Genomic DNA, 72089 nt, shown 5'->3' with positions numbered 1-72089 from the left:
AATTGTGTGTGATAATGTGCATCCATGGTATTGCACTTTGGAATGGCAATGCTCTGCACAATGAATTTCAAATAAAGATTATCATTTTATTGTTACGTGATTTCACAAATGATATCTCAACACATCTTCCTTCCATGCATGAGGGTTGTTTACAGCCAGATAACAAGATAGATTTTGTCGCTTTTCGAAAGGCTGATTTTAGTATATTAGGAAAACACAAATTTATATTAGGAAAACACAAATTACATTAGTATTTACTGTTTACTATTATCACCTATTGTCAGGATCTAATTTAAATTGACAGTTGGTTCCGATGAATCAATATACAGAGAGCTGTAATTGGCAATAAAACTGTTCATCTGAAGTCCGTGCATGTGGACTTGAAGCGGGGGTTACTGGATAATGTTCAAGTTGGGGTGCCCTGGATGAAATTCTGCCCCATTAGCCCAGGGACACCAAAGCAATTGATTCCATTGACACCCCAACTGAGATTGGGTCCCTCAGCACAAGCCAGGAATTGAACCGAGAGTATTCCTCATCTATAAGGCCGAGTAATAATGTACTGATTGGGCCTTCAAATGAGTTCACTTCATCACGGCTAAGATAAATTTTGTGTACCAACTGTTGTTGCCCCCTTGCTCACTTGTGCTCTCCAGTCAAAGGATTATTGGGTCACTACTTCTGCTTAATTAACTGAATGGGAGAGATGTTCCCCACCTTAAATAACCCTAAATGATTTTCTAACTTGATCAGAAAGGTACTATACTGTGCAGGTTGTTTAACAGTAACTCTTTAATTGTCTATTGATGGGCACTTTCCGGGCATGCAAAGAATCAATCAGCCTCCTATGTAGATTTATTATTGACAATTTTTGGCTCAGTGGTAGTATTCCCAACCTCTGAGTCAGGAGGTGTAGGGTTCATAGCCTGCACTCGACAGTCCCAGTGAATAGAGATTGGAGCTCCGGCTCTGAACTCGAGATTCACATCTCGTGGGATACTCGCACCCAGTGGGTGTGGGAGCCCATAAAAGTCTCCCACCATATAGTACTAACCACCCTATTGGCTGGCAGAAGGATGGTTAAGGCAATGAAAAGAGTGTTCATGTCATGGCCTGTCAGACTATTAATCGACCTGTGAACCCTTCCACTAATTCACACTATTCTCCAAGGTGCGAAGATACAGGGGCCGAAATCGCCCCTCCCGATAAGGCTGAAACCCTCCCTGGTGGCTCAGTGGACCTAACTTAAAAGTATGCAGAGCTTGCAGCAGCTCTCCCCTTTAATTGAAGGGGAGAGACATTGTGACGCATCAACACGATGAAATCATCAGCGCAGCGCTGATGATTGGTCGGGGCGGCAGACCCGCTGCGAGGGCACTTCTGCCCCTCAGCCGCCACAACTTCCGCCCCGAGCCAAAAAAAACATCAAGTGGCGAATATCGACGTCATGGGTTGCAGCAGCGAAAAACTTCATAAAACGGAGGGTGCGCCCTGTTTCGGGTGGAGGTCAATTTCTACCCCACGAAAACAACATTTCACAGTGAGCATTTCAAGAACAAAAATCTTAATGTGAAGTCGGTCGAGGCTGAGATTTGGAAACAGACACCTGAGTGATTAACTATGAATTTGTACTACCTTGAATGACCACCTCTAGGGGTTTGAGGTCACACGAGGTGCAGTGGGATTTACAGTCCCAGGAGTGTTGTCGTGACCAAAATCAGGAAGGGACTGAGTGTAACGTAGCCAAGTCTGCCAATGATACAAAGATGGGATGAAAAGCAATGTGTGAGGAGAACACAAAAAATCTGCAAAAGGACATAGACAGACTAAGTGAATGGGCAAACACTTGGCAGATAGAGTATAATGTTTGAAAGTGTGAGGTCATGCACTTTGGCAGGAAAAATCAAAGAGCAAGTTATTATTTAAATGGAGAAAGATTGCAAAGTGCTGCAGTACAGCGGGACCTGGGGGTACTTGTGCATGAAATACAAAAGGTACAGCAAGTGATCAGGAAAGCCAATGGAATCTTGGCCTTTATTGCAAAGGGGATGGAGTATAAAAGCAGGGAAGTCTTGCTACAGCTATACAAGGTATTGGTGAGGCCACACATGGAATACTGAGTGCAGTATTGGTTTCCATATTTACAAAAGGATATACTTGCTTTGGAGGCAGTTCAGAGAAGGTTCACAAGGTTGATTCCGGGGATGAGGGGGTTGACTTATGAGGAAAGGTTGAGTAGTTTGGGCCTCTACTCATTGGAGTTCAGAAGAATGAGAGGTGATCTTATCAAAATGTATAAGATTATGAGGGGGCTTGACAAGGTGGATGCAAAGAGGATGTTTCCACTGATGGGAGAGACTAGAACTAGAGGGCATAAACTTAGAATAAGGGGCCGCCCATTTAAAACTGAGATGAGGAGAAATTTCTTCTCTCAGAGGGTTGTGGATCTGTGGAATTTGCTGCCTCAGAGAGCTGTGGAAGCTGGGACTTTGAATAAATTTAAGACAGAAAGAGATAGTTTCTTAAACGATAAGAGAATAATGGGTTATGGAGAGCGGGCAGGGAAGTGGACCTGAGTCCATGATTGGATCAGCCATGATCGTATTAAATGGTGGAGCAGGCTCGAGGGACTCCCAGGCCAGTTTGAACTCATGCCCCCACTGTTTGCAATGGAGCTGCCCAGCAGTTCTGCCCAAAATTTCACTCACTGCAGCGAAGGGAACTCCTACTCAAGGGCTTAGAAATTGGCCTCCTTTGCCCCTCCCGTTATCGCCACCTAAGCATTAACGACTGGACATGGCAAGAAAGTCGACTCCCACTATATTCGGCAGGAATTTTGCAGCGGCAGTATGGCATTGCGCCCCGATCTCCAGTGCCCGGAGATCGTGACATAATCACCAGGCATGTCCCCCACTGGAAATGCCCTGCACCTGAACTTCAATTCTGTATCCTGCAGCATCGGCTGGTGAAAAGTGAAAATACCGGCAGCTGCAAGAGGCATTCATCGGTTGGCCGGGCGTTCCAGTGGTGATGCTTAATGGCGACGTGGCCGAATTAGGTGAAAAGAAATGCTGAAATTTGCTCTTTGAATTTTTTTGCTGCTTTCCCCTCAATCTCCCCCCCCGCGCTCCCGCCTGCCCCACCCAGCGATTGATCAGCCTGGCACTCTGCCGCAGTGCATCTGGATCGCAGTTGCCTTCAGGGTCCAGGTAAGTTTTTCCATTCCAGAGCCTTCCTTGTCCCTTCCTTTAATGGAGGGAAGGAGCCTTCCAATGCAACAGCCCTGCACACCTACCATCCTGCCTGCTGCCTGTTGCGGTCCAGGAAAGAAGTGAAATGTTTGATTTAGCGCTCCACTTCCTTCCTGGAGCGCAAATGCCAATTTTTAAAAAAAGTTAGCAAACATTAGTGTCTGGGGCTAATTTATCCAACTTTTAAAAGTTAGCACCCCCAAATGGGGCGCTCCCAAATTTCTCCCCCAAGGTCTCTATGCCAGCAACAATATTGATGTTTTTAAAAGTAAGTACAAGACATTTTAATCAAATGTTTTTTAAATATAAAAATAGGAGTACAGGTATTTGAATAAACCTCCCCCACCTGTTAGAGTGCCATTCAATTAAAATAGGTTTGAGAGATAAATATGAACATCTCAGTTGAAAGCTATATAATTATTGTGCCTTGTACATCACAATTCATGTGTCACACTTTGGGAGTCAAATATATATATACAAATTTCTGTGATACAATGCACCTGATTGGATCAAATGATATCTTCATAAAACAACAACAAAATTAACTGAAGATGCAGGGAATATATATTTCCTGCAGCACTGCTTGCTGTCCCTCTGGTTGAATGCCACTGCCGAAAACTCCTCTGCAACACGGTCCCAAGCTTTATTCATTGCTGTGAGTTTCAGCTTGCCGCGACCCTTGTTGCCAATCTGCTGCCATCTCCTTTCAATGGCATCTACCAGGGCCTCATTGTCGTCTTTGCTAAATTTCATGGCCCTTCTCCTTTCAGATTCCTGCTCCATTTTTAGGATATATGAGTTCTCTAGCTCCTTTTTGGTGTTGGTTTTAATGGACTCCTGTATTTTTCACACCACAGGTGTCAAGCCAAAATCGAATGCGTTTCCTCTTTTTAGTTTTGCAGCTCCGATTTCAGGTACTCACAGATCTGCTCAAAAGCTCTTTAGAAATGGGAGACTCGTCATGTGGAAAATGGGAGGGTTTTTTTATCATGCATGCGCAGAGAATGGGCCTCACTTTTTCCGCGCTAACAATTAGCTCCACCCTCAGAACCAAAGGTCTTTCTGCACTGCGCCAAAATCAAAAACAATTTTGGTGAAACTTCTGACTTTTTTTTTGGTGCCGTAATGTCTGTAAGCTTGTAATGTTTGTAGCTCCACACTGTGGATGTGGATACATTGGTGCCTCAACGTCTGCTGGTCCATTGTCCACTGTCCATATTCATTAGGTAGATTATGGTCCAAATTCATTAGGGGTGAGTCATATTTTCAAACTGGGCCGGGTAGTCCCCATTGGTTGAGGATTTCCCCGCTTCAGGTCCGACTCGACCCCTGATTGGCCTGCCAGAATACACTTTTCCTCCATTGGCCAGTGCCTCTGTTTCGCTTGTGAGCCAGACTCCACAATGTCTGTAACCGCCCACATGTTTCCCAGCCTGCTTGGTCTGAGGATTTTACTTGGCCAAAAATGTTTATTTAAAATGTATAGAACGATCCCATCTTAGTTTTCTTGTCCTTTGGGTGTTCCAATAAAATGCGGCCGTGGATTTTCGAACCTTACACCACAGTTCTCTGAGGTTTTCAATGTATGTTCCCACCCCTAATGCTGATAATCCTTACTTTTATGAGCTCAGGGTCTCAACTTTGAAAATGAGCGTGCATGGAGGTAAAAAGGGTATTGAGGCCACTGTGTCTGCTCTTCTAATAGTCTGCTCCCTGTACAGATATAAAATCTGCACACATGTCCCTCATCCCTGGTAACATTCTGTAAAACCTCCTCTGCATCCTTTCTAAGGCCTTTACATCTTTCCTGAAGTGTGAATTGTCCACAGTACTCCAGCTGAGGCCTAACCAGTAATTTATAAAATTCTAGCTTGATCTCTTTGCTTTTATATTCTATCCCTCTATTTATAAACCCAAGTAACCCATCTGCATTTTAACTACCTTATTAACTTGCCCTGCCACCTTTAAAGATTTGAACAAAAGGATGAGAATTTTAAAATCAAGGTGTTGCTGGACCAGGAGCCAATGTAAGTCAGCAAGCAAGGGGAAATAGATGAGTGGGACATGGTGCAGGTTAGGATACGGGTAGCTCAGTTTTGGATGAGCTCAAGTTTATGGAGGGTGGCAGATGGGAGGTCAGCCAGGAAAGCATTGGAATTGTTGTCCTTGATTTCCCCTACTTCGATGGGTCCTTGGCAGGCGACGTCGGTGGCGGTTCCTGGCCTTGCTGCCGACTCCAGCCCGCTGTCCAGCCAATTGAAGGAAGCAGGTCTCATGATGTCATTTGATGATGTATCATCAGCCGGTTTCCTTAAAGTGACCATGGACAAATTTACTTTGACAGTTGTGCTGTCAGTGTTCTACAGTATTGAGGTGCTGCAAACAATGACAAGCACTGCACAAAGATGCACAGCTGCACCCAGGCTCTCCCACGATTCCCTCCATATGCTTATGGAGGGAGTTAAAGCACGCAGGGAGTTTCTCTTCCCTATTAATGGGCAGAAGAGACCTCCCCAGGAGACCAATGCAGCCGGGTTGCACATTGCACAGGAGGTCACAAGCAGGGATGTAGTCAGGGGGACCTGGGTGCAGTGGTGTTAAACTTTCAATTATCACAGCAAACCACAACACATTGCTGTTAGTGCTGCTGATAGAAAAAAAGAAATAAATAAATTATGAAGACTTCCAATTTATTCACAGTAAGCTCCCACAAACAGCAATGTAATAATGACCAGATCATCTGTTTTTAGTGAAATTGTTTGAAGGATAATCAAACATTGTAGGTTCCTGCGCTAACAAGGCCAAAAAGTGTTATCTGTGGAAAGCAGTCAGCCAGGGTTTTATCGTAAAAAGATGTTGGCAGATAGCGATTCTGGAGTTTTTACAAGGTTATTTTGCGAGCCAGGAAAAATTACATCGAACTATTCCTTAAGATAAATTGGGCAGAGATAACAATAGGCTAGATGACACACACTCTGGGTTGGATTTTGCCAGCAGTCAAAGGGTGGATTCGGAGGCGGGTATGCTTTCAAAATTAAAAAGATTGACAGCAGGGCGTAATCCAGCTGTGAACCTGCCTCCATGTAGGTTTCCCAAGTGTCGGCTCTGCCTGTGCTGTACAGACCCGGCACTAAGTAGCGGGTGAGACAATTGAAATCGTTAAGAGGGTTTTTAAAGATAGTTGAACAGCATTTTATCACCTTCTAACCATATTTCAAATTTTTTCACGAGGTTCCCATTGTTCGGGGATCACGTCAAGTAAGAGGTTTGCAACAACTCTCCATTGCTTTGAATAGGTGACAGCTGCAAAAGTGGTATAAACACTACCATTTCACATCTGTTCACTTTCCAATGTTAGAAGCTGGAGCTTTCATGATTTGGAATACACTTTTCAGCTTTAGGAAGGTTGAAAGTGTTTGGATTAAACTCTCTATCCATTGTCAGATCTCTTCTAACTTTGGTCCTTAGAATCCCAGCACGATCAGCCCCAACACCAGCATCACCAGGAACACCAGCATTATCAACAACAAGACCAATCACCTGATGCTGCACAGAACACAGGGCATCAGCACATGACCACATTGCTGCCCGAGAGGACAGGGATAGCCTCACCATGGCCAGATTGACATCACTTGATGCTGTATACATGATGTGCCAGGTTGGCACCACACTTCAACACGATAAAGAATTCCTGCAATGCCCAAGCCATTCCTTTCACACTCATCACCATTGCAGGGGTACCGTTATGTCTCACCATTCACTACAGCTCACGAAACCACTTCCAAAGAGGTACACTAATCTGTCCACAAAGACAAATTGCTGAAAATAACAATTTCAATGGTTGACAACACATTAACATAAACTTTACATGAACATTGGATAAAAGACCCAATTGCCTACCTTTGTGTGTTGTTAGTTGTTATGATTGGACAAGGATGAGGATGAGTGTGAGGAGTGGCTAGTGAGATGGGGAACTGATAATGTAGATAGAGATAGAGGGATGGATGGAGGTCCAAGATAAGTTGGTGTGACTAAAGATGTGCAGGAGTAGAGTAGGGAAGGCAGAGTGATGGGGATGTGATAAGTGGCACAGATGGATGAGGTTGAGTGTGGCTTTGTACTAACGTTTCCTGATCTACTGAGAACATGGAAAGGTTTGTGCCACTGCACTCAGGTCCTCCTGACAACATCCCTGCTTGTGCCCTCCCGTGCAATGTGCAGCCAGTGTTGGTGTCCTGGGGAGGTGTCTTCCGCCCAGTGGAAAGGAAGAGAATCTCCCTGCGTGCTGTGACTCCCTCCATAAGCATATGGAGGGAGTGGTGGGAGAGCCTGGGTGCAGCTGTGCACTAATGTGCAATGCTTGTCAGTGTTTGCAGCACCTCATTGCTGCAGAACACCGACAGAAGAACTGTCAAAATGAATGTGGCCATGGTCCCTTTAAGGAAACTGGCTGATCACGTCATCAAATGACATAATCAGATCTGCTTTCGTTTAATTGTCCGGGTACCTCACAGGGCTGGCTTAACATGCCCCATTAGGGGAAAGCTGATATGGAGCCAGGAGTGGGGTTCGAATCCGCCACTGATGTCGCCCACCTTGGTAGGGAAATCGTGGCCTCTGTATTAGAAGCCGGGTTGATGGGCTTAAAGCCTTTTATCATTCTTTACTTTCTTATGTATGCTATATAATCTGACTGACAGGCTCAGATTGCATTATGAACTGCTGCAATGACATTTGATCTATTTATACACATCATCTCAAGCCCTTGATTGAATTACAGCCTTGTCGTTAGTGCCTTCTCTTCATTATTCATGATGGGTTTGGACTGCCCTATTTTTTGTTTGTCTTACTGTCATTGCCTGTGGCTCTGTAGCTGAAAGTTGTGTTTCATGTCAGCACTTGGCACTTGCTTTTCTTTTTAGTTCTGGGATGGGTGGATAAAAATACTTTTCTATAAAAAATGGGTAGGACAATGAACTGGCAGAAGATGAAGTAATTTATTTGCTTATTCATTGAAGTTACAGTTCTTCAGTCCCTTGATTATTCCAAATTTAGAGATAAATTATTGATTATTGGGAAATTGTGCATCCAATTTATATTTTACAGAGAATAATAGTAAGCCAGGAATGACTGCAAGACAATGATCTCTCCTCAGAATTCTGATGATGTTATAAACTGCAACAAAACTCAAATTATTAATAACAATCACTTAAATCTCTCAATGAGATTACAGCTTTTGTTGTCACTCCTATGAGTCTATATTCTCTGCAGGGTGAAACTTAGACTGTGCTATGTTTAACAAATTAGCTCACTCATTCACGTACAATTCCTCTGTTCATTATTATAATGAAGTTGGATTTGTGACTCAGTTAAAATAGTGAACATAGAATTCTCATCTGCATGTGCCAACCTAGTTGTTAAAAATAGAAGAGAGTTATTTCAATCCCAATGTTTTACATACATAAAAATATAAGAATTAGGAGCAGGAGTCGTCCTCGACTCTGAGGGACTGCCTAAGAAGAAGGGAAGAGAAGAGAAGAAATAAATGCAAGTCTGTCTTTCTTTCTTTCTTTCATTCTTTCTTTCTTTCTGCGGGTTTAAATCCTGTACATCCATGTGATGCCTAAATCTAGTCCCTTGTCCAACTATTGCTAAACTCTCTGGATTTAAGTAAGTAGGATGTGACCCTAAGGGACAAGAGGGTGCACTTATGAATTTCTCAGTCACTTGTTTTGGAGAACCTTAAGGATGGTGTTGGGTTTCCACACATGTCAGACACCTGGTTAATCATAAAAAAATACTGCTGGCCTTCTATCTTGTTTTTATCTGTTTCTTATTCCATATTATATTTGTAAGTCCATTTGAGCATAATTCTGAGCATTCCTTTTGTTGTGTGAATAACAAGATACTTCTGTGGGTTTCCGTAAATGGCAGACAGATCAATGTAGAAAAGATGAAGTTATCACACAGAAAGACAATATTTGCAACCCTTCATGCTGTTTGGAGGTGTTGCTATTGATCGTTTTGATTTGTCTGCAGTACCAGAGCTACTGATCGAAAGTGCACTGCTGTTTTATTTGCATGTCTCTCTTGTCCAATTTGGTTCTTGCTCCCACATCTCTGAAAGTTCCACTTACAGGTCCCAGGTCTCTGATTCCTCCCTTCAATTAGTATTGCTTTTAGCCCTATTTTATGTCATGGCAAACAATGTTGTCAGCCATGGGAACAGAGAATACCCAGAATCACACAATATCAATTTATCCAACTTGGCATCTCCATGGCATCTTGACTGTTGAATTGTTGCAGGATGTTAAGAGGCATGGCAGCTCCCCAGATACCTAGTATTAACTTGGAGGATGCAGAGCTTAACACCATAAAGAATATACATATTGACTGAATAAAATCCATTTCTATTTTCTATTTCTAGTGCACTGCCTGGCCTGATGTATATGTGTGTACAATTGATGATGTCTGGCACCCGTGGGAAACTGACAATGTTAAAAAAATAAAGCTTTGTTTCTTGTATCTCTGATGTAGTAAGTGGAGGGACAAAGTGCACATAAAGTGGTGCATGCCTCAGAAAATCCTTGGGGGTACTGTGGACGCATTGGTGTCATGCCCCACGGAAAGAACCAGAAGTATAACAGTTGAGGAATGTGGGCACTTGAAGAACCATAGAGAGAGGTGTGCTGACTCCTGTGGTGCACCTCTGTAAGTTGCAAGCATAAGCCAGTGACCACCTCCCCACGTTAATGCAGAAGTTGCGTGCAGGGCTCTGCAGCCGTATCCCGATGCGCTGACATGTTCTCAAGGGGTATCTAATGGCAGTGAGAGATCAATGCATTGTGTGCTCCTCTTTAGCCCTCTCTCTGTTCTGTGCCCTTTCACTGAAAATAAACAGTAGGGGTGCTGCTCATACTGAGAATGACCCAGCAATTTCTGCACTTGCATGAAGAAGAAAGAAAGAAAGAAAGATTTTGATTTATATAGTGCCTTTCATGACCGGAATCCCCAACCCCTGACCCGCCACCAATGCTGCTGAACCCAGAACCATTGACCCCACCCAGGCCCTGCCTCCTGCCAGACCCCCCACTCCTTACCTCAGTCCCCTCCCCACCCCGTTCCTTACCTCGCCCCCACTCCTTACCCTGGCCCTCCCACTCCTTACCTGGGCCCCCCCCTCCACCACTCCTTACCTTGGCCCCCCCGCTCCTTACCTCGGCCCCCACCCCTCCCACCCATTCCTTAACTCGGCCCAGGCGTTTCCAGTTTTGGGATGTCGGAAAGATGTTTCGAAATCCGGAAATACCCAAAATCTGGACTGGCCTCGGTCCCGAGGTTTCCGGATTTCAGAAGCTCCTGCTGTATTGACAAACATTCACTAAAGAAATATAACCAACCCACTATCACCATGGGATATAGGCATAGAATCATACAATCATAAAAATTTACAGTACAGAAGGAGGCCATTTCGGCCTATCGTGTCCACGCTGACCAACAAAGAGGTACCAGCCTTATGCCACTTTCCAGCTCCTGGTCCGTAGCCCTGCAGGTTACGGCACCTTAAATGCACATCCAAGTACTTTGTAAATGTGGTGAGGATTTCTGCCTCCCCCACCCTTTCAAGCAGTGAGTTTCAGACCACCCTCTGGGTAAAAAAAATTCACCTCAAATCCCCTCTAAACCTTCTACCAATGACTTTAAATCTATGCCCCCTGGTTGTTGATCCCTCTGCTAAGGGAAATAGGCCCTTTTTCTATCTACTCTATCTAGGCCCCTCAGAATTTTATACACCTCAATAAGGTCTCCCCTCAGCCTCTACTGTTCCAAAGAAAACAAACCCAGCCGATCCAATCTTTATGTTTTTGGAAGGGAAGAGGGTCTTGCTTCGCTCCCAGATTCTGCGTCAATCAACATTTTTAAAAGATCTGAATGAATGTGTGTTTAAGAGCAGAATTACGGGTTATAAGGACAAGCAGAGGTAGAAATAATCCATCGACATGTGCAATACAATAATTCCTGAGCGATTGGGATAATAGAAAAACAGTTGGTCTCGGGTGTATGTTTAGATACTCTGGAATTTTAAATGCAATATTGAAAGGAGTTAACTCCTCCATTAAAAAATCTGAAACCGGTTTAAAATGAAGACATTGTTCATTTGTACGCTAGTATCCCACAGCATGATTTCAAGGCTAAAAAATGTAAAAAAAATATATTTGTAGTACCCGGACTGGTCAATGGTGCAATGACATTGTTGCATTGCTGTTGTATAATTATTGTTTCCTCTTCTTTGTACAACCGTGACAAAAGAAATGGAGAGTGGTCAGCGCAGAGTGTCTTAAATGGAGTGCACTTAAACAAAGTATTGAAACTTGGGAATTTGGAGAGAGTGGGAAAGGTCTGTTACTGCCTGAAATCGGTGGCCAAGCTGCGGAGTGGAATGGCTGCCATTTTGAAAAATCCGCGCCTGTGATATCCCGGCAGTGACCTGCTCATCTCCCCCACCACTCCGCTGCTGCCGATCCATCCTAAGTGCGTCATCAGCGCGCACACCACCGATGTTCTCCCCTGATGGTGAAATTTCGCCGAAAATATCTTGCTCCCACTGCGCCGTCCCAAAAGCAGTTTTTTCTGTCGGTACACTGAGTTTGGAGTGCTTCTAAAATGTCGATATGGTTCCCATTTACGGGGAGGACCTACTGCCGCTGCCACCATGTTTTATTTTGTCTGCCGACTGCCATGTCAGGCTGACAATTATGCCCCTGGGTTCGGACAGGCCACCAACAGCCAGCATGCCAACCCCTCTTGGGTGCCAGGCCACTGGCCCGGCCGAAACCCTCCCTGGTGGACCAGTGGACTGAACTTAAAGAATTGCATAGGCTCCACCCTTTAAGTGAAGTGGAGAGCCGTGGTGACGCGGTGCCGTGATGACATCACCAGCGCAATGCTGATGACTGACAGCAGCGAACACTACACCGCCCCCAATTTCCACCCCTCTAGACTGAGAACTGCCAGTCACCACCGCACATCCACCCCCATTATGACCGACTTCCGGTCCACTGAAAAATAATGCCAAAGAACGGAACTTCGCTCAAGAGACCACATGGCCGATAAAAACAACTGAAACTGGGCAGGTGTGCCCCGTTTCCAGTGGTGGGCAATTTCGGCCCCAAATACTTTAATTGTCTAAATAATTAAAACAAGGTAATAAAGGGATGGCAGTGCAGGTGGTGTGCCGCAACTGCAGCATGTGGGAGTTTGTGGAGAGCATTGCGATCCCGGGTGACCACGTCTGCAGTAAGTGTCTGCAACTTGAGGAACTTGCTCAGAGTTGTTGAGCTGGACTCCAAGGTGTAGAAATTGCAGGGCATCAGGAAGGGGGAGAATTATCTGGACACTTTGATCCAGGACGCAGTCACACCACTTAGGTGAGGTAGTGGTACAGTTCTGGTTAGTGGTCAGGGACAGGAGGGAGTGACTGCAACTTCGGCAGGTAAGGGGACCCCAGGAGCAGTGCTGGAGGAGTCTCGGCCTTTGCCCTTATCTAACAGGTATGAAGTTCTTGCTGCCTGCTTGGATGAGCAAACTGACCTTGGTACTGTTGTACAGGAGGCCAAATTGGGGCACTGAAAAAGAATGTTGTAGTGGTAGGATACAGTATTGTGAGGGGGATATATACTGTTCTCTGCAGCCATAATTGGGAGTTCCGAAGGCTGTGTTGCCTGCCAGAATTAAGGATGACTTCATGTGGCTGGAGATGAACTTTGAGTGGGAGGGGAAGGATCCAGTTGCCTTGGTCCACGTAGGAACCAACGATGTAGGTAGAACTAGGAATGAGGTTCTGCTGAGAGAATTTGAGGAGCTAGGGTCCAAATTAAAGAACAGAACCTCTAAGGTAATAATCTCTGTCTTGTTACCTGAGCCTCGCACAAATTGGCATAGGGACACGCAGATTACAAGATTAAATGCGTGGCTGTCAGAGTAGTGTGGAAGGCAGGGGTTTCAATTCATGGGGCACTGGCACCAGTACTGGGGAAAGAGGAAGCTGTTCTGTTGGGACGGTCTCCACTTAAATCAGGCTGGGACCAGTGACCTGGCGAATCGAATAACTAGGGCTGTTGATTGGGCTTCAAACTAAAAATGGTGGGTGGAAATTTCAAAATCTAAAGCAAAAAATCAAAGCAATGGAGCAGTGTAGCGATTTGGTTAAAGATAAGCAGTGCGTGACAGGAAGGGACAGAGTTTACAGGTAATCTTGCATTATCATCATAGGAAGTCCCTCAAAATCGAGGAAGACTTGCTTCCACTCTAAAAGTGAGTTCTCAGGTGACTGTACAGTCCAACACGGGAATTACAGTCTCTGTAACAGGTGGGACAGACATGGTTGAAGGAAAGGGTTGGTGGGTAATCTGGTTATATGCACGCTCCTTCCGCTGTCTACATTTGGTTTCTGCATGCTCTCGGCAATGAATGAATAAGAATAAAGCAGGAAATTATGGTAAAAGGTTAAAACTAAAGGCTCTTTACCTGAATGCATGAAACATTTGTAACAAGTTAGGTGAATTAGTGGTGCAAATTATAATAAATGAGTATGATCTAATAGTATTACAGAAACATGGTTGCATGGTGACCAGGGTTGGGAACTAAATATTCCAGGGCACTTAACTTATCAAAAAGACAGGCAGATTAGAAAAGGCGTGGGGAGTAGCCCTAATAATTAAGGATGACATACGGACAGTAGTGAGAAAGGATCTTGGCTCAGAAGATCAGGAAATAGAATCAGTATGGGTGGAGATAAGGAATAACAAGGGGCAAAAAACATTAGTGGGAGTAGTGTATAAGCCCCCTCACAGTAGCTATACTATTAGACAGAGTATGAATCAAGAAATAATAGGAGCTTGTAACAAAGGTAATACAATAATCATGGGCGACTTTAATCTGCATATAGATTGGGCAAATCAAATTGGCAAGAGTAGTCTGGAGTACGAGTCCATGGAATGTATTCAATACAGATTTGTAGAACAATACTTTATGGAACCAAACAGGGAGCAGGCTGTTTTAGATCTTGTTTTGTGTAATGAGACAGGGTTAATTAGTAAACTTATAGTAAAGGATCCTCTTGGAAAGAGTGATCATAATATGATAGCATTTTACATTGAGTTTGAAACTGACATTCTTAAATCTGATGCTAGAGTCCTAAACTTAAACAAAGCCAATTACATAGGTATGAGGATCGAGTTGGCTAAGATAAATTGGGAAATTAGATTAAAAGGTATGACAGTAGATAAGCAATGGCAAACATTCAAGGAAATATTCTAAAATTCACAACAAATGTACATTCCATTGAGAAATGAAAACTCCATGGGAAAAGTGAGCTATCCATGGCTATCTGCAGATGTTAAGGATAGTATGAGATTAAAAAAAGATGCTTATAATATTGTGAAGAATAGTAGTAAGCCTAAGGATTGGGAGAGCTTTAGAAACCAGCAAGGATGTCCAAAAATTGTTAAAAAGGGAGAAAATAGAATATGACGGTAAATTAACAAGAAATATAAAACAGATTGTAAGAGTTTCTTACAAGTAAGTAAAAAGGAAGAGAGTAGCACTAGTAAGATGTGTGTCCCTTTGGAGGCTGAGACATGAGAAATTATATTGGGGAACAAGGAAATGGCAGAGACTTTATACAAATATTTTGCATCTGTCTTCACAATAGAAGACACAAAAAGCATGCGCAAAATTTGGGAAACCAAGGGACTAAAAAGAGTGAGGAACTTAATGTAATTAATATCAGTACAGGAAAAAGTACTTGAGAATCTAAAGGGACTAAACGCTGACAAATCCCCTGGACCTGATGGACTAAAGCCGAGGTGGCTGCAGAGTTAGTGGATGCATTGGTTGTGACCTTCCAAAATTCCCTAGATTCTAGAATGGTCCCAGCAGATTGGAAAGTAGCAAATGTAACCCTGCTATTCAAGAAAGGAGGAAGAGAGAAAACAGGGAGCTACAGGCCAGTTAGCCTGGCATCAGTCATTGGGAAAATATTGGAATCCATTGTTAAGGAAGTGGTAACAGGGTACTTAGAAAATCATAATATGATTAGGCAGAGTCAACATGGTTTTATGAAAGGGAAATCGTGTTTGACAAATTTAATAGAGTTTTTTGAGGATGTAACCAACAGGCTGGATAAAAGGGAACCAGTGGACATAGTATATTTGGATTTCCAAAAGGCATTCGATAAGATGCCACATGAAAGGTTGTCAAGCAAGATAAGGGCACATGGGTTTGGTCAGAAAACAGAGAATAGGGATAAATGGGTAATTTCCAGATTGGCAGGCTGTAACTAGTTGGGTGCCACAGGGATCAGTGCTTGGGCCTCAGCTATTTACAATCTATATTAATGAATTAGATGAAGAGAACGAGTGCTGTATCCAAATTTGCTAATGATACAAATCTAGGAGAAAAAGTAAGATGTGGGGCTCAATTTCCTGGGTCATTTGCACCGCTTTTTTGGTGCGTGCCGTTTTTTCTGGTGGAATTATTTAATTCAAAGTTTCCCCCTGGAATCTGCGCCAGCATAACTGCTTTAGTTACGATTTTTCTGCGTTCGTTTTTTTTGACGTTCCCTCATGTCTGCGCCAATTTTCAGCATTTTTTGCAGTTTGCCCCAAAAATTTTTATCCTAGGTCGGCGTATCTGGCCACTCCCAAAAAACCTTCTGGTGAGTTAACAGAAAACAGCGCACATTGCAAAATCGCCACTGAAAGATGCCATTGTTTTTCATCAAAGTTTTTGGAGGGAGTCTCTAACACTTGAAATATCCATAATAAAGTTCAACTTTTTTAACTTTCAACGGAGTACATGGAAGTTTCTTGGACTTCGGAAGTTTTAATTTTTTTTTTACTCACACGCCATCACCAAATGTTTTCAAGCAGGGCTGGAGGGGGGTCGTAGCGTCGGCCGTCAGAATCGGCCCCATGCCTGGACACAGGGCCTCGGGGCTGAGCTGGAAAGCAAACCTGAGGGTGGGGAGCGTGAAGAGGGAGGTGGCGATCGGAAGGCTTCTGCACTAGGCACAAGACTGCAATGAGTTTGGGGGATGGGGGGAGAAGGGGAGAAGTCACAAGACTGCAATTAGTTGGGGGTGGGGGGAGAGGGAGGAAAAGTCACAAGACCTGGGTGTGGTCCATCCATTCAGACCTTGGGGAAAGATAACAAAGAACCTGTCCTGCCTGCCTTCTGGACATTGTGAGCTTCTTGTAAAGGTAAAATTTAACGATGGGGGCAACACTGACAATGCCTTACCTTGTGCGATCTTTCTGCATGATGGTACTACATAGAAGACAATTGATTCCAAGTCATTGCATGAGGAACATCAGAGCACGTAGGTTGCAGGGCAGGAGGCCTTACCCACATCGGATATATCGAGACAGGCGTTCATATCTGCACCTGAGTGATGCAGACTGTGTCAAGGCTGCGTTTGGGCAAAGAATTTGTAAGTGAGATCTGTGAGTTGGTGAAAGCAGACCTGCAACCTAGAAACATCAGGAGGACTGCTTTGTCAGTTGAATTGAAGGTGACAGCTGAACTTTCATTCTATGCCTCCGGATCGTTTCAAGCGATAACTGGGGATCTCTCAACATGCAACACATTACTACATTCGGCAGGTGACAGCTGTAGTATATGCATGGAGGAACGACTACATAAAGTTCACCATGACGGCCCAAGCAATCCATGACAGGGCTGTGGGCTTCTCCAGGATTGCTGCCTTCGCAAAGGTACAGGGCTGCATTGAATGTATTCACTGTTATGTATGAATAAAGAGTCTGACTAGATACTGTGAGCTCAAAGTAAATTGTGACCTTCGTCTTTTAGTTCAGGTCTCCAGAGTGCCTCTCCAACCTGTGAGGCCTCCTTAGGTACAGGTGCTCCCAAGGGATTGTGGGATCACTTGGGACTCCAGAGGATGAGCCCTCTGGTGGCTACACAAGATATTTACAGGTTTACATATATAACAACACTCCCCCCGCAAAAAGTCAAGAGTGTAACTATTTACAAGGTGAGTCGATCTCGGGCCTTTCATTCCCTGGTTGATTGTCTCGGTGCAAATGCTGGTTTTGGTGAATGGTTTGTTGGGCCCTCGCTGGGCTGCTGTGCAGCTGGGCTTGCTGGGCTGCTTGGTGTGGTGAGTCCTGCTGGGCTGCTGCGGGTGATGGGTTCTGCTTCGTGGTCAACCGCGGTATCAGTTGTCACTGGTGTGTATGTTGGGGGGTCAAAGAAGGTAGGGTCCAAAACGGGTTGCTCTGGATAGTCCGTGAATCTGAGTTTGATTTGGTCCAAGTGTTTCCGGTGGATGAGTCCATTTGAAAGTTTGACCCGAAACACCCTACTCTCCTCTTTGGCCACAACAGTGCCGAGAGGCGACTGGACACACTGCACAGTACCAAATTTGAATTATATATGGGAGAAACTTTGGCAAAATAGTTCTGGCACATTTCTGGCCGAGAAAAACAAGCATAACTCTGGCAATATGGCAGAAAACGGGCTTGAGCAAAATTGAGCCCGTGAGGAGGATGCAAAGAGCCTGGGAAGGGATATAGACAGGTTTAGTGAGTGGGCAATAAGGTGGCAGATTATTTTTTTAATTAGTTTTGGGATGTGAGAGTCACTGGCAAGACCAGCATTTATTGTTCATTCATAATTACCCTTGAGACGGTAGTGGTGAGCCGCCTTCTTGAACTACTGTAGTCCTTATTGTGAAGGTACTCTGACATTGCTGTTAGGGAGGGAGTTCCAGGAATTTGACCCGGCGACACTGAAGAAACGGCGATATATTTCTAAGTCAGGATGGTGTGTAACTTGGAGGTGAACTTGCAGGTGCTCTCATGCACCTGCTGCCCTTGTCCTTCTAGCTGGTAGAGGGTGCGGGTTTGTGAGGTGCTGCCGAAGAAGCTGTGGCAAGTTGCTGCAGTGTATCTTCGTATGGAGTATACTGTGAGGGAATATGAGATTATTCACTTGGGTAGGAAGAATAGAAAAACAGACTATTTTTTAAATGGCGAGAAACTATTAAATGTTGAGAGATTAAGGTGTCCTCATGCAGGAGACACAGAGAGTTAACTTGCAGGTACAGCAAGTAATTAGGAAGGCAAATGGCATGTTGACCTTTATTGCTAGAGGGCTGGAGGACAAGAGTAATGAAGTCTTGCTACAATTGTACAGGGCTCTGATGAGACCACACCTGGAGTACTGTACACAGTTTTGGTCTCCTTATTTAAGGAAGGATATACTTGCCTTGGAGGCGATACAATGAATGATCAATAGATTGATCCCTGGGATGAGGGGGTGGTCCTATGAGGAGGGATTGAGTAGATTGGGCCTATGCTCTCTGCACTTAGAAGAATGAGAGGTGACCTCATTGAAACATGCAAGATTCTGCGGGGGATTGACAAGGTAGATGATATTTCCCCTGGCTGTAGACTCTGGAACTAGGAGGCATAGTCTCAGGATAAGTGGTCGGCTATTTAAGACTGAGATGAGGAGGAATTTCTTCACTCAGAGAGTTGTGAATCTTTGCAATTCTCTGCCCCAAAGTGCTGTGGATGCTCAGTCATTGAGTATATTCAAGGCTGAGATAGGTGGATTTTTGGACTCCAGAGGAATTAAGGGATATGGGGATAGGGCAGGAAAGTGGAGTTGAGGTCGAAGTTCAGACAAGATCTTATTGAATGGCGGAGCAGGCTCGAAGGGCCATATGTCCTACTGCTGCTCCTAATTCTTATGTTCTTATGTTCTGTTTAATCTCTTCTTAATAATGCTAATCCTAAAAGTTAGCAATTATCTTCGGCTTTATTTTACACAGGATTACATAGGATATACGGCACAGAAACAGGCCAATCGGCCCAACTAGTCCTTGCCAACGGTTATGCTCCACTCGAGCCTCCTCCTCTAACTCTATCAGCATAACCCTCTATTCCCGTCTCCTTTGTATGCTTATCGAGCCTCCCCTTAAATGCATCTACATTATTCACTACAGCCACTCCCTGTGGTAGCGAGTTCCATATTCTCACCACTCTCTGGGTAAAGAAGTTTCTTCTGAATTCCATATTTGATCTCCTGGTGACTATCTTATAATCTTATATTGATGGCCTCCAGTATTTTTTAAAATATAAATTTTGCATTTCTTTGATTCCTATCTTTTCTAAAATGTTGCTATAGAATGTACTGGGCTACAAAAAAGATCTGAAACATAAAAGCCATTAAAGAACAGAATATATCTTCCTGTTCCCTTTTCCCTCATCGAGTGCACTTTACTTCTTGAAGTAGGACCGCCTGATTTAGTTTGTGGTCATTGAAAATCTCATTGCATGATTTGACACACGAAAAATACTCCCAGAGAGAATGACTGACCCTGGTCAATGTTGCTCCTACTGGAACTGGCAGATCTCCTTTAGTGAGAATTAAATGAGTTCAAATAACACTCAAAGCTACAGCTTGGCTGCACAATACTCCTCGTGCAGAACATAGCATTCGAGATTTACCAGCATTTAAAAATATGTGGTAGTTACTTATATAAGTTAGAATAGTTATTTCCACCAAACTGAAGTTCTTGAAATGTATTTGTAAAAATGCTATCGGTTCTGATCACTGTACTCAGCAGAGTGATATTCTACCTTCCATCTATGGTGCATTACTATTGTTTGAGTCCCTGGTGCAAATTCAGCTCTTACAGGGCCAGTGGTAAGTTGGCAGGTTAACCTCATAGAACTACTCACTTCTCAAGATTAAAAACAGAAAATGCTGGAAATACTCAGCAGGTCAGGAAACATCTGTGGAGAGAGAAACAGAGTTATCGTTTTAGCTCCATGCTCAACCAGAAAAGTTAACTCTGTTTCTCTCTCCACAGATGCTGCATGACCCATTGAATATTTCCAGCATTTTCTCTTTTTTTTTCAGATTCCCAGCATCCGCAGTGTTTTGCTTTTGCACTTCTCAGGATTGCCATTTTGTCCTCTGGCTAATATATCCTTTCTGAATTTTTTTTCCCAATAAAAACTATTGAACAGTAAGTTTAAAAATTATCTTGATAAATGCAATCAGTGAAGTGGTAACTTCATCACATGTGGCATGTTCATTGATTGAGCAGATTGATTAATTATTAAGAAGACAATGCCTCTTTATGTAGCTTGAAATCTATTCTCAGCGTAATCTGAAATTATGAAAAAAATATATTACTTGTAAAGCGAATGTTTTGACAAGAACTATTTGTTAAGAAGATTTCCTGTTTGTTTAGTACAGTCCTGTGTATAGCATGCACTTGTGTAAGTGCCAAACTTGCTTCTTGTAACACTTTCCCATCACACTTTGTTGATATCCCCTCTTTATTGTGATAAAACTGTGTGTCCTCTAATTGGCCATGAGCATTGACAAGGAATGTTATGTATGAATAAAGAGTCTGACTGAATACTGTGAGCTCAAAGTAAAGTGTGACCTTAGTCTTTTATTGCAGGTCTCCAGAGGACCTCTCCAGCCTGTGAGGCCTCCTTACGTACAGGTGCTCCCAAGGGATTGTGGGATCCCTTAGGACTCCAGGGGATGAGCCCTCTGGTGGCTGTACAAGGTATATACAAGTCTACAGATACAACAACACTCCCCCCCCCCCCAAGTCAATAGTGTAACTATTTATAAGGTGAGTTGATCTGAGGCCTCTCTTTCCCTAGTTGATCGTCTCGGTGCAAATGCAGGTTTTGGTGAATCGTTTGTTCACCCTCGCTGGGCTGCTGTGCAGCTGGCCTTGCTGGGCTGCCTAGTGTGGTGAGTCTTGCTGGACTCCTGCGGGTGATGGGTTCTGCTTCATAGCCAACCGCAGTGTCGGTTGCCACTGGTGTGTATGTTGGGGGGGTCAAAAAAGATAGAGTCCAAAATGGGTTGCTCTAGATAGTCCGTGAATCTGAGTTTGATTTGGTCCAAGTGTTTCCGGTGAATGAGTCCATTTGAAAATTTGACCCGAAACACCCTGCTCCTCTCTTTGGCCACAATGGTGCCGGGAAGCCACTTGGGACCTTGTCCATAATTCAAAACAAATACAGGATCATTGATTTAAATCTCGCGTGACACATTTGCACTATCATGATATGCATTTTGTTGAAGCCGCCTGCTCTCTACCTGTTCATGTAGATTAGGGTGAACTAATGACAGCCTTGTCTTAAGTGCACTTTTCATGAGCAGTTCAGCAGGTGGGATCCCAGTGAGCGAATGGGGTCTCATGCGGGAGCTAAGCAGGACTCGGGATAGGCGAGACTGCAGTGAGCCTTCAGTTACCCTCTTCAAACCCTGCTTGATGGTTTGCACTGCTCTCTCTGCCTGACCATTAGATGCTGGTTTGAACGGGGAAGATGTAACATGTTTAATTCCGTTACGGGTCATGAACTTTTTGAACTTAGCACTGGTAAAACATGGCCCATTGTCGCTCACAAGGACATCAGGTAGTCCGTGCATGGCAAACATGGCCCACAGGCTTTCAGTAGTGGCAACGGGTATGCTTGCCGACGTTATCTCACATTCAATCCATTTGGAGTACGCATCTACAACCACAAGGAATATTTTAACCAAAAACGGGCCTGCATAGTCGGCGTGGACCCTGGACGACGGTTTGGAGGGCCAAGACCATAAACTTAGTGGCGCCTCCCTGGGTGCATTGCTTTACTGCGAGCATGTGTTACATCTGTGCACGCAGGACCCTAAGTCTGCATCGATACCGGGTCACCACACGTGGGATCTGGCTATCGCTTTCATCATTACGATGACTGAGTGGGTACTGTGAAGATCACTAACGAAAGTGTCTCTGCCCTTCTTGGGGACCACAATCCGATTGCCCCACAGAAGGCAGTCTGCCTGTATAGATATTTCATCTTTGCGCCGCTGTTACGGCTTTATCTCTTCCTGCATTTCCACTGGGACACTGGACCAGCTCCCGTGAAGCACACAATTTTTTACTCGAGACAGTAATGGGTCCTGGCTCGACCAGGTTCTAATCTGTCGGGCTGTGATGTGTGATTGCTCACTCTCGAATGCTTCCATAACCATGACTCAATCTGCGGGCTGCACCATTTCCACCCCCGTGGTGGGCAACGGCAGCCTACTGAGAGCATCGGCACAGTTTTCTGTGCCTGGCCTGTGGCGGATGGCATTGTTATATGCGGACAACGTGAGCGCCCATCTCCGGATGCAGGCCGATGCATTCGTATTTAGCCCCTTACTCTCGGAAAACAGGGATATCAGTGGCTTATGGTCAGTTTCCAGTTCAAATTTGAGCACAAACAGATATTGATGCATTTTCATTATCCCATAGACACATGCTAATGCTTCTTTTTTAGTCATGCTGTAGGCTCTCTCAGCGTTAGACAAATTTCTGGATGCATAAGCAACTGGTTGCAATTTCGCAAAATCATTAGCTTGTTGCAATACACACCTGACGCTGTACGACGACGCATCACATGCTAGTACCAAACTCTTACATGGATTATGCAACACAATTTATTTGAGCATAACAATTTTCTAGCCGTTACAAAGGCATTTTCTTGGCTTTTGCCCCATATCCATTCGTCTCCTTTATGCAGTAAAATATGCAGTGGTCCTAACAGTGTGCTGAGACCCGGTAAGAAGTTACCAAAGTAGTTCAGGAGTCCTAGAAACAACCGCAGCTCTGTCACGTTCTGTGGCCTCGGTGCGTTCTCGATTGCCTCCGTCTTCAAGTCAGTGGGCCTGATGCCGTCCGCCGTGATTCTTCTTCCCAGGAACTCCACTTCAGGAGCCAGGAAAACGCACTTCGAGCGTTTTAACCTGAGCCCCACGCGGTTGAGTCGACTAAGAACCTCCTCCAGCTTCTGCAGATGCTCGATTGTGACCCGACCTGTAACCAAGATGTCGTCCTGGAAGAACACCATGCGCGGGACTGACTTCAGTAAGCTTTCCATGTTTCTCTGGAATATTGCCGCATCTGATCGCATTCCAAACGGGCATCTGTTATAAATGAAGAGACCTTTGTGCGTGTTGATGCTGGTGAGGCCCTTGGATGATTCCTCCAGCTCCTGCGTCATGTAGGCCGAGGTCAAGTCCAGCTTCGTGAACGTTTTTTCTCCCACCAGCATAGCAAAAATGTTGTCAGGCTTTGATAGTGGGTATTGATCCTGCAGGGAGAAACGATTGATAGTTACTTTGTAATCACCACAGATTCTGACGGTGCCGTCTCCCTTGAGGACTGGAACAATCGGACTAGCCCACTCGTTGAATTCAATCAGCGAAATGATGCTCTCTCTTTGCAGCCGGTCTAGCTCGATCTCTACCCTTTCTCTCATCATGTACGGTACTGCTCTCGCCTTGTGATGTATGGGTCGTGCCCCCGGAATTAGGTGGATCTGCACTTTTGCTCCTTGGAACTTCTCGATGCCTGGTTCGAACAACGAAGGGAACTTGTTTAAGACCTGGGCACAAGAAGTGTCGTCAGCGGACGAGAGCGCTTGGACATCGTCCCAATTCCAGCGTATCTTTCCCAGCCAGCTCCTCCCAAGCAGTGTGGGACTATCGCCTGCTACCACCCAGAGTGATAGCATGCACATCGCTCCATCGTAGGAGACCTTTACAGTAGCACTACTGATTACGGGAATCAGTTCCTTTGTGTAAGTTCTCAGTTTCGTGCGAATGGGAGTCAAGACTGGCCTTGAGGCCTTGCTGCATCACAATTTTTCGAAAGTCTTTTTGCTCATAATGGACTTGCTCATGCCTGTTTCCAGCTCCATTGACACCATTTACTTCAACCTTCAGCAATATCGGGGGACACTTTATATTAATTGTGTGCACCCCATATACCTCTGCCTCCTCAGTCTGAGGCTCTGGCTTGTCGTGATCAGCCATGGATCTGTCCTCCTCTGCAACATGGTGGTTTTCAGGACTAGCATGGTTTGCAGCTTGCCTGCACATACGTTGGAGGTGTTCCATTGTTCCACAGCCCTTGCAAACGTACCCTTTGAAGCGAAATGAATGGAATCGATGATCACCCCCGCAGCGCCAACAAGGTGTTAATGGCCTTGCATTCATCACCCTTGATGGTGGACTCTGAGACATCTGCGTATGTGCTGCTGCAAGCATGTGGGGCCTGCCCTGTATGTTGCGATTTGAAAACAACATCACTTTGTTCACAGTACTTGTAGCAGCACTTGTGTGCTGAGAGATTTGCTTCGTATTGTCACTGGTGGCAATGAACACCTGGGCTATCGCTTTGGCCTTACTCAAGGTTATGGTCTCTACAGTCAAAAGTTTGTGAAGTATCACTTCATGGCCAATGCCAAGTACGAAAAAGTCTCTGAGCATGTGCTCCAAATGTCCTTCAAATTCGCAATGTCCTGCAAGGCGTCTTAGCTCGGCGACATAACTCGCCACTTCTTGGCCTTCAGACCTTTTCTAGGTATAGAACCAGTACCTCGCCATCACAACACTTTCCTTCAGGTTCAGGTGCTCCGGGACCAGTATGCACAAATCATCGTATAATTTCTCTGTGGGTTTCGCTGGAGCAAGGAGATTTTTCATGAGGCATACGTTGGTGCCCCGCAAATGGTGAGGAGGATCGCCCTTCTTTTGGCAGCATTCGCTTCTCCTTCCCGCTCATTGAACACAAAGTATTGGTCGAATCGCTCTCCGAAGGTTTCCCAATCATTTCCTTCTGAGAATTTTTCCAGGATGCCCACTGTTCTCTGCATCGTTGGGTTCGTCATCTGTATCTTGTCGCCAGTTGTTATATATGAATTAAGAGTCTGACTGGATATTGTGAGCTCAAAGTAAAGTGTGACCGTAGTCTTTTATTGCAGGTCTCCAGAATGCCTCTCCAGCCTGTGAGGCCTCGTTAAGTACCCGTGCTCCCAAGGGATTGTGGGATCCCTTGGGACTCTAGGGGATGAGCCCTCTGGTGGCTGCACAAGTTATTTACAGGTTTACATATATAACAAGGAAGATCTGCTAGTTATATTATAAAGATCTTGTATCTGCACACACTTCCTGTCGTGTAACATTTACTTCCCATAATATGCATACATTTGCCATCTCAAATCTCTCATCATCAAATCTGTCATGCATTATTGGCTCAAAGTAAAACAGCAGCAAATGAGAACTGAAGATGGAGGGAATGAATAAATCAAAAGTAAGGCAAGTGGCGAGGAATTACCAGTGGGAAGTGACTAAAAACCTATGAAAACAATCAATTCTGAATGACAGGCAGGAGAACCAATTAATAAAAGAAAGTAGAAAGTGAACCAATTAAATTACTCAAAACACTGTTTTCAAAAAAAAGTTGAACTGCAATTTTTTTTCTCCATGACTATGGGGGTTACTGTGGCCAAAGTGTGAAAATAGCCGCTATGTGGGAGCTGTACTAGTAAGACACAACTGTTTGAAAGTCTGGATTTAGCACACAATTTGGTCCTCATTACTGATTACCATAATGTGAACTTGCCTGGAGGTGCTAAATCAGACACCTGCAGGGTTAGCACTCAAGTGCTGATTCGATGCAATTTTCTTGGAGCAGTGAGCTCCTTGCACCCACTTCCACTGAAGGTGTGGAGTGTGCTGGGTGACACACAGCAGCATGTTGCAGGATGGCTCAGGGACCGAGGGAGATGGCGCACAGGTTCTTGGATGCAGCACTGGAGGTCCTGGTGGAGAAGGTCCATAGGAGGAGGAATGTCCTGTACCCGCAGGGGGGAGGAGCCCACCTCATCCTCCTGTCCCCCTCTCCTGCAGCAACTGGTGCTGCTCAGCCTGGCCTCATGTCCTCCTCCCATTCCTCATCCACACCAAGCAGATCCCTCGCAAGAGGCCCATGAACAAGCACGCCCTTTTTCCTGGTAACTCAATTAAGCAGCAGAACACTTACTCTTTTTAGGTAAAGTCCTCAGAGACTTTCCGGAATAAATGTTGCTCGAATTGTTGCTGAAGTCTTAACAAAGTGTCCCAGAAAGTCTCCCGATGCGTTTCAGTCATAGGGCTAGATTTTCCACGTTTTTTGCCTGCGTAACCCCCATTTTATCGCTGAAATGACGTATAACGCCCATGTATTGCCTATTTAGCCATAAAATGGAAACTGACGGGCATTTTTCGGAAACTTATCGCTATGCGTTACTTTCTCCATGTGCGTAATGCCAGGAAAAAATAATACCGCCCACCCATATTTTTTGGGCGGAATCATCAGAATGGGCAAAATCAATGCCCATAATATCGGCCAGCATTACTTTTCGCACAGCATTAACGCCGAGATTCAATAATACCGACCCACTTTTTTTTGTCGTAAAGAGCACATTTGACGAAACTAACGCCCAGGAGATCACCCACCGTCACTTTCACCACCTCGCACACATCGTGCCACAATGTCGCTCACCCAAAAAATAGCCCAGAAAAAGTGGAACTGTTCTGAACGAACGCCAGCGGTGTGGCTGCCATTTTTTAAATTGCAGGTCGCTTCATTCAAAAGGCTGCTTCAACATCGGAAGAGTTTGCATTGACTCTGGAGTTCTTCTCAGGTGAAGTGAACATCTCAACAGACATATTTTCAGACTCTGGACTATTGGGGGTTTACTCTAGGTGTATTTTAGTGAGGAAATTATTGTTCTGATCAATTGCTATTATACTTTCAATGGAATGAGGCCAGCCATTTCTCAGCCTGCATCGATTAATACGCAGATACTGCAGAGTGCAGATGGCTCAATGTGTGATGCACATCATTATGTCCCCAATTTAAGACTTGCAAGACTGAGGAGGAGGGCCAGACCATACACACCCCGCATGTACAGGGAAAAGAGGTCTTACCTCGCGTGTCCAACCACACCTGCCTTCGGAGACTGAGCTTCCACAAGTTGGTGATCAATGAAATATGTGAGCTCATCAGGCCACATATGCAGCCTGCCATCAGGACGTCAGTGTCGAGGTCAAGGTCACTGCAGCACTGTCTTTCTATGCATTCGGATCTTTTCTGGCCTCTGCTCTCGAGATCTTACCTCTGTCTCACCATGCAACCCATCGCTGCATTAGACAGGTCACGCAGGCCCTATACACGAAGGATGAACTTTATCAGCTTCCCCATGGCCACGGAGGCTCAGACTGACAGGGCTGCAGCATTCTACAGCATTGCTAAGTTCCACAAGGTGCAGGGAGCTATACAGTACACTCACATCGCCATGCGGGCACCACCTTCTCAGGACCCGGAGATTTTTTGTAACAGAAAAGGATTTCACTCCCTGACAGTCCAACTAGTTGTTGACCACAACCAGATCATAATGGCAGTGAATACCAAATGGCGGGCAGCTTCGATGAGGCACACATCCTGTGTGAGAGTGCTGTTTCTGACATCTTTAAGAGTCAGCCACAAGGACAATGCTGGATGTTTGGTCATAACCGATTGGCCTAGCCACCTGGCTGATGACCCCCTGCATTACACCCACACCGAGGCCGAGAAGCGATACAACCAGAGCCACAGAGACACACGCAATGTGGTCCAGAAAACAATAACTGTGCTCAAGCAGCACTTCAGATGTCTGGACCACTCAGGAGGGGAGCTACAATACAACCCTGACCAAGTAGGTAAATTCGTGATCGTGTGCTCCATGCTGCACAACCTGGCTATCAAGAGGAGCCAAGAATTGCCAGAAGGGACTGATGCTCCACCTCAAGAGAGAGAGGAAGAGGACGACGAGGGGCTGGATGCTGAGCTAGGGCCAGACAATCAGGCTGGCTATGGAACCATGCCCATGACCCCCTCCAGACTGCAGGAAAGGGCTTGTGAAAGCTATATAGCTGCAATACTCTTACGTGAGGAGCTAATATCTGAATGATTTGCATGAAAGAACATTGCTGTGAGTGACAACGCTGACACACTGCTGTGTGTGTGCAGCTCAAACATCAATTGTGCCCATCACCTTGGTGCCAGATTAAGTTTACGTTGATTAAAGTTAAGTTTGATTTCACCCTTTCATGTTAAGGAATCACCAGTATGTAATGGTCCAGCTATCTGAGACAATGAGCAACAAGATTATGTTCAATAAAAATGTTTTTATACCAACATAAGTATCACGGGCAAAAACACCCAACCCCCGCCCACACTCCACTTTTTTGACCATTGACATCAATCAACTGTTCAACATGTCCAGCAACACAGAATAAAAATGCAAAGTAGGAGGGTAGTCCCCTCCCACCATAAGTTATAACAAATTGCATACACCCAGATGGAGATATAACACAGCCATCATCTGCGGACATGCACCTCACTTTCCTTCCCCCCTCCTCTTCTTCTCCCCACCTCTACACATTCCCCTCCTCGCTCCATGGCGCCTGGCCGAGGAACTCATCAGGCGGTGCTTCTTTGGAGGGATGAAGGCAGAGACGGTGGTTGCACAGGTACGGGAACAGGGGGTGCCGAGGGGGCAACATTCTCTGATACAAAAGCAGGATCTTGGTCTTTGTTCTCATCTATCGTTCGCAGTGGTGGTGCGGAACTTAGGGGTGGAGTGCCGTACTCTGGGACCACTGGGAAGCCTTGCCCGCAGTGTTCCTGGCTATCACATCCAGGGCCTCCGCCACCCATGGAATGTACTCAGTCATGGTGGCCACCTGTCGGGATATGCCCCACAATGCTTCGATGAGCTGGTCAGCAAATCTACAGTTCTCTTGGACAATTGTACCATCTCTCCGCTCTCATGTGGCGCTTGTGGACCAGACCTGCCGCGTCCATGAGGCCTCCGCTGGGTTGGCGCCATCCTGGGGACAAATGGGGTGCCCTCTGGTGAGGTGCTTGGGGCCAGTACCTCCAGAGTGGAGGCGGGAATGACCAGAGGACCACTAGATGGCCTTGAGGTGGAATGGCTTCTGGAGCCTGGCGATGCAGGTTCCTCGAAGTCTGCGCTCTCATCCATTGAGAACAGATCCAGCGGATTGACGGGTGAGAATCGGAGCTCCTCAGCACCAGATGTAGGATCATCTGGAGATTCGGGCCCCGCGCCCCCACCTTCTGGCCTCTGTGGTCTTGCCTGGGGCCGCGCTGCTGGCTGAGCTGCAAAATACAAATGAGGTTATTAGAGGAGAAGGGGGTGCTCGGGTCACATGGTGAGTCCAGCGCTACACACAGCATATACACGACAAAAGCACCACCACTATCAAAATCATCACAGACATCACATTTCATGACCATCAACACATTATGCATTGAAATGATTTTCATTAGGCCAGCATTATTTCTAGGGCAATTTTAGAAATCATCTATCATATATGATTGTTCGGATATAAGTGGGTGTGGCATCTATTGACTTTACATCATGCAATGGTGTAAACTTTACTCACATGGCATCACTTCAGGGTCTGCAGATGCTTCCGTGGCTGTCTGGGTGTGCTTCCCCGCGAGTGCGAGCACCCGCTCCTCCATCTCAGTGATGTCGTTGGGGACTGGTGGCCTCCCACCCGTTCGACTCTGCACAGACCTCATCGTCGATAGCTTCTCTTGTAAAAGGTGACAGGACGACATGGCCTGAGATCATTGCTAGGTACTGTCACAGAGACTGATACAACACATAATCGACAGATGTAATCATTATTATTATGATAATTATCATTCTTTACACCTAAAGACATGCACCATGACCGCAGGCTTTGAGTTGGTTGCCCTCACGCACCTCAGTGGTCGCCGATGAGACCACCTCTGCTATCTCGGCCCATATCTTCTGATATGCCTTTGGGGTGGGCTTTCTACGCCATCCCTGTGTCAAATCACCCCAGCGTAACTCGACCTCCTGCAGGAGGGAGGCATTTCCCTTGTCCGAGAATCTCTGAGGAGCACATTGGAGGTCTCTTTTGCACCTCACTGCTCTCTCCAGCATCAGTCTCTACAGCATGCTGTGATGCCTTCTCCTCTCCCTCCATTATAGGCCAAATTCGGGCAAATATCTGGCTGGCAGCAGCTAATTATCATTTCCCTATTTGCTATAAAGCTCTAACCTCTCCCTCCTTCCTCCAAAAGCAGCCACACCACAGCCACACACGCCTTCAGTCCCTCTCAGTCCCTCTCTCTCTGTATCCTCTTCTGCGCATGTCATGATGACCCTTGACCTCCTGAATCGCGGGAATCGAGCATTGCCATGCCATTGCTAAGGATGGCGACACTTTACGGCAGAAGGTCAGTGAGATTTATCGCTACCGCCCATTTCATATAGCTTGTGGTAATGCCCAATTTCAAAAATGGAGACTAGGTGCTTTGAGAAGGGGTGAGAAGCCGGCGATCTGAAAATCCATTGTTACCACCCACGCCGTAAATAATGCCCATTTTTGGACGATCTGCTCAAAAGTGTAAAATCTAGCCCATATTTTTCACAGTTCCAGCAGCAATGGCCATGAAATGGTGAGTATCCTTTTAAGTAGCGCTTGAAATCGACATCAACGTCGATTTTTACTCCCAAACAGCTGATTGCTGTTCGGAAAGGGCATTATTTGAAGCGTCAGCCACCAAATTGCTGTGCAGCTTCTTTGATGAGCACTATCAGGCATTTTAAATAGCTGTTTAGCTAACCTCCAGGTGTCCTAGCATTACTGGCATTGGCTTCAACTCCTTTACCAAGATGGCATCTTGTGCAAACACGTGCTAAAACATGTTTCAGCTTAATACCCTATCTTAGCAACCTCTTTAGCGTCTAATATCTTCAGCAAACATTTCCCCCTAAAACTTTTATCATGGATTTTCTTTTTAAAAGACCAAGTTTTCAGGTGTTGCCTCGATCAAATGGCAAAACAATTTAGGCAGAGAGGCCCGCCACAGGAATTCCACCCCTAAAATTGAGGCTCAGTGGGTAGGACTCTCGCCTCTGAGTCAGAAGGTTGTGGGTTCAAGACACAGTACAAGAAAATCTAGGCTGAAACTCCAGTGCAGGACTGAGGAAATGCTGCACTGTCAGAGGTGCCGTCTTTCAGATGAGACGTTAAACTGAGGCCCCGTCTGTTTCTCAAATGGACGAAAAAGATCTCATGGCACTATTTTGAAGAAGAGCAGGGGAGTTATCAATATTTATCCCTCAATTAACATAACAAAAATACAGATTATCTGGTCATTATCACGTTGCTTTTTGTGGGAGCTTGCTTGTGCGCAAATTGGCTGCCACGTTTCCCACATTACGACAGTGACTACACTCCCAAAGTACTTAATTGGCTGTAAAGCACTTTGAGACGTCCGGTGGTTGTGAAAGGCGCTCTATAAATGCAAATCTTTCTTTTAAAAACGCCTGCTCCGATTTCGCTTTCGTGATCCCCACGGCTAGAGCCGATTAACCCATAGGCTAATAAGGCTGCAGCCTTGAGCCCTCATATTTTTTAGACTCTCGACTTTAGGTCCTAATTTTTATATCATTAATGCTAAATCTTGTCACAAGGTTGGTTGAGCAATATCACATATAACTGCATAATTATATCTTCAGACATGCAAAATATTGTGTCTTTATGGTTCAAAGTGTGTATAAAATTCTGTGACAATATTGAAACATATGTGAATAATCAAAAAGAAATTCACCTGGATAGTTATGTATACTGTTCTTAGGATAAATGCATAAATAATATCAGGTTGATAATTGTGAATGCTTCAGAAAGGATGAAGAATTTTCATTTATCTTTTGAAAGTGGAAATGTAGATGTCAACGTCAAATGTCAAAAATATTTAGTAGAGTATGTATGTCCTCATAGAGACCACTAGATATCCCGCATAGAAACCTCCAGATCATCATCATAGGCAGTCCCTCAAAATTGAGGATGACTTGCTTCCACTCCAAAAGTGAGTTCTCAGGTGAGTGTACAGTCCAATTCAGGAATTACAGTCTCTGTCGCAGGTGGGACAGACATGGTTGAAGGAAACGGTGGGTGGGGAGTCTGGTTTGCCGCACACTTCTTCCGCTGCCTGTGCTTGTTTTCATCATGCTCTCGGCGACGAGACTCAAGGTGTTCAGCGCCCTCCTGGATGCTCTTCCTCCACTTAGTCATCGTCAACATCTTCACCGAGGCGTACAAATGCATGGGCCTCACACTAAACATCCGTAAAACAAAGGTCCTCCACCAACCTGACCCCGCCACATAGCACCTCTAGATATTCTACTGGAAACTACTAGGGGTAAAAAAGGAATATTCCAAATTAAGTCTGAAAGACTATATCGGAATTATGCATTTGTTTTTTAGGGGAAGGCAGCTTCGATAAGCCTTTGTGACCCATAGCTGCTCTCTTTTTCCTATATTCTTATTCTGACCTGTGTTCTCAAGTCAAGTAATTTTTGTCAAGATAGTTATCTCAATACTGTTTGCTTTGGGAAGAACTGATTCACGAAAATACTTTCTAGCCTGCCTTACTAAATTTAAAATTTTTCAGTTCATGTAATTTTGCAAGGCTTAGACTTTGCCATCCCCTCCTTTTATATGTATTCAGAGAATTTTTTGTTTGATATCAGAGTTTAAAACCAGGCAGAAGCCATTCTCTGTTTGAATCGCATGCTGTTTTTTAATGGACATAGCTTTGTTTTTGTTAGTTGTTAAATTTGGATAAATATACAATTATATTTGTTTAATGATTTAATGAATTGTATGCAATAAATAGTACATATATAGGCCCTTCCCTCCTATTAGCCTTAGGCCCACTACAGCCTTAATTCAGCCCTGCCCGTGGTGCCCCTGATCCGGCTGCTGGAAGTGCCTGGTGCGTTTAAATGAAGCAAAGTGGAGTGGCCAAGTGCCCCCCTAGCCCAAGGTACTCCTGCATTGCTGCCTGGTTGCTGCTCCGAACATCCACTGCAACTAAAAAGGTGTCGGTGTTGACAGACAGGAAGACATCACGAGGGTGAAAGGTCACAAAGCAATATGATTCAGTAGCACTCTATTGACAGCGAGTCACATCCAATACTTTGAAGCTGTAGGAGGTAATCTCTAACTTCACAGCTGAGTGATAACTTGGCAGAGGGGAACACCTGCCAGCTGTAGAACCATCTCATTTTTATTTTGTTGAAATCATGCTCTGGGGGGGCCAAGAATTGCTGCCCCCTCTGCCCCAGAATATTATCTGAATGGTGACAGATTAGGAAAAGGGGAGGTGCAAAGAGACCTGGGTGTCATGGTACATCAGTCATTGAAGGTTGGCAGGTGCAGCAGGTGGTGAAGAAGGCAAATGGCATGTTGGCCTTCATAGCTAGAGGATTGAGTATAGGAGCAGGGAGGTCTTGCTGCAGTTGGACAGATCCTTGGCGAGGCCACACCTGGAATATTGTGTTCAGTTTTGGTCTTCTAATCTGAGCAAGGACATTCTTGCTATTGAGGGAGTACAGCGAAAGTTCACCAGACTGATTCCCAGGATGGCAGGACTGACATATGAGGAGAGACTGAATCAACTGGGCTTGTATCCACTGAAGTTTAGAAGAATGAGAGGGGATCTCATAGAAACATATAAAATTCTGACGGGATTGGACAGGTTAGAGGCAGGAAGAATGTTCCCGATGTTGGGGAGTTCCAGAACCAGGGGTCACAGCCTAAGAGTAAGGGGTAAGCCATTTAGGACTGAGATAAGGAGAAACTTCTTCACTCAGAGAGTGGTTAACCTGTGGAATTCCCTACCACAGAGAGTTGTTGAGGCCAGTGCGTTAGATATATTCAAAAGGGAGTTAGATATGGCCCTTATGGCCAAAAGGATCAAGGGGTATGGAGAGAAAGCAGGAAAGGAGTACTGAGGTTGAATGATCAGCCATGATCTTATTGAATGGCGGTGCAGGCTCGAAGGGCTGAATGGCCTGCTCCTGCACCTAATTTCTATGTTTCTATGTTTCTATGTTTCTCCCCCCCGCAAGAGGGACAGAAATAAGGAAAGAAGCAGAGATCCACATGAACAATGACAGCTTTTATTTATGTTCAATTTATAAACAATCTATTATTTATTATATTCAGTGGGAAAGTTAACTGGTGTCTATAGGTAACAATATTTCAGTTTGTGTGCTTTTGAAAGTGATCTTAATATAAACTGATAGACTTACATAAGAACATAAGAAATAGGAGCAGGAGTAGGCCACTTGGTCCCTCAAGCCTGCTCCGCCATTCAATAAGGTCATGGCTGATCTGATCTTGGCCTCAACTCCACTTCACTGCCCACTCCCCATAACCCTCGACTCCCTTATCGTTCAAAAATTTGTCTATCTCCGTCTTAAATTTATTCAATGACCCAGCCTCCACAGCTCTCTGCGCAGAGAATTCCAAAGATTCACAACCCTCTGAGAGAAGAAATTTCTCCTTATCTCCATTTTAAATGGGCGACCCATTATTCTGAAACTATGCCCCCTCGTTCTAGATTCCCCCACGAGGGGAAACATCCTCTCTGTATCTACCCTATCAAGCATCCTCAGAGCCTTACACGTTTCAATAAGATCACCTCTCATTCTTCGAAACTCCAAAGAATATAGGCCGACTTGAACAGACTTGAATAGATTTGCAACAACATTTTAAATAGAAATGATTTAGTTGTTTACTTCAGAAAGCACATGATGCTGATGGACAAAAATAGAAAGAGAGAGAAAGCCAGGCAAACAGAGAGTCACTTCAGTATTGTTTGCAACTAAAACTAGCTAAACTGTTGTATTTGAATTAGAGTTTTGAAAGAAAATAGTTTAGTTTAATATAGGGGCAGCTGAAGAGATCACAAATTCTCTGTTTAAAGAATGGACTCAGTCGAAAATATTTCGTGGACTGTATAGGATTTTTCTGAGGGTATTTTTTCCTGTGATGGGATCTCCCTGTGCAGAGAGACCACATGGCAGTTGGCTGTGACAAAAGAACTGTCAGTCATCCAGAATGTACGGGTTCGCCTGCCAGTCCTAGCTAAAGGAAGGGGGCCATATGCAAAAGCAATTGTCACCTCCATCTCAGAAGAGAAGCAGAACAATGAACCCACTAGCCTGGCCAGCCAAAGAGGAGCCAGTTTTTTTTTCCCAACACAAAGACTGAGATATGTCCCAGACTCAGGGCCATTAGTCCATTACACCTGGATCTGATGGCCCATCACTGACTAAGTGCTTAGAAACAAAAGGTTTTAAAGATTGGTGAGAAAAATAGGAGTAGCAAGACTCCTATAAAGATAGACTCTTTTCCACCATTTCACTAGCCCCTTCTCCCTCTCACTCTTGATGTAACAAGAAGAAGTACCAGAGGAGGAAGCCGCAGTTCCGCAGAAGAATCCGCTGAGACAGAGAACCACATTCCCCTCACAGGGTACGGCCTCCAGGCAGTGACTTCCCACAGCTCAGCTGAGCGATCGAGACCGACTGTGTGTGGTGGTGAGCATGGTCGTGAGTGTCCCAAGCCGGTAAACAGATATCCCAGGCAAACTGGATGAGGCGTAAGGGCTCAGGGTTTTCTCAGAAATGGAGCTTTTCGGGGCTATTCTGGGGAGGAAGATTTGTTTGCTTTAGCAAGGCGAAGGGGCTGCAACTAGGTAATTAGTTGGTAGGGGTGGAGTTCGAATCCACCATAGCAACAAGGGAATTACTGCATGTTACCGGTCCTCAGTTTTGTACTGTATGTATGTTGTTTGTAACCTGGATCTTATTCTCCACAGAGGCAGTGATTTTGGTTTAGTAGTGCACGTTTTAGCCAGTGCATGTTAGACTAAAGAAATATAAGAATGATTTTTCACCAAAGCATTCCTGTCTGTGACTTATTCCATTTCTACTCTGAATATTAATCCATGGGTATAGCATTTTCGTAAGGCAGGGCAATTCGAAATATCCATCTAGCAATTGGCTGGGATCAAAACCTAAATCAAAGGGCAGAAAAAAGAGTGGGAGAGCGATAGTGATAGGGGATTCAATTGTAAGGGCAATAGATAGGCGTTTCTGCGGCCGCAACCGAGACTCCAGGATGGTATGTTGCCTCCCTGGTGCAATGGTCAAGGATGTCTTGGAGCGGGTGCAGGACATTTTAAAAATGGAGGGAGAACAGCCAGTTGTTGTGGAGCACATTGGTACCAACGACATAGGTAAAAAAAGGGATGAGGTCCTACGAGACGAATTTAAGGAGCTAGGAGCTAAATTAAAAAGTAGGACCTCAAAAGTAGTAATCACGGGATTGCTACCAGTGCCACGTGCTAGTCAGAGTAGGAATTGCAGGATAGCACAGATGAATACGTGGCTTGAGCAGTGGTGCAGCAGGGAGGGATTCAAATTCCTGGGGCATTGGAACAGGTTCTGGGGGAGGTGGGACCAGTACAAACCGGACGGTCTGCACCTGGGCAGGACCGGAACCAATGTTCTAGGGGGAGTGTTTGCTAGTGCTGTTGGGGAGGAGTTAAACGAATATGGCAGGGGGATGGGAACCAATGCAGGGAGATAGAGGGAAACAAAAAGGAGACAAAAGCAAAAGACAGAAAGGAGATGATTAAAAGTGGAGGGCAGAGAAACACAAGGCAAAAAACAAAAAGGGCCACTGAATATAAAAGGGCTGCAGCAGGGGTCAAAACTAAAAATCATGGTTTAAAAACTAGGATTAAAACACTCGACCTAAATGCACGCAGCATTCGAAATAAAGTAAATGAGTTGACGGCACAAATCATTACAAATGGATATGATTTGGTGGCCATTACAGAAACATGGTTGCAGGGTGGCCAAGACTGGGAATTAAATATTCAGGGGTATCTGACGATTCGGAAATATAGACAAGAAGGGAAAGGAGGTGGGGTAGCTGTGTTAATAAAGGATGATATCAGGGCAGTTGTGAGAGACGATATTGGCTCTAATGAACAAAATGTTGAATCATTGTGGGTGGAGATTAGAGATAATAAGGGGAAAAAGTCACTGGTGGGCGTAGTTTATAGGCCCCCAAATAATAACTTCACGGTGGGGCGGGCAATAATCAAGGGAATAATGGAGGCATGTGAAAAAGGAACGGCAGTAGTGATGGGGGATTTTAACCTACATATCGATTGGTCAATCAAATCGCACGGGGTAGCCTGGAGGAGGAATTCATAGAATGCATACGGGATTGTTTCTTAGAACAGTATGTAACAGAACCTACAAGGGAGCAAGCCATCTTAGATCTGGTCCTGTGTAATGAGACAGGAAAAATAAACGATCTCCTAGTAAAAGATCCTCTTGGAATGAGTGATACCAATATGGTTGAATTTGTAATACAGATTGAGGATGAGGAAGTTGTGTCAGAAATGAGCGTACTATGCTTAAACAAAGGGGACTACAGTGGGATGAGGATGAGTTGGCTAAAGTAGACTGAAAACAAGGACTAAACGGTGGCACAATTGAGGAACAGTGGAGAACTTTTAAGGAGCTCTTTCAGAGTGTGCAACAAAAATATATTCCAGTGAAAAAGAAGGGCGGCAAGAGAAGGGATAACCAGCCGTGGATAACCAAGGAAATAAAGGAAAGTATCAAATCAAAGACCAATGCATATAAGGTGGCCAAGGTTAGTGGGAAACTAGAGGATTGGGAAAATTTTAAGCAACAGCAAAGAATGACTAAGAAAGCAATAAAGAAAGGGAAGATAGATTACGAAGGTAAACTTGTGCAAAACATAAAAACAGATAGTAAAAGCTTTTACAGATATATAAAACGGAAAAGAGTGACTAAAGTAAATGTTGGTTCCTTAGAAGATGAAAAGGGAGATTTAATAATGGGAAATGTGGAAATGGCTGAGACCTGAAACAATTATTTTCCTTCCGTCTTCATAGTGGAAGACACAAAAACCATGCCAAAATTTGCGTCCACAGGAATGTGGAAAGGGAGGACCTTGAGACAATCACTATCACTAGGTGGGTAGTGCTGGACAGGCTAATGGGACTGAAGGTAGACAAGTCCCCTGGTCCTGATGAAATGCATCCCAGGGTATTAAAAGAGATGGCAGAAGTTATAGCAGATGCATTCGTTATAATCTACCAAAATTCTCTGGACTCTGGGGAGATACCAGCGGATTGGAAAGCAGCTAATGTAACGCCTCTGTTTAAAAAAGGGGGCAGACAAAAGGCAGGTAACTATAGGCCGGTTAGTTTAACATCTATAGTGGGGAAAATGCTTGAAACTATCATTAAGGAAGAAATAGCGGGACATCTAGATAGGAATAGTGCAATCAAGCAGACGCAGCATGGATTCATGAAGGGGAAATCATGTTTAACTAATTTACTGGAATTCTTTGAGGATAGAACGAGCATGGTGGATAGAGGTGTACCGATGGATGTGGTGTATTTAGATTTCCAAAAGGCATTCGATAAGGTGCCACATAAAAGTTTACTGCAGAAGATAGAGGTATGCGGAGTCAGAGGAAATGTATTAGCATGGATAGAGAATTGGCTGCCGAACAGAAAGCAGAGAGTCGGGATAAATGGGTCCTTTTAGGGTTGGAAATCGATGGTTAGTGGTGTGCCACAGGGATCGGAGCTGGGACCACAACTGTTTACAATATACATAGATGACCTGGAAGAGGGGACAGAGTGTAGTGTAACAAAAATTGCAGATGACACAAAGATTAGTGGGAAAGCGGGTTGTGTAGAGGACACAGAGAGGCTGCAAAGAAATTTGGATAGGTTAAGCGAATAGGCTAAGGTTTGGCAGATGGAGTAAAATGTTGGAAAGTGTGAGGTCATCCACCTTGGGAAAAAAAACAGTAAAAGGGAATATTATTTGAATGGGGAGAAATTACAATATGCTGAGATGCAGAGGGACCTGGGGGTCCTTGTGCATGAATCCCAAAAAGTTAGTTTGCAGGTGCAGCAGGTAATCAGGAAGGCGAATGGAATGTTGGCCTTCATTGCGAGAGGGATGGAGTACAAAAGCATGGAGGTCCTGCTGCAACTGTATAGGGTATTGTAAGGCTGCACCTGGAGTACTGCGTGCAGTTTTGGTCACCTTACTTAAGGAAGGATATACTGGCTTTGGAGGGGGTACAGAGACGATTCACAAGGCTGATTCCGGAGATGAGGGTTTACCTTATGATGATAGATTGAGTAGACTGGGTCTTTACTCGTTGGAGTTCAGAAGGATGAGGGGTGATCTTATAGAAACATTTAAAATCATGAAAGGGATAGACAAGATAGAGGCAGAGAGGTTGTTTCCACTGGTCGGGGAGACTAGAACTAGGGGGCACAGCCTCAAAATATGGGGGAGCCAATTTAAAACCGAGTTAAGAAGGAATTTCTTCTCCCAGAGCTATTGTGAATCTGTGGAATTCTCTGCCCAAGGAAGCAGTTGAGGCTAGCTCATTGAATGTATTCAAATCACAGATAGATAGATTTTTAACCAATAAGGGAATTAAGGGTTACGGGGAGAGGGCGGGTAAGTGGAGCTGAGTCCACGGCCAGATCAACCATGATCTTATTGAATGGCAGAGCAGGCTCGAGGGGCTAGATGGCCTACTCCTGTTCCTAATTCTTATGTTCTTATGTTCTTACACAGCTGAAGCCCATGATGTATGATGCCCGTGATGTCTGAGTTCCAGGATGCTTTGTGTGCGTGGTAAGTGTCTCTCACTGCTTGCACACGAGCGAGATGAGTACGTGGAAACCCCGGCCACGATTTGGCCAACGGGTGCAAGTTGGGTGTGGGCCGCATCGGTGGAGTGCGGGTAATGCGCTCCCAGCTGCAGTCTGCCGTCTAACAACAATCATCCTTAAGAACATAAGAACATAAGAATTAGTAACAGGAGTAGGCCATCTAACCCCTCGAGCCTGCTCCGCCATTCAATAAGAACATGGCTGATCTGGTCGTGGACTCAGCTCCACTTACCCGCCCTCTCCCCGTAACCCTTAATTCCCTTATTGGTTAAAAATCTATCTATCTTTGACTTGAAAACATTCAATGAGCTAGCCTCAACTGCTTCCTTGGGCAGAGAATTCCACAGATTCACAACCCTCTGGGAGAAGAAATTCCTTCTCAACTCGGTTTTAAATTGGCTCCTCCGTATTTTGAGGCTGTGCCCCCTCGTTCTAGTCTCCCTTAACAGTGGAAACAACCTCTCTGCCTCTATCTTGTCTATCCCTTTCATGATTTTAAATGTTTCTTTAAGATCACCCCTCATCCTTCTGAACTCCAACGAGTAAAGACCCAGTCTACTCAATCTATCATCATAAGGTAACCCTCTCATTTCTGGAATCAGCCTAGTGAATCGTCTCTGTACCCCTTCCAAAGCTAGTATATCCTTCCTTAAGTAAGGTGACCAAAACTGCACGCAGTACTCCAGGTGCGGCCTTACCAATACCTTATACATTTGCAGCAAGACCTCCCTGCTTTTGTACTCCATCCCTCTTACAATGAAGGCCAACATTCCATTCGCCGTCCTGATTACCTGCTGCACCTGCAAACTAACCTTTTGGGATTCATGCACAAGGACCAATCGTGGAGCAGTGGAGGCGTGTCCTGCTCAGTTGGCTGAGTGAGCAGTGAGAGAAGGAGCTATCAACTTTTTCTCCTGTTTTGGAAGGCCTTGAGAGCCCTGAGACCAGCCCAGGAATAGGAGGAAAGGGCTAGCTTGCTACCCATTCAACATCCGGAGGGAGAGGAGGAGAGCTGAACAATTATCATTTATTACAACTACAGAGAGTTGGAGAGAGGGGGAAAGAACAACCTGAGGAAACACCATCCAGTGTGGAAGGAGGGAGAGTCATTTCCACATCTTTGACAGGTGGGTGTGTTTTGGTGCATTCCCCAATAGACTTTGTTGTATCGGTGGGGGGAGGAAAGAAGATAACTTGAGGGCCGGAACATCGCGGGGGGTGTGTGTGTGTGGAAGTGTGTGTGGGGGCCTTGCTTACAACTCGGCCCCACACACAATTGAAACACCCCTCCGCCCCCCCCCATTGCCTAGCCTGGGATAGCTGGAGCTACCTGGCTGAAGAATATTTTATCACCTATTGAACATCGTTAGGAGTGTGTGCCTGGGTGGCTCTAGCTGCCCCAGGTGAAGACATCTTCTCCCCCCACCTGAAGACCACCCCAAAGACTGTGCGTTGTTTTTTTGCCATCTGGGGTGTGCACCCACCCACAGCTGCGAGGGGAGACCTGCCCTCGCAGTTCCCCCCCCCTTCCCACCCCCCTCTCTCTTTCTCCGTTACTCTCTGTTTCTCCCCTCTCTCTCTGAGAGCCCTTTTCCTCCCAAATCGATTAAAAAAAACAAAAAAAAAACAAACAATTGAGACAACTGAGCAGAGGGAGCAAGGCCCCTCCCCAATTGCCAACTAGGGGAGAGGTACCTCATTAAGGGCTCCTCTGCTCAGTCTAATCAAACGAGGCCAATTAAGACCATTAAGGCCTGTGACTTTGGGGTGGGTGTAGCCCTTAAAGGGACCCCGTGATGGCGGCCCCATCCACGCCGGTGGCAGGGCCAGCGAGGACATATGCGCAGGTGGCAACCGCTTCCACGGCACCTCCTGCGCCACCCGCTGCCCTGCCACCTTTCAGATTAATCACTAAAAAACACGGGGTCAAGAGCTACACTCACCCCACAATGAGCATTGAGGAGTGCGTGCGGGCGATGGCTGGGGTAGTCGGCCCCTCGGCCATTGTCACAGCCTCCAAGATGTCTGGGAAGGCCGTGTTCTTCCTGGGGTCGGAGCGGGCGGTGTCCCTGGCCCTCGAAAAGGGGCTCACGGTGGGCGGGACGTTCCTGCCGGTGGACCCTCTCGAAGCCACCGCGCAGAGGGTCATCATATCGAACGTCCCGCCCTTTGTTCCCGCTGAGCTCCTCCTCCCTCACCTACACCAACTGGGGGAGGTAAGGTCGGAGATCAACCCCATACCGCTCGGCCTCAGGGAGAGCAGCCTGCGCCACATGTTCTCCTTCCGCCGCCAGCTCTTTGTCCGGCTGGCGCGGGAGGAGACGACGGAGGGGAACTTTAATGTGGTGCACGAGGGGACTGCCTACCGCGTCTTTTGGACGTCGGACGGCGTGCGGTGCCATGCCTGCAGGGAGGTGGGGCATGTTCGTAAGAACTGCCCAGTCTCCAAGGCCGCCAAACCACCGAAGGCGGCCAAGGCTGGCGCCGCCGCCACCCCTCCCCCTAGTTGCGTCCGCGTGCCAGGAGCCGGAGGTGCGCGGGCATCGTCGGAGGCCTTTGTTTTCAGGGCCTCCGGCGGGGGGGAGGGAGAGCGTCCGACCAGAAAGAAGGCGCGGAAGAAGGCAAAACATCAAGAGGCGGGTCCCCTCAGTGCGCCAGATAATTTGACCACCGCGCTCAGCCCAACCCCGTCACCGGCGAGCGCGAGGTGCCCCGAGCCCGTGCCCGAGCCCTTGAACAACACCACAGAGGGGCCCGGGCGCGGGCAAGAAAAGGAAAAGGGGGGGGCGGAGCGGGAGGCCTCGGCAGACATGGAGGTCTCCCTGACTCCGCGCGCCCCCAGGAACAAAAGGAGGCACGGCTCCGATGAGGCGGAGGGGGAACAACGTCCCTCCGCGGAGGAGTCGGTGCCCGCCGTGTGTCCCGCGTCCCCAACCAGCGCCCCCAAGCTGCGCTGTAGGCGAGAGGAGTCTGTCCCCGGGGAGGGTGAGACAGTCGAGGCTGCCCAGCCTCTGCCTCCCGGGGATGGCGTGGAAGATCTGCCTGTCGTGGGGGGCGTGGGGATCGCGGAGGAATGCATTGCCGCCGGGTCGGGCGTCCCGGGGACTGAGGCGGGCGGGGCCGAAGAGGCCGAACCTGAGCCCGCCCAGCCAATACCCAACTTCCCCCGGGAGTCGCTCGACCCGGCAGAAACACAAATTAATGCTTATTATGACACTGTAGATGCTGGGCCGGGGGGTGGCAGCGGGGAGGGGGAGGAACACCCACCCTCGTCTCTTGCTGTGGAGCTGGAGCACTTGGAGAGCCTGGGGATTTCCTATGGCCGGGTCTCTCCTTGTTCCCCGGTTCCTGGGGCGGAGGGGGAACCCCTTCTGCTGTCATTTCCCGACCCAGCACCATTTTTAAAAGAGCCCAGTGGGGACTCCTCTGCCGATGATCCTGGGGGTGGGATCGGGGCAGAGCCAGGGCCGGTTGGAGCGGCCGGTTCATTTGCCGTACCTTGTGCGGTCGATGGGCCGGCTGCTGGCGGCCACCTCCCGGAGGAGGACGGGGACTCGGTGGGAGACGCGGGTGAAGACCTAGAGACCACCGCCAGCGAGGCGGTGGATCTGCTCGCGGCCGCTGCCGAGACCATCCTCATTCCTGCAAAGGAACTCCGGGACTTTTTGGCCCAGAGCCGGGGTCGCTGCAACCAAGCCCGACTGGCCCTGGAAAAATGGTCCGAGCCAGAGCTGATCAAGGGGTCCGTCCGCGCCGCCGTCAAAACCTTGGCCGCGGGCGGGCCCTTGACAAAGGCGCAACACCTTGAGCTGCGCGAGCTCGAGGGACTCCTCGCTGGGCTGCGGAGGGAGCGGAGTTCAACAAAAGACTCCGCTCCCTCCCCCACAATAGGTTAAGGTAGAGGTTGCACTATGCTTTTGCCATGAAGATAACCATAGCCAGCCTCAACATCAACGGCGGCAGAGGGGCACGCCGTAGATTTGACAATTTTTCGCTCCTGCGGGAGGGGAAATATGCGGTGTGCTTCCTGCAAGAAACCCACACCGTTCCGGGAGACGAAGCCACGTGGCTCCTGGAATGGCAAGGAGAGGTCCGCATGAGCCACCTCACCGCCATTTCTAGTGGGGTGGCCATCTTGCTGGGTCCGCATTTTCAGCCGGAGATCTTGGGGGTCGAGGAGCCCGTGCCAGGCCGCTTGCTGCACGTAACGGTTCGCCTGGGGGACGTGCCGCTCCATCTCATGAACGTGTACGCCCCTCAGCCCGGCCCGCAGCAAACGCGCTTCTTTGAAGAGGTGTCCGCTCTTCTCGGCTCCGTCGACGTCGGCGACTGCATTGTCCTCGGGGGGGATTTTAACTGCACCCTCGAGGCGAGGGACCGCTCCGGTGCCCCGCAGTGCATGACGGCGATGGAGAAGTTGAGGGACCTGGTCGGATCCTTCGACTTGGTGGACGTCTGGCGAAATCTCCACCCCGACTCCAGCGCCTTTACTTGGGTGAGGCCTGGAGTTGGATGGTCTAGAGTCGACCGCCTTTACGTGTCTCGGGCGTACGTTTCCTGCGTCCCGGCGGCCTCCATGCGGCCGGTGCCGTGTTCGGACCACCACCTGGTGTGGGCGGAGCTCGCTTCGCTCCGCGCGAGGACGGGGTCCGCGTACTGGCACTTTAACAACCGGCTGCTGGAGGACGTGCGGTTCCAGGACTCGTTCCGTCGATTCTGGTCCGACTGGAGAAGGAAGCAGGGGGGCTTCCCCTCCTTGAGGCTATGGTGGGACGTGGGCAAGGCTCACGTCCGCGTCTTCTGTCAAGAGTACGCGAGGGGGTCGACCAAGAGGCGGGCGGCCAGAGTCGGGCGCCTAGAAAAAGAGGTGCTCGACCTGGAAGCCCGTCTCGGTCAAATCGTCCAGGACCCGGCCCTGCGGACGGTGTACGAAGCGAAGAAGGCCGCGCTGAAGGACCTGCAGCTCGTCGGGTCCCGAGGCGCGTTCGTGAGTTCGCGGATCCGGTTCCTGCGGGATCTGGACCGCGGCTCCCCCTTCTTCTACTCGCTGGAAAAAAGGCAGAGTGTCCGTAAGCAGCTCTTGACGCTGCTGGCCGACGACGGCTCTCTCATCTCGGATCCGGAGGGCGTCAACAACAGGGCCCGTGAATATTACGGGGCTCTGTTCTCTCCGGATCCGTCCAGCGAGGAAGCGCGTAGAGTTTTGTGGGAGGACCTGCCGAAGGTCAGCCCGGAGGGCGCCGAAAATCTGGAAGCTCCGCTAAGCCTGGCGGAGCTGACCGGTGCCCTCGCCCGGCTCTCGAGGGGAAAATCCCCGGGGCTGGACGGGCTGACCGTGGAGTTCCACAGGGCGTTCTGGGACGTCCTGGGGAGCGACTACGCGCGGGTCCTGGGGGAAAGTCTGGCGACCGGGGAGATGCCCCTCTCTTGGCGCAGGGCAGTCATCGTCCTGCTGCCTAAGAAGGGCGATCTCCGCCTCCTTAAGAACTGGCGCCCGGTCTCCCTCCTCAGCACGGACTACAAAATCTTCGCCAGGGCGATGTCTGCTCGCCTTGGTGCCGTGCTGGACCACATGATCCACCCCGACCAGTCCTACACGGTCCCGGGCCGGACAATCCACGATAACATCCATCTGGTCCGGGACCTCATCCATTGTTCCCAGGAGGCTGGTCTGTCGGTCGCCTTCCTATCCCTCGACCAAGAGAAGGCGTTCGACAGGGTGGATCACGACTATCTGCTCGGAACTCTGCGCGCTTTCGGGTTCGGGATGCATTTCGTCGCCCGGATCCGACTTTTGTACGCCGCCGCGGAGTGTCTGATTAAGGTTAACGGGTCCTTGACGGCGCCCCTTCGCTTTAGGAGAGGGGTGCGCCAGGGATGCCCCATGTCCGGCCAGTTATACGCCGTTTGCGTGGAGCCTTTCCTGCGCCTCTTGCGGACGAGATTGACGGGACTGGCTCTGCAAGGGCCGGGCGTGGAGGTCGTCCTCTCGGCTTACGCCGATGACGTGCTCCTCGCGATAGAGGATCCCGCTGACCTGCGGAGGATGCGTGAGTGCCAGGAGATTTACTCGGCCGCGTCCTCCGCCAGGATCAACTGGGAGAAATGTTCCGGACTCCTGGTGGGTCAGTGGCGGGTGGACTCCCTGCCGGAGGAGCTCAGGCCTTTTGCCTGGAGCACGACCCATCTCCTCTATCTGGGAGTCTACCTTAGCCCCGACGAGGGAGCCTGGCCGGCGAACTGGCAGGAGCTGGAGGCCAAGGTCGCCGCTCGCCTGGGGCGCTGGACAGGACTGCTCCGAGTGCTGTCCTACAGGGGTCGAGCGCTAGTCATAAACCAGCTGGTGGCCGCAATGCTGTGGTACCGGCTGGTCACTTTGACCCCTCCCCCTGCGTTTGTCGCCAAGATACAGAAGAAGCTGGTGGACTTCTTCTGGAACAACAGGAAGCACTGGGTCTCTGCTGCGGTCTTGAGTCTCCCGCTTGAGGAGGGCGGTCAGTCGTTGGTGTGCGTCAGTGCCCAGCTCGCGACTTTCCGTCTTCAGACCCTGCAGAGATACCTTTACGTCGAGCCCCCTCCTAGGTGGTGTGCTCTGGCGAGGTATTTCTTCCGCCAGCAGCGCGACCTCAATTATGACACGCAGCTCCTGTTTGTGAACTTGGGGGGTGCCAGGACCGCCCTCCGGGAGCTGCCTGTCTTTTACAGGGAACTCATCAGGGTCTGGAACAAAGTCTCCACCAAGCGCAGCTCTCCGTCGGCTGGAGTGGCGGCCGTCCTGCAGGAACCGCTGCTCGGGAATCCGTACCTCCACGGCCGAGGTTTTACGTGGCGGTCGGAAGAGAGGGCTGTGGCTGGTGAGGTGACCAGGGTCAGGGACCTGCTCGATGGCGGAGAAGCGGGCTGGATGGCGCCAGACACGCTGGCGTGGCGCCTAAATTCTGCCAACGTCCGCCACGCGGCCGATGCCATCGAGTCGCTAAAAACAGCTCTGGGCCCTGACTCCGTTAGGTGTATCGAGGAGGCTCAAGCACGTGGGGAGATCCCGTCCGAACTGACCCCCGTCCGGACGGAATTCCTCATCGGCGCCAAACCCCGGAACCTCCCTCGGGGGCCGGCGCCTCACAACTTGAGCCGCCTCGGGGAAATCCCCTCCGTGCCTTTCAGTTCCGGAACTGAAAGGCGCGGAGGGGTTTCCTGTACGGGCTGCTCCTGCACACCCTCAACTTTGCCATCCTCGCCGGCCGTCCGGACACGCCATGGCGTACCATCTTGCCGTCCGGAGGAGGCGGGGGTCCCCGATGGAGGGCACTCTACGCAGGGGTCCTCCCACTATTCATCGGGGACTTGGCCTGGAGGGTGGTGCACGGAGCAGTGCCATGCAACAAATTTTTAAGCCGGTTCACGGACTCCCAGGCCGCCTGCAATTTCTGCGGTCTGGAGGAGTCCGTGTTCCATGTTTTTATTGAGTGCACGAGGTTGCAGCCCCTGTTCCATTATTTGAAGGGGCTGCTCCTGAAATTCTGGCTGCACTTCAGTCCCACTCTCCTGATCTTTGGGTACCCTGTGCGGAGGGGAGCGGGTAGGTCCGAAGGCCTCCTCGTAGGACTGCTCCTGGGCATGGCCAAGGTTGCCATCAGCCGGTCCAGGCAGCGGGCGGTCGAGGGGGTCGTTCAACCTGACTGCCTGCCTCTCTTCCGCTCTTACATCCGGTCCAGGGTGTCCTTGGAGATGGAGCACGCGGTGTCCACCGGTACGCTCGCGGCCTTCCGCGAGAGGTGGGCACCGGAGGGACTGGAGTGCATCATCACGCCCGGCAACCAAATTTTAATTTGATTTTACGTTTTTAAGTTTAATTTGTTTTAATTGCCGGTGCTTTTAGTGTCCCCCTCCCCTTTTGTATGGGGCACTGGAAAAAATTTTGATTTTAGCGCCCCAAAAAAAAAACCAAAAAAAAAGGAAAAAAAAAAGGGGTCCTGAAAATGTCTGCTGTGTCACCCAGGCGGGTGGCATGGTTTTAATGTTTATGTTTATTTTCAGGTAAACTCAAAAGAGTTTCATGCACAAGGACCAATTGTGGAGCAGTGGAGGCGTGTCCTGCACAGTTGGAGCTGAGCTGCAGTGAGGAGAGGAGCTACCAACTTTTGCTCCTGCCTGGAGAGCCCTGAGCACAGCCCAGGAAGAGAAGGAAGGAAGGGGCTTCACCACAAACTTTCACCCAGAGGGAGAGGAGGAAAAAGCAGAATACTTTGAACACTTTTTACCATTTCTGCAAAGAGTTGGAGAGAGGGGGAAAGACCAACAACAAACATCCAGTGTGGAAGGAGGGAGACTCTACCATTTCTACAGGTGGGTGTGGGTGCATTTCCCAAAAAGACTTTGTTGTATCGGTGGGGGGAGGAAAGAAGACCACTGAGGGCCGGAACATCGCGGGGGGTGTGTGTGTGTGGAAGTGTGTGTGGGGGCCTTGCTTACAGCTAGGCCCCATACACAATTGAACCCCCCCCACATTTGCCTAGCCTGGGATAGCTGGAGCTACCAGGCTGAAGATTTTTCTTAATCACCCTATTAACATCGTTAGGAGTGTGTGCCTGGTTGGCTCTAGCTGCCCCAGGTGAAGACATCTTCTCCCCTCACCTGAAGACCACCCCAAAGACTATTTTTTTTTGCCATCTGGGGATTGCACCCACCCACAGCTGCGAGGGGAGACCTGCCCTCGCAGTTCCCCCCCCTTCTCACTCCCCCTCTCTCTTTCTCTGTTACTCTCTGTTTCTCCCCTCTCTCTCTGAGAGCCCTTTTCCTCCCAAATTAATTTTTAAAAAACAATTGAGACAACTGAGCAGAGGGAGCAAGGCCCCTCCCCAATTGCCAACTAGGGGAGAGGTGTGCCTCGTTAAGGGCTCCTCTGCTCAGTCTATTAAACGAGGCCAATAAAGACCATTAAGGCCTGTGACTTTGGGGTGGGTGTAGCCCTTAAAGGGACCCCGTGATGGCGACCCCATCCACGCCGGTGGCAGGGCCAGCTAGGACTTATGCGCAGGCGGCATCCACATCCACGGTGCCTCCTGCGCCACCTGCTGCCCTGCCACCATTCAAACTAATAACCAAAAAACACGGGGTCAAGAGCTACACTCACCCCACAATGAGCATTGAGGAGTGCGTGCGGGCGATGGCTGGGGTAGTCGGCCCCTCGGCCATTGTCGCAGCCTCCAAGGTGTCTGGGAAGGCCGTGTTCTTCCTGGGGTCGGAGCGGGCGGTGTCCCTGGCCCTCGAAAAGGGGCTCACGGTGGGCGGGACGTTCCTGCCGGTGGATCCTATCGAGGCCACCGCGCAGAGGGTCATCATATCGAACGTCCCGCCCTTTGTTCCCGCTGAGCTCCTCCTCCCTCACCTACACCAACTGGGGGAGGTAAGGTCGGGGATCAACCCCATACCGCTTGGCCTCCGGGAGAACAGCCTGCGCCACGTGTTCTCCTTCCGCCGCCAGCTCTTTGTCCGGCTGGCGCGGGAGGAGACGACGGAGGGTTATTTTAATGTGGTGCATGAGGGGACTGCCTACCGCGTCTTTTGGACGTCGGACGGCGTGCGGTGCCATGCCTGCAGGGAGGTGGGGCATGTTCGCAAGAACTGCCCCGCCTCCAAGGCCGCCAAACCACCGAAGGCGGCCAAGGCTGGCGCCGCCGCCACCCCTCCCCCTAGTTGCGTCCACGGGAGCCATAGGTGCGCGGGCATCACCGGGGGCCGATGCTTTCACGGCCTCTGGCGGGGGGGAGGGAGAGCGTCCGACCGGAAAGAAGGCGCGGAAGAAGGCAAAACATCCAGAGGCGGATCCCCTCAGTGCGCCAGAAAATTTGACCACCGCGCTCAGCCCAACCCCGTCACCGGCGAGCGCGGGGTGCCCTGAGCCCGTGCCTGAGCCCTTGACCAATACCGCAGAGGGGCCCGGGCGCGGGCAAGAAAAGGAAAAGTGGGGGGCGGAGCGGGAGGCCTCGGCAGACATGGAGGTCTCCCTGCCTCCGCGCACCCCCAGGAACAAAAAGAGGCACCGCCCCAATGAGGCGGAGGGGGAACAACATCCCTCCGCGGAGGAGGCGGTGCCCGCCGCGTGTCCTGCGTCCCCCACCAGCGCCCCCAAATTGCGCTGCAGGCGCGAGGAGTCTGTCTCCGGGGAGGGTGAGGCAGTCGAGGCTGCCCAGCCGCTGCCTCCTGGGGAGGGCATGGAAGATCTGCCTGTCGTGGGGGGCGTGGGGCCAGCGGAAGAATGCGTAGCCGCCGGGTCGAGCGTCCCGGGGACTGAGGCGGGCGGGGCTGAAAAGGCTGAACCTGAGCCCGCCCAGCCAATACCCAACTTCCCCCGGGATTTGCTCGATTCTGAAAATGCCAATTTTATTGAATCCGTACACGCTGGGCTGGGGGGTGGCGGCGGGGAGGGAGAAGAACAACAACCCTCGCCCCCTACTGTGGAGCTGGGGGAATTGGAGGACCTGGAACATTACTTTGACCAGGTCTCTCCCTGTTCCCCGGTTCCTGGGGCAGAGGGGGAACCCCTTCCGCTGTCGCTTCCCGACCCAGCACCAATTTTAAAAGAGCCCAGTGGGGACTCCTCTGCCGACGATCCTGGGGGTGGGATCGGGGCAGAGCCAGGGCCAGATGGAGCGGCCGGGCCGTTTGCCGTACCTCGTGCGGCCGACGGGTCGGCTGCTAGCGGCGACCTCCCGGAGGGGGACGGGGACTCGGTGGAGGACGCGGGTGAAGATCTCGAGTCCATCGCCAGTGAGGCGGTGGATCTGCTCGCGGCCGCCACTGAGACCCTCCTCATTCCCGTAGAGGAACTCCGGGACTTTTTGGTCCAGTGCCGGGGTCGCCGCGACCAAGCCCGTCTGGCCCTGGAAAGATGGTCCGAGCCGGGGCTGCTCGTCGCGTCCGTCCGCGCCGCTGCTAAAACCATGGCCGCGGGCGGGCCATTATCAAAGGCTCAGGGCCTTGAGCTGCGCTGGCTAAAAAAGTTCCTCGCTGGGCTGCTGAAGGAGTGGAGGTCAACAAACGACTCCACTCCTCCCCCACAATAGGTTAGGTAGGGGTTGCACTATGCTTTTGCCATGAAGATAACCATAGCCAGCCTCAACATCAACGGCGGCAGAGGGGCACGCCGTAGATTTGACAATTTTTCGCTCCTGCGGGAGGGGAAATATGCAGTGTGCTTCCTGCAAGAAACCCACACCGTTCCGGGAGACGAAGCCACGTGGCTCCTGGAATGGCAAGGAGAGGTCCGCATGAGCCACCTCACCGCCATTTCTAGTGGGGTGGCCATCTTGCTGGGCCTGCATTTTCAGCCGGAGATCTTGGGGGTCGGGAGCCCGTGCCAGGCCGCTTGCTGCACGTAACGGTTCACCTGGGGGACGTGCCGCTCCATCTCGTGAACGTGTACGCCCCTCAGCCCGGCCCGCAGCAAACGCGCTTCTTTGAAGAGGTGTCTGCTCTTCTTGGCTCCGTCGACGTCGGCGACTGCATTGTCCTCGGGGGGGATTTTAACTGCACCCTCGAGGCGAGGGACCGCTCCGGTGCCCCGCAGTGCATGACGGCGATGGAGAAGTTGAGGGACCTGGTCGGGTCCTTCGACTTGGTGGACGTCTGGCGAAATCTCCACCCCGACTCCAGCGCCTTTACTTGGGTGAGGCCTGGAGTTGGATGGTCTAGAGTCGACCGCCTTTACGTGTCTCGGGCGTACGTTTCCTGCGTCCCGGCGGCCTCCATGCGGCCGGTGCCGTGTTCGGACCACCACCTGGTGTGGGCGGAGCTCGCTTCGCTCCGCGCGAGGACGGGGTCTGCGTACTTGCACTTTAACAACCGGCTGCTGGAGGACGTGCGGTTCCAGGACTCGTTCCGTCGATTCTGGTCCGACTGGAGAAGGAAGCTGGGGGGCTTCCCCTCCTTGAGGCTATGGTGGGACGTGGGCAAGGCTCACGTCCGCGTCTTCTGTCAAGAGTACGCGAGGGGGTCGACCAAGAGGCGGGCGGCCAGGGTCGGGCGCCTGGAAAAGGAGGTGCTCGACCTGGAATCCCGTCTCGGTCAAGTCGTGTACGAAGCGAAGAAGGCCGCGCTGAAGGGCCTGCAGCTCGTCGGGTCCCGAGGCGCGTTCGTGAGGTCGCGGATCCGGTTCCTGCGGGATCTGGACCGCGGCTCCCCCTTCTTCTACTCGCTGGAAAAAAGGCAGAGTGTCCGTAAGCAGCTCTTGACGCTGCTGGCCGACGACGGCTCTCTCGTCTCGGATCCGGAGGGCGTCAACAACAGGGCCCGTGAATATTACGGGGCTCTGTTCTCTCCGGATCCATCCAGCGAGGAAGCACGTAGAGTTTTGTGGGAGGACCTGCTGAAGGTCAGCCCGGAGGGCGCCGAAAATCTGGAAGCTCCGCTAAGCCTGGCGGAGCTGACCGGTGCCCTCGACCGGCTCTCGAGGGGAAAATCCCCGGGGCTGGACTGGCTGACCGTGGAGTTCCACAGGGCGTTCTGGGACGTCCTGGGGGGCGACTACGCGCGGGTCCTGGTGGAAAGTCTGGCGACCGGGGAGATGCCACTCTCTTGGCGCAGGGCAGTCATCGTCCTGCTGCCTAAGAAGGGCAATCTCCGCCTCCTTAAGAACTGGCGCCCGGTCTCCCTCCTCAGCACGGACTACAAAATTTTCGCCAGGGCGATGTCTGCTCGCCTTGGTGCCGTGCTGGACCACATGATCCACCCCGACCAGTCCTACACGGTCCCGGGCCGGACAATCCACGATAACATCCATCTGGTCCGGGACCTCATCCATTGTTCCCAGGAGGCTGGTCTATCGGTCGCCTTCCTATCCCTCGAACAAGAGAAGGCGTTCGACAGGGTGGATCACGACTATCTGCTCGGAACTCTGCGCGCTTTCGGGTTCGGGACGCATTTCGTCGCCCGGATCCGACTTTTGTACGCCGCCGCGGAGTGTCTGATTAAGGTTAACGGGTCCTTGACGGCGCCCCTTCGCTTTAGGAGAGGGGTGCGCCAGGGATGCCCCATGTCCGGCCAGTTATACGCCGTTTGCGTGGAGCCTTTCCTGCGCCTCTTGCGGACGAGGTTGACGGGACTGGCTCTGCAAGGGCCGGGCGTGGAGGTCGTCCTCTCGGCTTACGCCGATGACGTGCTCCTCGCGGTAGAGGATCCCGCTGACCTGCGGAGGATGCGTGAGTGCCAGGAGATTTACTCGGCCGCGTCCTCCGCCAGGATCAACTGGGAGAAATGTTCCGGACTCCTGGTGGGTCAGTGGCGGGTGGACTCCCTGCCGGAGGAGCTCAGGCCTTTTGCCTGGAGCACGACCCATCTCCTCTATCTGGGAGTCTACCTTAACCCCGACGAGGGAGCCTGGCCGGCGAACTGGCAGGAGCTGGAGGCCAAGGTCGCCGCTCGCCTAGGGCGCTGGACAGGACTGCTCCGAGTGCTGTCCTACAGGTGTCGAGCGCCAGTCATAAACCAGCTGGTGGCCGCAATGCTGTGGTACCGGCTGGTCACTTTGACCCCTCCCCCTGCATTTGTCGCCAAGATACAGAAGAAGCTGGTGGACTTCTTCTGGAACAACAGGAAGCACTGGGTCTCTGCTGCGGTCTTGAGTCTCCCGCTTGAGGAGGGCGGTCAGTCGTTGGTGTGCGTCAGCGCCCAGCTCGCGACTTTCCGTCTTCAGATCCTGCAGAGATACCTTTACGTCGAGCCCCCTCCTAGGTGGTGTGCTCTGGCGAGGTATTTCTTCCGCCAGCAGCGCGACCTCAATTATGACACGCAGCTCCTGTTTGTGAACTTGGGGGGTGCCAGGACCGCCCTCCGGGAGCTGCCTGTCTTTTACAGGGAACTCATCAGGGTCTGGAACAAAGTCTCCACCAAGCGCAGCTCTCCGCCGGCTGGAGTGGTGGCCGTCCTGCAGGAGCCGCTGCTCGGGAATCCGTACCTCCACGACCGAGGTTTTATGTGGCGGTCGGAAGAGAGGGCTGTGGCTGGTGAGGTGACCAGGGTCAGGGACCTGCTCGATGGCGGAGGAGCGGGCTGGATGGTGCCAGACACGCTGGCGCAGCGCCTAAATTCTGCCAACGTCCGCCACGCGGCCGATGCCATCGAGTCGCTAAAAACAGCTCTGGGCCCTGACTCCGTTAGGTACATCGAGGAGGCTCAAGCACGTGGGGAGATCCCATCCGAACTGACCCCCGTCCGGACGGAATTCCTCATCGGCGCCAAAACCCGGAACCTCCCTCAGGGGCCGGCGCCTCACAACTTGAGCCGCCTCGGGGAAATCCCCTCCGTGCCTTTCAGTTCCGCGCGGAGGGGTTTCCTGTACGGGCTGCTCCTGCACACTCTCAACTTTGCCATCCTCGCCGGCCGTCCGGACACACCATGGCGTACCATCTTGCCGTCCGGAGGAGGCGGGGTTCCCCGATGGAGGGCACTCTACGCAGGGATCCTCCCACTATTCATCGGGGACTTGGCCTGGAGGGTGGTGCACGGAGCAGTGCCGTGCAACAAATTTTTAAGCCGGTTCACGGACTCCCAGGCCGCCTGCAATTTCTGCGGTCTGGAAGAGTCCGTGTTCCATGTTTTTATGGAATGTACAAGGTTGCAGCCCCTGTTTTATTATTTGAAGGGGCTGCTCCTGAAATTCTGGCTGCACTTCAGTCCCACTCTCCTGATCTTTGGGCATCCTGTGCGGAGGGGAGCGGGTAGGTCCGAAGGCCTCCTCGTAGGACTGCTCCTGGGCACGGCCAAGGGTGCCATCAGCCGGTCCAGGCAGCGGGCGGTCGAGGGGGTCGTTCAACCTGACTGCCTGCCTCTCTTCCGCTCTTACATCCGGTCCAGGGTGTCCTTGGAAATGGAGCACGCGGTGTCCACCGGTACGCTCGCGGCCTTCCGCGAGAGGTGGGCACCGGAGGGACTGGAGTGCATCATCACGCCCGGCAACCAAATTTTAATTTGATTTTACGTTTTAAAGTTTAATTTGTTTTAAATGCCGGTGCTTTTAGTGTCCCCTTCCCTTTTATAGGGGGCACTGGAAAATTGTGATTTTAGTGCCCCAAAAAAAAAAAGAAAAACTCAACAAAAAAAAAGGAAAAAAAGGGCCTTGCAAATGTCTGGTGTGTCACCCAGGTCGGGTGGCACGATTTAATGTTTTATGTTTTTGCAGGTAGACTCTAAAAGAGTTTCATGCACAAGGACCCCCAGGTCCCTCTGCACCACAGCATGTTGTAATTTCTCCCCATTCAAATAATATTCCCTTTTACTGTTTTTTTTCCCCAAGGTGGATGACCTCACACTTTCCGACATTGTATTCCATCTGCCAAACCTTAGCCCATTCGCTTAACCTATCCAAATCTCCTTGCAGTCTCTTTGAGTCCTCTACACAACCCGCTTTCCCACTAATCTTTGTGTCATCTGCAAATTTTGTTGCACTACACTCTGTCCCCTCTTCTAGGTTCTCTATGTATATTGTAAAGAGTTGTGGTCCCAGCACCGATCCCTGTGGCACACCACTAACCACTGATTTCCAACCGGTAAAGGACCCATTTATCCCAACTCTCTGCTTTCTGTTCGCCAGCCAATTCTCTGCTATGCTAATACATTTCCTCTGACTCCACGTACCTTTATCTTCTGCAGTAACCTTTTGTGTGGCACCTTATTGAATGCCTTTTGGAAATCTAAATACACCACATCCATCGGTACACCTCTATCCACCATGCGCGGTATATCCTCAAAGAATTCCAGTAAGTTAGTTAAACATGATTTCCCTTTCATGAATCCATGCTGCGTCTGCTTGATTGCACTATTCCTATCTAGATGTCCCGCTATTTCTTCCTTAATGATAGTTTCAAGCATTTTCCCCACTGCAGATGTTAAACTAACCGGCCTATAGTTACCTGCCTTTTGCCTGCCCCCTTTTTTAAACAGAGGCGTTACATTAGCTGCTTTCCAATCCGCTGGTACCTCCCCAGAGTCCAGAGAATTTTGGTAGATTATAACGAATGCATCTGCTATAACTTCCGCCATCTCTTTTAATTCCCTGGGATGCATTTCATCAGGACCAGGGGACTTGTCTACTTTCAGTCCCATTAGCCTGTCCAGCACTACCCACCTAGTGATAGTGATTGTTTCAAGTCCTCCCTTCCCACATTCCTGTGGCCTGCAAATTTTGGCATGGTTTTTGTGTCTTCCACTATGAAGACGGAAGGAAAATAATTGTTTAAGGTCTCAGCCATTTCCACATTTCCCATTGTTAAATCTCCCTTTTCATCTTCTAAGGGACCAACATTTACTTTAGTCACTCTTTTCCGTTTTATATATCTGTAAAAGCTTTTACTATCTGTTTTTATGTTTTGTGCAAGTTTACCTTCGTAATCTATCTTCCCTTTCTTTATTGCTTTTTTAGTCATTCTTTGCTGTTGCTTAAAATTTTCCCAATCCTCTAGTTTCCCACTAACCTTGGCCACCTTATATGCATTGGTCTTTGATTTGATACTTTCCTTTATTTCCTTGGTTATCCACGGCTGGTTATCCCTTCTCTTGCCGCCCTTCTTTTTCACTGGAATATTTTTTTGTTGCACACTATGAAAGAGCTCCTTAAAAGTCCTCCACTGTTCCTCAATTGTGCCACCGTTTAGTCCTTGTTTTCAGTCTACTTTAGCCAACTCTGCCCTCATCCCACTGTAGTCCCCTTTGTTTAAGCATAGTACGCTCATTTCTGACACAACTTCCTCATCCTCAATCTGTATTACAAATTCAACCATATTGGGATCATTCATTCCGAGAGGATCTTTTACCAGGAGATCGTTTATTTTTCCTGTCTCATTACACAGGACCAGATCTAAGATGGCTTGCTCCCTTGTAGGTTCTGTTACATACTGTTCTAAGAAACAATCCCGTATGCATTCTATGAATTCCTCCTCCAGGCTACCCCGTGCGATTTGATTTGACCAATCGATATGTAGGTTAAAATCCCCCATCACTACTGCCGTTCCTTTTTCACATGCCTCCATTATTCCCTTGATTATTGCCCGCCCCACCGTGAAGTTATTATTTGGGGGCCTATAAACTACGCCGACAAGTGACTTTTTCCCCTTACTATCTCTAATCTCCACCCACAATGATTCAACATTTTGTTCATTAGAGCCAATATCATCCCTCACAACTGCCCTGATATCATCTTTTATTAACAGAGCTATCCCACCTCCTTTCCCTTCTTGCCTATCTTTCTGAATCGTCAGATACCCCTGTATGTTTAATTCCCAGTCTTGGCCACCCTGCAACCATGTTTCTGTCATGGCCACCAAATCATACCCATTTGTAATGATTTGTGCCGTCAACTCATTTACTTTATTTCGAATGCTGCGTGCATTTAGGTAGAGTGTTTTAATCCTAGTTTTTAAACCATGATTTTTAGTTTTGACCCCTCCTGCAGCCCTTTTATATTCAGTGGCCCTTTTTGTTTCTTGCCTTTGGTTTCTCTACCCTCCACTTTTACTCATCTCTTTTCTGTCTTTTGTTTTTGTCTCCTTTTTGTTTCCCTCTGTCTCCCTGTATTGGTTCCCATCCCCCTGCCATATTCGTTTAACTCCTCCCCAACAACACTAGCAAACACTCCCCCTAGAACATTGGTTCCAGTCCTGCCCAAGTGCAGACCATCCAGTTTGTACTGGTCCCACCTCTCCCAGAACCTGTTCCAATGCCCCACGAATTTGAATCCCTCCCTGCTGCACCACTGCTCAAGCCACGTATTCATCTGTGCTATGCTGCGATTCCTACTCTGACTAGCACGTGGCACTGGTAGAAATCCCGAGATTACTACTTTTGAGGTTCTACTTTTTAATTTAGCTCCTAGCTCCTTAAATTCGTCCCCTAGGACCTCATCTCTTTTTTTACCTCTGTCGTTGGTACCAATGTGCACCACGACAACTGGCTGTTCTCCCTCCCTTTTTAGAATGTCCTGCACTTGCTCAGAGATATCCTTGACCCTTGCACCAGGGAGGCAACATACCATCCTGGAGTCTTGGTTGCGGCTGCAGAAATGCCTATCTATTGACCTTATGATTGAATCCCCTATCACTATTGCTCTCCCACTCTTTTTCATGCCCTCCTGTACATCAGAGCCAGCCACGGTGCCATGAACTTGGCTGCTGCTGCTCTCCCCTGATGAGTCATCTCCTTCAACAGCACTCAAAGCGGTGTATCTGTTTTGCAGGGGGATGACCAGATGGGACCCCTGCACTATCTTCTTTGTACTACTCTTCCTGTTGGTCTTCCATTCCCTCACTGGCTGTGGATCCTTCTCATGCGGTAAGACCAACTCACTACACGTGCCACTTATGTCATTCTCAGCATCGTGGATGCTCCAGAGTGAATCCATCCTCAGCTCCAAATCCGCAACGCGGTCTGTCAGGAGATGGAGGTGGATACACTTCTCACACACGTAGTCATCAGGGACACCGGAAGTGTCCCTGAGTTCCCACATGGTACAGGAGGAGCATAACACGTGACCAAGCTCTCCTGCCATGCCTTATCCCTTAGATACCCTTAAATTGGTAACAGCAATGTTACAGTTTACTGACTGATATAAAAAATAAAAAGAAAAGCTACTCACCAATCACCAGCCAATCACTTACCCCCTTGGCTGTGACGTCACCTTTTGATTCCTTTCTACTTCTTTTTTGCCTTCTCTCCCCGCTGTAGCTGTACAAGTACACCTTTATAGGCCGCTCCGACGCTGCTCCCGCCTCTCACCAACTGCCGCTGCCTGTGGAACACCCGCTGGGCCTTTATAGGGGTTTGTTAAGCTCGCCCTGCGGGTGTCCCAGCCAATTAATTAAAGAGGGTCTAATGACATCATCTAATGACGCATCATCAGTCGGTTTCCTGAAAGGGACCATACCCATTTTTTTTTGACAGTTCTTCGATCAATCTTTTACAGCATTGAGCTACGGCAAACATGGACAAACACTGCATCCATGCTCTCCCATGACTCCCTCCAGATGCTTATGCAGGAAGTCACAGCATGCAGGGAGGTTCTCTTTCATTCCAATAGATAGAAGAGACCTCCCCAGGAGATCAACACAGCACAGTTGCACATTGAGGGCACAACCAGGGATGTGGTCAGGAGGAACTGGCTGCAGTGGTGCAAACCTTTCAATGATCTCATCCTACTGTGCCACTCATAGAATCATACAAATTTACAGCACAAAAAGAGGCCATTTCGGCCCATCATGACCATGCTGGCCAACAAAAAGCCATGCAGCCTAATCCCACTTTTCAGCTCTTGGTCCGTAGCCCTGTAGATTACGACACTTCAAGTACAAATCCAAGTATTTTTAAATGTGGTTAAGATTTTCGCCTCTGCCATCCTTTCAGGTAGTGAGTTCCAGACCCTCTAAAACTTCTACCAATTACTTAAATCTATGCCCCCTGGTTGGTGATCCCTTTGCGAAAGGAAATAGGTCCTTCCTCTCCACTCTATCTAGGCCCCTCATAATTTTATACACCTCAATGAGGTGTCCCCTCAGCCTCCTCTGTTCCAAAAAAAACAAACCCAGCATCTCCAATCTTTCCTCACAGCTAAAATTCTCCAGTCCAGGCAACACCCTCGTAAATCTCCTCTGTACCCTCCCTAGCGCAATCACATCTTTCCTGTCGTGTGGTGATCAGAACTGCACGCAGTACTCTAACTGTGACCTAACTAGTGTTTTATACAGTTCAAGCATAACCTCCTTGCTCTTGTATTCTGCCTCGGCTAATAAAAGCAAGAATTCTGTTTGCCTTTTTAACCACCTTATCAACCTGGCCTGCTACCTTTAGGGATCTGTGAACATGCACTCCAAGATCCCTTTGTTCGTCTACACTTATCAGTGTCCTACTATTTAATGTGTATTCCCTTGTCTTGTGAGCCTTCCCCAGATGCATTACTTCACACTTTTCCAGATTGAATTCTATGTGCCACTGTTCTGCCCACCTGACCAGTTCATTGATATCTTCCTGCAGTCTACTTTCTTCTTCATTGTCAACCACACAGCCGATTGTAGTGTCATCTGCAAACTTCTTAATCATAAAAGCCCCTACATTCAAGTCTAAATCATTAATATAAACCATAAAAAAGCAAGGGACCTAGTACTGAGCCCTGCGGAATTGCACTGGAAACAGCATTCCAGTCACAAAAATACCCATCAACCATTACTCTTTGCTTCCTGCCTCTGAACCAATTTTGGATCCAACTTCCCACATTGCCCTGGATCCATTGGGCTTTTACTTTCATGACCAGTCTGCCATGTGGGACCTTATCAAAAGCCTTGCTAAAATTCAATACACAACATCAAATGCACTGCCCTCATCAACCCTCCGTGTTACCTCCTCAAATAATTCAATCAAGTTAATCAGACATGGGCTTACCTTAACAAATCCACTCTGACTGTCCTTGATTAATCTGTGTCTTTCTAAATGAAGATTTATCCTGTCCTTCAGAATTTTTTGCAATAATTCTCCCATCACTGAGGTTAGGCTGACTGACCTGTAATTACTCAGTCTATCCCTCTTTTAAACAAAGGTATCACATTAGCAGGGGACTTGAAAAAGAGCACGGGAGCGGGAGCAGCTGGAAATTGAAAACCAGTGTATTGGGAGCAGCGCGAACGGACATGTGAGGGGTGGAAAAATAAAATCAAAGTGTGCCGTCACAGGAAAGCAGGTAAGTGATTGATTGGTGAGTACTTCTCTCTTTGTTCTATAGATCCAGTTGTCGTGGTGCACATAGGTACCACTGACATAAATAGGACCAAGAAAGAGGTTCTGCTGAGGGAGTATAAGCAGCTCGGGGCTAAATTAAAAAGCAGAACCACAAAAGGTAATAATCTCTGGATATCTACCTGAACCACGTATTATTTTGCATGGGGTAATAAGATCAGATAGATGAACGTGTGGCTCAAAGATTGGTGTGGGAGAAATGGATTTTGATTCTTGGGGCACTGGTACCAGTACTCGGGTAAGAGGGAGCTGTTCCATTGGGATGGGCTTCACTTGAACCATGCTGGGACCAGTGTCCTGGCGAATTGAATAACTAGGGCTGTAGATATTAATCTAAATAGGGGGAGGGAGGGTTCAGGTGAGCACATATTTAAAAAGTCAAAGAGAAATTAGAAGGCAATAGTGCAGGGTAGCTGTAGGGATAATGATAACCAGAGTGTGACAGGAAGGGACAGAGCGTATGCATGCAGCATTCATAATTATATAGGTGAGTTGACGGCACAAATAGAAATAAATAGGCATGATTTGATAGACATTACAGAGCCGTGGTTGCAAGGGGGCCAAGGCTGGGAACTGAATATTCTGGGGTATTTCCCATTTTGGAAGGATAGGCAGAAAGTAAAAGGTGGTAGGATAGCACTGTTATTGAAAGTGCAGTAATGAGAAATTATATTGGCTCAGAAGATCAAGATGTAGAACGAGTTTGGGTGGAGATAAGAATTAATAAGGGAAATAACTCACTGGTGGGAATACTCTATCGGCCCCCTAACAGTAACTATACTGTAGGACAGAGTATAAATCAAGAAATAATAGAGACTTGCAAGAAAGGTACTGCAATAACCATGGGTGATTTTAAATCTTCAAATCAAAGTGGCAAAGGCAGCCTTGAGGAAGAGTTCATAGAATGTATTCGGGATGATTTTTAGAACAATACGTTGTGGAACTAACCAGGCAGCAGGCTATTTTAGATCTGGTAATGTGTAATGACACAGGATTAATTAATGATCTCATAGTAAAGGATCCTCTAGGGAGGAGTAATCACAGCATGTTAGAGTTTCAAATTCAGTTTGAGGGTGAGAAACGTAGGTCTCAAACTAGTGTCCTGAACTTAAAGTAAGGCAATTACAAAGGTATGAAAACAGAGTTGGCTAAAGTGGACTGGGAAAAGAGATTAAAGGGTAAGATGATGGATAAGCAATGGCAGACATTTAAAGAGATATTTCATAACTCTCAGCAAAAAAAATTCCAGTGAGAAAGAAAGAATAAGAGAAGGATGAATGATCCGTGGCTAACTGAGAAAGTAAAGGATGGTACCGTATTGAAAACAAAGTGGAAAACATTAGTGGTAGGCCAGAGGCTTGGGAAATTTTTAGAAACCAGAAAAGGATGACTAAAAGAATAATAGCGAGAGAAAATAGATTATGAGAGTAAGCTAGCAATAAATATAAAAACAGACAGTAAGAGCTTCAGGTATATAAAAAGAAAGAGAGTAGCTAAAATAAACATTGGTCCCTTGGAGGATGAGACTGGGAAATTAATAATGGGAAACAGAGAAATGAGAGAAAGTTTGAACAAATATTTTGTGTCGATCTTCATGGTAGAAGACATTAAAAGCATCCCAATAATTGAGAATCAAGGGGCTATAGGGAGGGGGGAACTTAAAACAATCATTGTCACTGGAGAAAAAGTACAAGGCAAACTAATGGAACTAAAAGTGGGCACGTCCCCTGCACCTGACGGCCTGCATCCGAGGGTCTTAATAGAAGTGACTGCAGAAATCATGGATGCATTGGTTGGAATCCCCAAAAATTCCCTGGATTCTGGAGAGGTCCCAGTGGAAGGGAAAACCACAAATGTAATGCCCCTATTTAAGAAAGCAGGAAACTATAGACCAGTTAGCCTAACATCTGTCATTGGGAAAATGCTGGAGTCCATTATTAAGGAAGTATTAGCAGGATATTTAGAAAACCATAACATAGTCAAGAAGCATCAGCATGGTTTTATGAAAGGGAAATCATGTTTGACAAATTTGCTGGAGTTCTTTGAGGATGTAACAATCAGGGTGGATAAAGGAGAACTAGTAGCTGTCGTGTATTCGATTCCCAGAAGGCATTCAAGACCTCATGGGTTTGGGGGTAATATATTAGCATGGATGGAGTGATTGGCAAACTAACAGAAAACAGAGAGTCGGGATAAATGGGTCAATTGCAGGTTGGCAAACTGTAACTAGCAGGGTGCCATAGGGATGAGTGCTGGGGCCTCAACTATTTACAATCTATATTAATGACTTGCATGAAGGGACCGAGTATAATGTAACCACATTTGCTGATGATACAAAGATAGGTGGGATATCAAGTTGTGAGGAGGACACAAAGAATTTGCAAAGCGATATAGAAAGGTTAAGTGATTCAGAAAAGTTTGGCAGATAGAATATAAACTAATAGGGCAGGGGGATGGGAACCTATGCAGGGAGACAGAGGGAAGTAAAATGAGGTCAGAAGCAAAAGGTAGAAAAGAGAAAAGTAAAAGTGGAGGGCAGAAATATCAAAGACAAAGATCAAAAAGGGCCACATTACAACATAATTCTAAAAGGGCAAAAGAGTGTTTAAAAAAAACAAGCCTGAAGGCTCTGTGTCTCAATGCGAGGAGCATTCGTAATAAGATGGCTGAATTAACAGTGCAGATAGCAGTAAACGGATATGATGTAATTGGCATTACGGAGACGTGGCTCCAGGGTGACCAAGGCTGGGAACTCAACATCCAGGGGTATTCAATATTCAGGAAGGATAGACAGAAAGGAAAAGGAGGTGGGGTAGTGTTGCTGGTTAAAGAGGAGATTAACGCAATAGTAAGGAAGGACATTAGCGTGGATGAGGTGGCATCTGTATGGGTAGAGCTGTGGAACACCAAAGGGCAGAAAACGTTAGTGGGAGTTGTGTACAGACCACCAAATAGTCATAGTGATGTTGGGGATGGCATCAAACAGGAAATTAGGGATGCGTGTAATAAAGGTACAGCAGTTATCATGGGTGATTTTAATCTACATATAGATTGGGCTAACCAAACTGGTAGCAATACGGTGGAGGAGGATTTCCTGGAGTGTATAAGTGATGGTTTTCTAGACCAATATGTCGAGGAACCAACTAGAGAGCTGGCCATCCTATACTGGGTGTTGTGTAATGAGAGAGGATTAATTAGCAATCTTGTTGTGAGAGGCCCCTTGGGGAAGAGTGACCATAATATGGTGGAATTCTTTATTAAGATGGAGAGTGACACAATTAATACAGAGGCTAGAGTCCTGAACTTAAAAAAAGGTATCTTCGACGTGAATTGGCTAGGATAGACTGGCGAATGATACTTAAAGGGTTGACGGTGGATAGGCAATGGCAGACATTTAAAGATCACATGGATGAACTTCAAAAATTGTGCATCCCTGTCTGGCGTAAAAATAAAAGAGGGAAGGTGGCTCAACCGTGGCTTACAAGGGAAATTAGGGAGAGTGATAAATCCAAGGAAGAGGCATATAAATTGGCCAAAAAAAGCAGCAATCTGAGGACTGGGAGCAATTTAGAATTCAGCAGAAGAGGACAAAGGGCTTAGTTAGGAGGAGGAAAATAGAATATGAGAGTAAGCTTGCAGGGAACATAAAAACTGGGGGTAATGTACTGACATGGATAGAGAACTGGTTGGCAGACAGGAAACAGAGAGTAGAAATAAACGGGTCCTTTTCAGAATGGCAGGCAGTGACTAGTGGGGTAGCGCAAGGTTCAGTGCTGGGACCCCAGCTATTTACAATATACATTAATAATTTAGATGAAGGAATTGAATGTAATATCTCCAAGTTTGCAGATGACACTAAGCTGGGTTGCAGTGTGAGTTGTGAGGAGGGTGCTAAGAGGCTGCAGGGTGACTTGGACAGGTTAGGATAGTGGGCAAATACATGGCAGATGTGGTATAATGTGGATAAATGTGAGGTTATCCCCTTTGGTGGTAAAAACAAGAGGGCTGACTATTATCTGAATGGTGGCAGATTGGTAAAGGGGGAGGTACAACGAGACCTGGGTGTCATGGTACATCTGTCATTGAAGATTGACATACAGATACAGCAGGTGGTGAAGAAAGAAAATGGCATGTTAGCCTTCATAGCAAGAGAATTTGAGGATAGGAGCAGGGAGGTCTTACTACAGTTGTACAGGGCCTTGGTAAGACCAAACCTTAAATATTGTGTACAATTTTGGTCTCCTAATCTGAGGAAGGACATTCTTGCTATCGAGGGAATGCAGCCAAGGTTAACCAGACTGATTCCCGGGATGACAGGACTGACATATGAAGAAAAATTAGATCGTAGGCTTGTATTCAATGGAATTTAGAAGAATGAGAGGGAATCTCATAGAAACATATAAAATTCTGACGGGCTTGGACAGATTAGATGCAGGAAGAATGTTCCGGATTTTAGGGAAGTCCAGAACCAGGGGTCACGGTATAAGGATAAGGGGTAAGCCATTTAGAACCGAGATGCGGAGAAATTTCTTCACCCAGAGAGATGTGGGCCTGTGGAATTCTCTACCACAGAAAGTTGTTGGGGCCAGTTTGTTAGATATATTCAAAAGGGAGTTAGATGAGGCCCTCACAGGCTATGGAGAGAAAGCAGGAATGAGGTACTGAAATGCATGATCAGCCATGATCATATTGAATGGTGGTGCAGACTCGAAGGGCCAAATGGCCTACCCCTGCACCTATTTTCTATGTTTCTATCTGGGAAAATGTGAGGTTATCTACTTTGGTAGTAAAAATAAAAAAACATCTTATTATTTAAATGGAGAAAGATTACAAAATGCCACGGTACAGAGGGATCTGCTGGTCCTTGTACATGAAACACAAAAAGTTATTATGCAGGTACAGCAAGTAATCAGGAAGGCAAATGAAATGTTGGCATTTATTGCAAGTTGGATCGAATATAAAAGTAGCAAAGTCCTGCTACAACTTTAGAGGGCATTGGTGAGACCACATTTGAAGTACTGCATACAGTTTTAGTCTCCTTATTTAAGGAGGGATATATTTGAATTAGAGACAGTTCAGAGAAGGTTCACTAGGTTGTCTTATGAAGAAAGGTTGATCAGGTTGGGCCTATAATCGTTGGAGTTTAGAAGATCTTCTTGAACATATAAGATTATGAGGGGGCTTGGCAAGGTAGATGCAGAGAGGATGTTTCCCCTCGTGGGGGGAATCTAGAACTAGCGTGTATAGTTTCAGAATAAGGGTTGGTCCATTTAAAATGCAAATAATAAGCAATTTATTTTCTCAGATGGTTGTAAATCTTTGGAATTCTCTACCTCAGAGTGCTGTGGAGGCTGGGTCACTGAATATATTTAAGGTGGAGATAGACAGATTTTTGAAAGGTAAAGAGTCAAGGGTTATGGGGAGTGGGCAGGGAAGTGGAGTTGAGGCCAAGATTCGATCTTATTGAATGGCGGATCAGGCTCGAGGGGCCAAATGGCCTACTCCTGCTCCTATTTGTTATGTTCTTATCTACTTAAGAATAGTAGTAAGCCTGAGGATTGGGAGAGTTTCAGAAACCAGCAAAGGATGAACAAAAACTTGATAAAAAGGGAAAAAATAGACTATGAGAGAAAACTAGCAAGAAGTATAAAAATAGACTGTAAGAGTTTCTACAAGTAAAAGGAAGAGAGTAGCAAAAGTAAACTTTAGAGACTAAGGTAGGAGAAATTATTATGGGGAATCAGAAAATGGCAGAAATGTTACACAAATATTTTGTATCTGTCTTCACAGTAGAAGATGCAAAATGTATACCTAAAATGGTGGGAAACCAAGCATCTAATGAGGGTGAGGAACTTAATGCAATTAATGTAAATAGAGAAAAAGTACTTGAGAAACGAATGGGACTAAAAGCCGACAAATCCCCTGGACCTGACGGCCTTCATCCTAAGGTTCTAAAAGAGGTGGCTGCAGAGATAGTGGATGCATTGGTTTTGATCTTTCAAAATTCTGTCAAATCTAGAACGGTCCCAGTGGATTGGAAGGTAACAAATGTAACACCACTATTCAAGAAAGGAGGGAGAGAGAAAAGAGGGAACTACAGGCCAGTTAGCCTGACATCAGTCACCAGGAAAATGCTGCTATCCATTGTTAAGGAAGTGGTATCAGGACACTTGTAAAATCATAACATAATTAGGCAAAGTCAACATGGTTTTATGAAAGGGAAATCGTGTTTGACAAATTTATTAGAGTTTTTTAAAGATGTAACTAGCAGGGTAGATAAAGGGGAACCAGTAGTTGTAGTATATTTGGATTTCCAAAAGGCATTTGATAAGGTGCCACATATAAGGTTATTACACAAAATAAGTGATCACTGGAGGTAATGTATTAGCATGGATAGAGGATTGGATAATGGACCGAAAACAGAGAGTCGGTTTAAACGGGTCTTTTTCAGGTTGGCAGCTTGTAAGTAGTGGGGTGCCTCAAGGATCAGTACTGGGGCCTCAGCTATTTACAATCTATATTAATAACCTAGGTGAAGGGACCAAGTTTGTTGATGATACAAGCTAGGTGGGGCAGTAAGTTGTGAGAACACAAAGCAACTGTAAAGGTATATAGATAGACTAAGTGAGTGGGCAGTTAGATGGCAGATAGAGTATAACGTCGGGAAATGGGAAATGTGAGGTTATTCACTTTGGTAGTAAGAATAGCAAAACAGAATATTTTTAAAATTGTGAGAAACTTTTAAATGTTGGTGTTCAGAGAGATTTGGGTGTCCTTGTGCAAGAAACACAGAAAGCTAGCATGCAGGTACAGCAAGCAATAAGGAAGGCAAATGGCATGTTGTCCTTTATTGCAAGGGGGATGGAGTATAAGAGTAAGGAAGTCTTGCTACAATTATACAGGGTCTTGGTGAGACCACACCTGGAGTACTGTGCACAGTTTTGGTCTCCTTATCTAAGGAAGGATATACTTGCCTTAGAGGCGGTGCAACGAAGATTCACTAGACTGATTCCTGGGATGAGAGGGCTGTCTTATGATGAGGCATTGTGTAGAATGGGCCGATACTCTCTGGAGTTTAGACAAATGAAAGGTGATCTCATTGAAACATGTAAGATTCTGAGGGGGATTGACAGGGTGGATGCTGAGAAGTTGTTTCCCCTAGCTGGAGCGTCTAGAACTAGGAGGCACAGACTTAGGATAAGGGGTGGGCCATTTAAGATGAGGAAGAATTTCTTCACTCAGAGGGCTGTGAATCTTTGCAATTCTCTGTCCTTGAGGGCTGTGGAAGCTGAGTCCCTCGATATATTCAAGGCTGAGATGGATAGTTTTGGAGCCGAGGAGAATCAAGGGATATGGAGATCGGGCGGGAAAGTGGAGTTGAGGTCGATGATCAGCTTTAATCTCATTGAATGCCCGAGCAGACTTAAGGGGCAGTAGCGCCTACTCCTGCTGCTATTTCTTATGTTCTTCTGTTGTTATGTTCTTAGTGCAGTCTGTGGGATATTGCTGCTGCAGAATGGAAGTCATGTTTTCCTACATATTAACAGGCACTGCACTGCATTGCTGTGAAACATTTCAAAATGATAAGGCACTAGAGAAATGCAAGCTATTTTTAACTTTCTAAGATTACACATGAAGATTGGTTATTTTGCATGGTACTGGAGGGCCAGCAAGGCTTATGGAACCATGGGCCCAAGTTTCGGGCCGCGCCTAGAACGGCATAGCCCCAACCTGGACTCCTGTTTTTCGCGCCACAAAGTGCGCTGAAAAAAAAACTTACAGATTCTCTGGCTCCCTGCTGGTCCTCTGGAGTCGGGCGCAGTGCAGCACGAGCTGTGGGGGGCGGAGCCAGGTCCCTGCACTGAAAACAGTGCCCGGACCTCCGCACATGCGCGCTACAGTGGGCGCGCATGTGCAGTAGCTCCAGGCACCCAAAACTGTGTGGGAGGGGCCCAAAGCACGCAGCCCCTAGCCCTGGCCGAATGGCCTCATTGGAGCTGCGTGCATAAGGCTGCTTCCCAGGCCCAGCTCCTGCTTCCTCCCGACCCGACTCGACTCCCGCTTCCCCCCCCCACCCGCCCCCGGACCCGACCTGACCCCATGGACTGGACCCGACCCACGCTCCCCCCACCCCCGACCCGAACCGAACCGACCCACGCTCCCTACCTCCCCCCCTCCACCCGAACCAACCCGACCTCCCTCCTCCCCCCGACCTGCGCTCCCCCCGACCCGACCCGCGCTCCCGACCCCGGACCCCGGACCTGACCCGACCCAACGCCACCTACCTGTATATCTGGTGCTGGGGACGGGCCCTGCCCGAAGTCTTGGGCCCGGCTGGGCCTGGCCCGTTCAGCCTCCCTCCCCCTTCTCCTTTCACCCCCCCTTCTCCTTTCACCCTCCCTCTCCTTCCCCTTCTCCCCCCCACTCCTTCCCCTTCTCTCTCCCTTCTCTTTCCCCTTCTCCCCCCTTTCCCCTTCTCCTCCCACTTCTCCTCTCCCCCTTCTCCTCTTCCCCCCTTCCCCTACTTCCCCTGCTCCCCCACTTCCCCTGCTCCCCCACTTCCCTTGCTACCCCCTCCCCTTCTCCTCCCCACCTTCTCTCCCCCCCTCTTCTCTCCCACCCTCCCCCTTCTCCCCTTCCCTCCCCTTCTCCCCATCCCTCCCCCTCCCCTCCCCCTCTGCCCCCCCCCTCTCCCTCTACCCCCCTCCTCCCCTCCCCTCGCTGTCAGAAACACAGACACTGACAGACAGAGAGTGAGAGAGACACACAGACAGACAGAGAGATAGAGACACTGACAGAGACACACTGGGGGGGCATCCCAGCACGCTGTTGGAGGGCTCCCGGTGCTGCAGTCGGTAAGTAGAAAATGTTTTATTTATTGATTTAAAAAATATATATTTCTTATTAATTTTTTTTGATTGATTTATTGGTTGATTTATTGATGTTTTTATCATTTATTATTGATGATGGCTCTTTATTTGTAAAACTGAAGTGTTTAATGTTTGTAAACTTCCCTTTAAACCCCCCCCCCCCATTCCCTACTCCTAATTTGTAACCTACGCCTGATTTTCTAAAGTGTCGACAAGGTTTTTTCGAGCGTACAAAAATCTTCACTTACTCCATTCTAAGTTAGTTTGGAGTAAGTTTTCACTGCCGAAACTTTGAAAACAGGCGTAAGTGGTCGGACACGCCCCCTTTTGAAAAAAATTTTGTTCCAAAGTGAAACTGTTCTAACTGACTAGAACTGGAGCAAACTAAATGCTGAGAATTTGAATTTCTAAGATACTCCGTTCTACACCAGTTGCTCCAAAAAATCAGGAGCAACTGAGGCCGAAACTTGTGCCCAATATTCCAGAAAGAGCCATCGCTTTCAGAAAAGGGAGGAACATGTTAGAAAAATAAGGGAAGCAATTAAAATGGTTGGGGATCAGCCTATGTAGGAGGCATTACTTTGCACTAAATTATAGCAACTGTTACCCAGCATTTGTTCTTGTTGTAGGTTAAGTTGTTTAGTGTAGAGGCATACAATAGTTTTTATTTCAAATCACTCAGAACAGAGACAAAATGAATGGATTCGGCATGAGTTAATCCTCCAGGAGAAATATATCGGCACGGATATTACTGGGCCAATGACCCCGTACGCACAGTGCACAGCGTACATGGTCGTAAGTGCCCCGCAAGTTCCGGCTTTCCACATGTGCAGCGCAAATCCCCACCAACAAATGTCCATTTCCCGGGGATGTAATGTATCTGTCAAGTTTCCGCATCCCAGGAAATGGACATTTGCTGGCGGAGACTTGTGCTATTTTCCCAACTACTAGCCAGCGAATGCCCACAACCCTGATGCCTGGTAGAATGGGCCTTCTTTTACCAGTGTAAGGGTTTAACTAAATATTAAAATACATTTTTTTAAATGATTTCACCATACAAAAATCTTCAAAATTATTTTCGGTTATTTTTGGCCTGTTGAAAAATGTTTACATTTATTTTGTAAAAAGTAACATTTTTGTTTTAAATGTTTCATTAAATTGTATTTTAATTTATTTTGACCATATGATGATTTATTTTCATTTCAGGGTAGTAAAAATAATTTTTTAAGTGATTCTTATGATGATTATGGGGTTCTATATCGAAATGGAATCCCCATAAGCATTATAGGAATCCCCTTTGTCATTGGTTGGGCCGGCCCACGTGGTCCCAAGGATGCTTGCGAACCACCTGCGCCCCTGGGATACGTGGGCCTTTAGGCAGGCGTTCACTTACAGGCCCAGGAGTGCCCAGGAGTGTACACTTTACTTCCAGCCCATAATTTCATAGACTTTTAAATCTTTATGCATCAATCACATCTGCTGTAGCTGCCACAGCAGACTGGATCTTATTGTTTGGAATGTTCCTTCAGTGGTTCGCAGGGCTCACTGCTGTATACATAGCAACAGGGTTAGAAATTCATCTCAGGCAGTGGTGCAAATGGAGCAGTATCGGATCGGCTGGCCATTGTTGGCAGAGCCTGATACTCAGTCAATACAACTGAATATCAGGCTCTGCGGCCGATCTGATATTGCCCATTTACCGCCACCGCCCGATAGAGATTGCTGGGTCACTGTGTTTACTGAAACAGACAAGATTCCTTGAGGACATAACCAACTAATATGTGAAGCCCATTGTGGAGTGATATTTGTCACTTAATGGGGCACGTCAGTTCCTAACAAGTGAAAGTGCTATGCTTATTGTCTATTTTGCAGAATAATGTGATAATTCTACTGGCTCCATAAAAATGTTGGTACATTATCGCTAATCTCGACACCCAAGAAAAATTATGTAAAATCAGTAATGAAATAGTGAAAATATGTATAGTATAAAGGAAAGCGTTGACTCCGATGAAATAATACTGCAACTGAAAGATAAATTACATAACCCCAGTGATCATTGGATTTTGGGGCCAAAATTGCCCTGCGCCCCATTTGAAGGCGGTAACCTTCGGGGCCAGGACATTGATCACCCAGCCGGAAAGTCCACCCCAGCGCAGAATTCAGCCCTTCTGCCCTTTAACGGAGGCAGAGCACTATTGGAGACACTCTAGGTACTTGGATGGGCCCTCCCGGGGCAGGAAGGCAGTGCTGGGTCCAACACGTGCTCAGGAGTCCAGCGCCCCGCCAGCAACATCAGTGCTACGTGGCAGAATGTTCCTCCCCTTCAATTAAAGGGGAGGGTCACTGCATGCTCTACAGTCTCTTTGGCAGCCACCACTGGGCCACCAGGGATGCCCTTGACCGGGCCAACAGCCCGGCACCCATAACGGAGTGCCAGGCTGCAGGATGGCGGCCTGGTCGTGGCGAGGGCTGCCATTGTCGAGCCGACAGAAGAGTCAGCCAACAGAAAAATATGGTGGCCCACAGTGAAAACGGCCTCCCCTTTATAGGGAGCCCCGGCGGCGGATGTACGCCAGTTTCGCAACCCGCGGGGCGGTGAGGGATCGGCGAGCATTG

Source organism: Pristiophorus japonicus, chromosome 1 (genome assembly GCF_044704955.1).
Source record: "Pristiophorus japonicus isolate sPriJap1 chromosome 1, sPriJap1.hap1, whole genome shotgun sequence".
NCBI lineage: Eukaryota > Metazoa > Chordata > Chondrichthyes > Pristiophoridae > Pristiophorus > Pristiophorus japonicus.
This window is presented reverse-complemented; position numbering follows the sequence as displayed.